Source organism: Mastacembelus armatus, chromosome 24, assembly GCF_900324485.2.
Source record: "Mastacembelus armatus chromosome 24, fMasArm1.2, whole genome shotgun sequence".
NCBI classification, from domain to species: domain Eukaryota; kingdom Metazoa; phylum Chordata; class Actinopteri; order Synbranchiformes; family Mastacembelidae; genus Mastacembelus; species Mastacembelus armatus.
The window spans coordinates 12,105,950-12,178,038 of record NC_046656.1 but is presented as its reverse complement, the minus strand read 5'-3'; the positions used below and the strand labels follow the sequence as shown (position 1 = coordinate 12,178,038).

General features: G+C 39.7%; 3 protein-coding genes across 7 annotated transcripts; 1 reads left to right on the top strand and 2 right to left on the bottom strand.

The window, feature by feature from the left end:
• Window positions 1–20,853: 20,853 nt before the first annotated feature.
• aldh8a1 (aldehyde dehydrogenase 8 family, member A1) lies at window positions 20,854–26,974 on the bottom strand. Its single transcript, XM_026319193.1, has 7 exons — window positions 24,907–26,974; window positions 24,000–24,147; window positions 23,389–23,544; window positions 23,157–23,306; window positions 22,770–23,026; window positions 22,210–22,371; window positions 20,854–22,125 (listed from the first exon to the last, which is right to left on the bottom strand). Exons 1-7 carry the CDS (start codon window positions 25,051–25,053, stop codon window positions 21,673–21,675), a joined length of 1,473 nt encoding a protein of 490 aa, XP_026174978.1. The 5' UTR covers window positions 25,054–26,974; the 3' UTR covers window positions 20,854–21,672.
• A 139-nt stretch (window positions 26,975–27,113) lies between these two features.
• On the bottom strand, window positions 27,114–48,006 carry hbs1l (HBS1-like translational GTPase). Of its 3 annotated transcripts, none has more exons than XM_026319190.2 (18): window positions 47,710–47,991; window positions 47,005–47,073; window positions 46,299–46,430; window positions 45,874–46,122; window positions 35,694–35,802; window positions 35,148–35,398; window positions 33,885–34,050; window positions 33,271–33,388; window positions 31,800–31,946; window positions 31,057–31,131; window positions 30,784–30,901; window positions 30,120–30,188; window positions 29,908–30,012; window positions 29,454–29,544; window positions 29,100–29,208; window positions 28,845–28,945; window positions 28,413–28,557; window positions 27,114–28,247 (listed from the first exon to the last, which is right to left on the bottom strand). In XM_026319190.2, exons 1-18 carry the CDS (start codon window positions 47,750–47,752, stop codon window positions 28,236–28,238), a joined length of 2,109 nt encoding a protein of 702 aa, XP_026174975.1. In that variant the 5' UTR covers window positions 47,753–47,991; the 3' UTR covers window positions 27,114–28,235. The 3 variants fall into 3 exon arrangements, with proteins under 3 accessions (XP_026174975.1, XP_026174974.1, XP_026174976.1); XM_026319189.2 differs by having other exon boundaries at window positions 30,784–30,904; window positions 47,710–47,990; XM_026319191.2 differs by lacking the exons at window positions 27,114–28,247; window positions 28,413–28,557; window positions 28,845–28,945; ... (9 more) ...; window positions 35,148–35,398; window positions 35,694–35,802 and adding an exon at window positions 42,573–45,235 and having other exon boundaries at window positions 47,710–48,006.
• Window positions 48,007–52,726: 4,720 nt separating this feature from the next.
• On the top strand, window positions 52,727–61,824 carry myb (v-myb avian myeloblastosis viral oncogene homolog). Of its 3 annotated transcripts, none has more exons than XM_026318985.1 (16): window positions 52,727–52,872; window positions 54,886–55,003; window positions 55,214–55,285; window positions 55,490–55,582; window positions 56,476–56,696; window positions 57,195–57,423; window positions 57,541–57,609; window positions 57,744–57,848; window positions 58,274–58,537; window positions 58,726–58,902; window positions 59,163–59,281; window positions 59,368–59,488; window positions 59,590–59,685; window positions 59,967–60,065; window positions 60,241–60,324; window positions 60,435–61,824. In XM_026318985.1, the coding sequence occupies exons 1-16, from the start codon at window positions 52,850–52,852 to the stop codon at window positions 60,543–60,545; spliced, it is 2,001 nt and encodes a 666-aa protein (XP_026174770.1). In that variant the 5' UTR covers window positions 52,727–52,849; the 3' UTR covers window positions 60,546–61,824. The 3 variants fall into 3 exon arrangements, with proteins under 3 accessions (XP_026174770.1, XP_026174769.1, XP_026174771.1); XM_026318984.1 differs by having other exon boundaries at window positions 60,432–61,824; XM_026318986.1 differs by lacking the exon at window positions 58,726–58,902 and having other exon boundaries at window positions 60,432–61,824.
• The last annotated feature ends 10,265 nt before the right edge of the window (window positions 61,825–72,089 follow it).

The following is a 72,089-nucleotide window of genomic DNA, read 5'->3' as shown; positions in this document are numbered from 1 at the left end:
TTACATGATGACTTCTGGAGTGTTCTTTTTTCTTGTTGTGTGTTTGTTAAGAATATAAAACTGTTTAACATGGTTATCAGAAGATTGATCAAAAAGTAGTATGTGAAATATGTACTGTACTGTATCAGTAACAGCAGCCATCATCATGTGCTTTTGTTCTTATGTCATACATACTTTTGTGAGCCTTTTGTTATACTGTGTATTTTACACTATACAGTATGTTGACCTGACTACATGTGACTCCTTGTGACCGGGCTGCGTGGCTCGTGACTGGCAGGTGAATCTCCTGACTACTCTATAAATGAGGCCTTGGCTGGTGCTACATACCTGAGCAGGTGATTTACCTGGTGCACACTGGGGCGGAATCCAAAAGAAATATCTTATTGTCACTGGATGAAATGTTGTGCAAATGTGGAATGGTAAGCAGCAACTCGTGAGGTGTCCTTCAAAAGTGAGTCCTGATCTGCAATCATATGAAAAACGTGATCAGACAAATTCTAGGAGAGAGAGAGCAGCTATTATTCAGAAAAAATGATAAAACTGGGTGTGATATTTTTCATTTTTGGCTTTTTCTTACAGACCTTTATAGAATCCATTCATTTTATTCTGTCTGTCTACTTCGATCATAATAACCATTCAAAACACCAGCTCACTGTCTCTGTTTAGCACACACATTGTGACCTTTTCAGTAATACACCTAGGGACATATTACCTGCTCACTTGTACACACACATACTGTACTCATACACATATGCACATATCATGTGTCTCTAAGGACTCAAATTAAAGGGCGTTTTGTAATATCCTTTCTTCTTTGACTTGATACTGACCTTATTCTGCCCAAGAAACATGAAAGTGGGAACCTACACACACATGATGGCTGCATACCGAAACTCCAGTTTTTGAGCGTTGCAGCTAAAAGACCAGCCAGTTCACATTCCCAAGGCGTTAAACACTGCTGCTCTGTCAAATACCTTTGACGTCTCATACAGACGCCAAAAGGTAACTTTAGCGTCTGTATGAGAGACACAGGATTTTCAAATGACTCAGCTGTTAACCCATGGCGCCCACCGTGCCGGCCGTCTATTGACATCAACGTAAACCTAGCTGCTGTGAAAAAAACTGTAGAAAAGTGCAGTAAGGAGGCTGGGGTTGATGGATGTCCCATAAAACATCAGGCAAATACACCAGAGGTACTTAAACAACTGATGATCAACTATGTTTTTGCAGGTTTTGTGACCAATTGCATTTTCGTGTAATTTGCAAACAGGAGGAACAAACAGGAAAAGTACAGTTAACAGGGGCATGCAGCATCCGAAAGAGCTGATGAATCAAGAGAAGAGTCCAGGGTGTCTTCTCTTAGGCTAAAATTCAAAAGGGTGAAGTGCACCTATAGACTTATATAATTATCTTCCCAAAGGCAGATGCTTTTAAAGGTATTAAAGTTTAATTTGACTTTCAGCAGACTTTGCAAACTCTGACACGGTGTAAAATAAAGTGCACTATGTTTGGAGCATTAATTTGCTCCTGCACAAAAGTAAAACCATTTCACTACCCATTAACAGACAGTGTGTAGCTTTTTGTATCAAACCATGATTTACAACATAATTTATGCTAAGTCCCTGTAATTGCTGGATAGTTATGCTGCTGGAAAGATGTTTGAGCTGGAAAGTTCTGTGAAATTCTGAATATCAAAGCAAAGCCAGTGGATTGGCAGGGGAGTAGATATTCTGCCTGTGGTGTCTTCTTTTTCTAAAAAAAAAATACAGTGAGATCTTCTTTTCTTCCTGTCAGCTACTGGTCCAAACTGTGTTTTTGTCATTATCTAGCAACATCAGTCCTCAGGGGACTATAAAATAAATTTATTTTCAGAAGATGAAAAATGTTCTATGGGAAAGTCAAATGACATAATTATTTTGGCTTGTAGGTCGGCAAAAACATTATTCCGTTGTCTTCGTGTCGTTTCTGAGCACAAAGTTCATTCATAGGTAACTAAATATCGACTGAATTATATTAAATATATCATTAACAACCTTAGTGAACGCTCAATATTGTTCCCATTGTCTGTCATCTTAACATCTATGGGCCAGATCGAACCTTAACTTTGCCCTGTGTCCCAGCTCTGTCAGTCCCATTGTACCAGCTGTGAAATTCCAGTCCTTCCAGGAACAATGGGAAGCATTGACTTCAGAGCGATCCAACTGATGCCTCCGAGATAAGGAAGTCTGCAGGAGCCGCAGACATACGGCAGCACTATTTACAGACGTGCTTTGTTTTTGTCTTTTGTCTTCTGGCGGCCCGTGGCATGCCAATCATTTCCCCTTTGACTAATCGCCTCAGGTCTGAAATCACAGCTTATATTGACACTAAGGTAATCTTATATGATGCATTTAAAGGAATTAAATGTTACATTGTGTTATCCACAATTTAGTAGTTGTTTCTGCACTATGCATATTATTGATGAATGATTGAGCAGTTAATTATCATCTATATATTTATATATATACAACTACACTATAGTGTTATGGAGTGTTACAATCCACTTATTAATTAAATGTTAATAATTAAACAATAATAACAATAAAATGCTACAGAAATAAACTGAATAAGCTAAGAATGATAACATATTTAGGTTTTCCTTCTCACTCCTTAAATGGCACCACTGAAAACAATGGTCTACATATTTATACACTATGACATATGCACACACACATGCGTGTTTTTTTTCTTGCATGTCCTTTATTGTCCACTTCCTGCACAGCAGTCAGCTGCTTCCTATCTGGCACCACACCAACGTGCAGCTACCAAACGCCCATCGCCACACTAACACTTTGAGGAGGTCAAGAGCGAAGGGGAGAAAAGATGAGAAATGCCGATGGGAAGAAAAGGGACATTCCTGAGTTCAAAACTGAGTAAGCTGCGGAAATTGCAGAGTGGTTTTGTAATGCTTCGATAGCGAAAGGTGTAAGATCATGTCATATACTGATACTGGATATTTCCTGGAAGGTCCGGAAAGAGTTATTGTTGACATTCCTTTGTTAATAGATATGGGGGGACATTGTGTCATTATTCATAAAAACACAGATTATTAATTTATTTTATTAACTTCGATTCTTTCAAACTTGGACCCAACACAATATTTTGCGGAGTGATTTTATGCACTGTGAAAGATAAATCCTGAGTCAAGTCATCTGTTTTAGCCAGAAGGCAAGAATTTCAATTTCATCACGAGTGCTGTGGACATGAGAGAGGGAGAGCCAGTTCAAAGTGAAATCCTGATAGATTCTGAGAAAAGATACAGCGAGCCAGATGAATGAAATACAGGCGAGTGTGCTGGAGGGGTGAGTAGATGTGAGAGAAAAGAAAATGATGAATATAAAGAGGAGAGTGAGTTGAAGGCACAAGGAGAAGCAAGATAGAGAGATCTGAAAGGGGGGGGACAGCTCTCTTTCATAAAGAGCATTGAATATGAGCCTCAGTGTGTCTCCCCAGGGAATGTGGCCTGGTTTTGCTTTTCCCAACACACATACACATAGACTTACTTATATATAAAGTGTGTAGAACCTAACCACCACTGTGTGTGTGTGTATATATATATATATATATATATATATATATATATATTCAGATGATAAGTTGATAATTTGAGTTGCATTGTGTTATGCTTTTGTGTAATTTACAAGTAAATCATACACTTACCGTAGCATACTGATGATCTACAATTAGCAGTGTTAGCATTTTCCACAGTGGAATTTCCTTTAAATGTATTGTGTGAAATTTTGGGCCCCGTTCACGCGGATACTGGCTGTGATATGTTATCAGTTGTACTCGCTCTCTTCTGGACAGATGACCCTAGACGTCTGAGTAAACGTTTTTCTTTTTCTCGGTATTTCCTTACTTCAACTTCCTTCCAATCTCAGAGTTCTAGCTGAGTGGCATAATTCACTGCCACTGTCCTTGGGGTTGACTATACTGATGTATTATTGCCAATGACTTACACTGTGTAGTGGGTTTTCTGGGCTGTTACATTACACCCACTCTCACCTCCAATTTCCTATTCTGCTTCAGATCATACACAGTTGTGCACACTCCCATATTTTTATTTTATTTTTATTTTTTTTGTAAACACTTTCATTATTCATGATGCTGGGGGGGAAAACTGAAAAAACTGCACTTAGTCTGAAAATATAAAGTTATTTTATATTTAAAATTTTTTTGCAATGGACACTTTTTAGCAAATGTTTAGTTTTGAATGCAGCACATTGCAATAAGACAAACTTAGCAGGAGGTTTTGTGGAATAATGCCAAACGGATGGGATTTGTAAGAATAACTTAAAACATCAACCACTTTACTTCTTACACCGTCCTTCTGTCACCTTTGAGAAGACAACAGGTTTTATTTTGGGGAAAAGGCAGAGATGTCAGTGATGCTCATCATGACGTTCAGCATCCTGACACATACGAATTCAAGCCCTGATGTGCACATGCATATGCATGCACACACGCAACACACACAGATACACACACACAATCTGACTTAGAGACTCCAGCGCTGCTTTGAAATGGAAATGTTTCGGCCATGTTCCAGGCAACAAGGAGCTCAGGAGGAATATAACTCTATTCTAAGACTGAAAACCAAAAAATACAAAACAGGAAGAAAATGACAAGAGCTCGGCACCTGGAAACAAATTACTCTGTGGTGTTTGTTCTCTAAAGTGACAGTGTGACTTTGTGAGATTTTCAGTTTTTGTTTTATTAAAGCGCATATGAGATTTGTGATGAATTATTGAGGCATTTCATGTCATCTGTGCATCATCAATTTAAGAATAAAAAGACATACATAAAGTCTCCCAATGTGGACCTTTGGAAGAGGTGTTAATGGAAATTTCAAATCAAATAGGCTTCTCTACTTCTCTCTACATGCAACTTTACAAGTACTACAGTATACGAGTGGGCAGTGCACTCTACTATAAAAGTAGCTTGCAGCTTTTTTTTAAAAAATTCCACACAGCAAGAACAAAGGTGGCAAAGTGGAGTTTAACAGCACAGTTGTATAATCCAGTTGCCTCTTATTCTAACAAAACTTTGAGCAGAACAGGTTAGATGGTCTCTTCACCTTTCCCAGTTTCCTATTGTGGCACTTTTACAGAAAATTTCAAGTGAAATACTCTTTTAAACAAAGTCCTGTGGTATTTAAACACTGCACAAAAGAATGAATCTTTATTGTATATGCACAATTACTCTAGTCATTAATGTCCAGATTTACTGTGTGGCATTAAAAGAGATTACATAAAATGCCCTCTAGAGATCCAGCAATAGTTTATTATTATAATGTTCCTCAACACAAACCATACAGTACTATAAATTACTTTCATTTGCAACTTAGCAAATACCTTCTAGGGAAAACACAATACTGCTTCAAATGCTGTATATTTTTCTACTATTACCTTACCAGGCAAAGTAAGGTCAGGTTGGGTGGCGTAAACAATATGAGAGTAAACAGCTCTGTGTGACACCAACTGTTGTCTTTTGCATTACATAAATATGTGCATGTGCCCCTAACTTTCTCTTCCTCACGTCCAATATGAGCATTCATTGTTGAATCCACTGTGCAAGCTTATTCAATCCCATGTGGTGTGTGTGGTCTTCACCAGCAGCAATGAAAACTACAGCAAAAAGACATATTTACATAGTACGGCTGCTGTACACAATCTTGTTTATTAAAGTACCTATTCTTCTGGCTGTCTCCCTCACGCTCTCCCCCCTCTCTGTATTCATACACACCTAAATTGACTGCACACACCACCATGGCCATAAAACCTTGCTGCAGTTTCATTGGCTGAGACACAACATCTCTTGAACCAATGAGTGCACGGGACAGGTCTGTGGACTGGTCGCTTGGTGAAACTGCTCAGTGAGTGAATCATCTTGGTATGCCAATGCCTTCGTCAGTACAGTGCGCACATACACACACACACATACACACAAACAGAGAGAGAGAGAGAGAGGGCAGGTTAGGAGAGGTGGGACACATCTTGCATACAGAGAAGGCAGATCTGTCTCAAAAAGAAAGAGGATTCAGATATAGAAAAAAAAGAGCAAAGAAAATTTGACATCACTATAATTAGTACTGATCACTTGACTGTGTATGTGCGTGTGCTCTGTCTGCTCTGTCTCCTCCTGTTGTCCTTCTCCTCTCATCAGCCCCCTCTAATTGACTCCTCAAAGTCAGCACCCATTTTTCTCTTTCTTTTGGATGCGTCTCAATATTTCTCTCTTCTGTTCTCATTTATCTTCCAAATTGTTTGTTATCGGGATACAGATCTTCCACATATGTTCCTCCATCTGGCTCCTCCCCCTGGTTCTACATAGTTATTAGCTTCTTTTTTCTATGACATTGTAATTATTTTGGTTTTATCCACCCCTGATCTCCTTTATCTCCTACCCTCCCTACATGTATAGGCTTTCTTTTTTCCTCTCCTGCTTATCCACCTCTGCCTCCCTGGTCCTGCATGTTGCTTCCAGCTGACAGAATAATTAGTTTCTCTGGGCTTGCTTGTATTCCCAGAGAGGAAACACACATTCATATTTTAGCAGTGTGCTACCTAAACTCTCACTGAGAAACAAGTGAGTGTCCATGTCTAAGCTGACATTTGCAGATGATAGTTAAATAGATGCCCAATCAAGAGACCATCATGATTTTTATATAACAATTGAATTTAATCCCTTTGTCAGTTTGCTCTCTCTCTCCTTGTCACTGAACATTTACATCATGATTTGAGGTCTTTCTGTGAAAGAAACGCTCGTGCCAAAGGCTAGTGCTGCTGTTACACTGACATTACATCACAGCTTTCATGGTTGCATCATTGACGTAAGCTGGATTGGTCTTTGGAGTGAAGGGATGAGGGTCACTCATGTCAGAGATAGTGAAAGACATAACAATGGCAAACATTCTTTCTTTAACTCTATTTAATTTACACACTTTTAACAGTTTGCTTTACACATTATAAAAATTGTTTCTGAGCTGTATGAATTTGCATGATCATTTATAATAATTAACAGTTGATGAGTGTAGTTTAGAGGATCTTAACACTGGCATAAAATCAAACCCATTTTTTTGATTAGCAACAGAGATTTTGTGCCATGAAGCAGCCGCAGGAAACAGGAAATTTCCAACCCAAAAATGCATTTGCAAAACGTGACATGCCGATCTCAGCCGACGTGTGCAAAAGGTGGGATACACCCTAAACAAATCGCCACACTATCACAGGGCGGACACAGAGACAGCCACACTGGCCTACACACCAGTTAACCTGACCAGTATGTCTTTGGACTGTGGGACGAACTCTGGAGTACTGGAGAGAGTATTTTTTATGGTCATGCAATCACTCAAATGGGCCTAAAACTAAACATTAAGTAGAAATCAATCTTTTTTTTAGCCATTAATAAAGCTTAAACAAGTTGCAGAATGGGTGCCATATCAGAGGATGGCCTTTTTAAAATAACATTTAATTGTAATATAATAGAATAAAATTAGATCTAAAGTTCAGACAATCACAGGAAGGTATTTGAGAGTCCATTTACAGTATTAAACCTCTCTTTATCCTTGCACACAGGAGATAAAAAAGTAGCTTAAGTACAACTCAGTCCAGGTTTGAGTGGTTGGTTTTCAGAGCAACACTTCTGCTCTCAGAGTCTGTTTTATTTTCTCTGATCTTTGAGTAGGCAGCAACTTTCTGATGGAAAACACACCTTCATAACTCCAGCATCCTATACATTTTTTTACTCTGGTATCTACTGCTGCTTATGGAATTAGAAGTTAAAAGCAAACACACACACACGTACACACACACTGATTTCAGATAGCATCTGTGTTCTTCACAATTTTGCTACTCCATATCTCCTTCAGTTCTGTTACATATCAGCTCTTACGTAAAGATGCTGACTGCCATACTTTGCTGACTGGTTCAATGAAATGTCAAGAGCTGTGAGGAGAACATTTTCATCAGATATGACAGAGCTGCAGTCACAGTCTTGCCTGCTGACTTATCTGAAGGCTTGTACTTTATATCAGATATGGGTCAAATGACTGTGTCTCACTTAATTCTGTGTGCAGGTGCATTTCATAATCAACAATTAACACAATTTGTATGAGAGAAGTTGAAAACTGACAACTCTGTTCAGATACTGTTTGAGTGGAAGTGAAAAATATATCAGCAACTTCTACTGGGAAGAATCACTTGTGAAAACCATTTGACTCAAAAATGTCCATAGCCACAGGGCTACAAGAGAGAACAGAGCTCAAGGACAGAGAAAAAATCAGATGGCCATCAGCGCTTTTTCACTTCCACTCTACTCTGTCAGTCACAAATGTCAAGCAGAGAGCCAAAATATCCCAGGCAGTCCAAAAAACAGAACATGTGCCTCTGATGGGCACAGAGTATTTTATGGATGGGGTTAATCCTTGCTCAATAAACATGTTTAAGGCAGATATTGGTAGAAACCGACATTGTTTTCATCTAGGTTTGTTTACTAGGAGTCTTGTCTTCTGCCTTGTGTGTGGTCTTGTGTGCATGTATGAGACAGAAACAATGCAGGGAGTCACTCTAAAAACATTTCTCCGTGGCACCAGTGGTCAAAAACTCTGCATAGTATTTAAGCATTATGACCAAAAAGTATGTCCTGTATATTTGAAAATAGGAAATAATGGGAATGAGAATGTGGAAGCAGTTTGGAGCAGTCTGGTGTGGTTAAAGGTACACAACAGTTTGAAGGCTGCAAAGCTACTTTGTGTTTATCTGCATGCACGTGGTTATGTAACCACTGGCAATCAGTCACGACTCCAATGTAGCTTAAGTAGGGAAAGGTCATGAGAATTCCCATCATGCCTCTGATGATGATTTAAGCACAATGGAGAGGATACTTTAAGAATTCAAACTCTGGACTGATTTTAACGAACAAACGTCCTGTATGTTGTGTCTGTATCGTACTGCTAACAGCACAGTTAACCTCATAACTCAATAACTCATTGTAACAAAAAATGGAAAGTTGTTATTTAAAATTTATAAAACTTGACATGGATACTGACACGCAATAACAAATTTTGGGGTTTACATATGGCATTGAACTGCCAAATGTATTTTATTGAAAGCAGACTCCTATTGTCCTTTACAATAGCCATCCTCAAAGAATAACATGCAGCAAAATAGCTTCCCCCCTGGTGCCTGTGTGTCTACTGTCCGGTCAGTGTACTGCAAGGGTGTGGTGAACAGGGCTAGAGCTGTCTACGGGAGAACAGACACTGGAACAGTTCAGACAATGGCTTCAGCACGTCTCTACTATTTTGAGAGGCTTCCTTAAACTTTAGCCTTGCCCAAAACTTCACCCACATGCCTCCGCTCAGTTCAGCTCTATCTTTTTGGTCACGTGCTAAGAGAAGTCTGATCTACTGTAGGCTAGAAGGGGGAGTCATAGTGTGTGCTCGGGACTTCTACTCTATTTGCTGCCATGCGAACAATGGGATGAAAAATTACTAGTACATTTTTTTTGGCTCAAGAGTAAAGTACCAAAGTAGAATGTACTGCCAGGACCAGAACATGCACACGATATTCATCTTATTATTGTTTAAGAATGTATTACCCTTCTCTATGTAGCTGAAATCTATCCCGATATGAGAAATGTGCTGTCCACACACAAACTGTAACACTGATCTCAGCACAGGAAGCTGAGTCTTCTGATGACAGGAAACAGCCCTCACCATGGAGACAGCGGTCTGAGCTGGTGTCCTGCAGGTCAAATGCAACCACGCGCAACATGATGCCATCTATGGAAGAGGCAGTAAGATAGAAATCTATGAGGTGAAAAAGACTCAGGAAAGAACTGATGCACAAATCCCTTCTCTATTTATACAGACCATAACCTTTAACCACTGGAGAACACACACACACACTTTCACTCATATATGCTCTCAACACAGCTCTTTAAATAGATAAGGGAAGCACACAGTCTCCATGAGGAGGCCCCTCTCCTTTCGCATTGTTTTTGATCTTTCCTCTGGTAGCCCCCTGTTATTTGGACTCAGGCCCAACTCCCACCTCAGGACACTACAGCAGAATGATTGCATCCTTCTACAGCTTCAGTACACACAATAATTACGCATAGGCGCACAATACAACACCAAAGCACAGCATAGCAGCAGCAAAAACCAAATCATACACATGGTTCATACACAAAATCTAACACACCAAATTGCAAATATCAGTGCTTCTGTAATAACAAAGTTTTATCACATATATTAAATACAAATTGAAAAAACAAACCTTACCTTTAACAGACAGAAGAAACCAAACCAGGCTGTTGACAGGTGTCCTCTCCTGAGTAGCTGTTTTACAGTGAGTCCTCAACTTTGGCTCCAGGTTTAATTTTCCACCAAAAGTGTCCTGAAAAAGACATTCACATTAAATCAGCAACACCGGAGTCCTGGAGGGTGTAGGACATCATTTGAATGCTCAGATTTACTAATGCAGCAAAAGACACAGGGACATTAAGCCTCCAAATGAATGTAAATCAGGGTGTGAGTGATACAGGCTAATGTTTAATTTGTGTGTTTTGATTGACACAATATGAAAATCTGTTACACCTTTTTGATTAATGTAAACACAACTTGAATTTCAATGAGGTTTATGCTCTCCACCCATGTAGTGTACATCCATGCACACACAATACCGTGTACATCCGAAGCATTCATACTACATGTTCAGTGTGTGCGTGTCCTATTATACTAACATCAGCCCGGCGTTCATTCATGCACATTAAAAGGCGTACACACATCATTTCCTCCAGTGTGTTTATACTCTGGCTCCATGCTGACTCCAGCCTTCCACACACTTTCCTGATACGCCCGCCAAACCAAAACCTAAATATTTACCCCCTCCTCGTCCCCTCCCTCTGTATTACACTCCTCTCGTCACCAAATCCTCCCTTTCCACCTTTCCACAGTATATAAACACATATATGTATGTCACTGTCAATAGTGACATCAGTGATGTTATTGAGGGCTGTTAAGAAGGGCCACTTCTATGCTATGTCACGTCATTCGTTGCTGTAGAAAAAGGTTAATAATCTGTTGGGGGCCCAAGGCCATGACTTGGACGTGCATGTGCTCCAGTCTACACAGTCTTATACACACACACACACACACACACACACACACACACACACACACACACACACACACTCACACAAACTAAATTCCAAAACCCAGACATTTATTTATCAAACTGATTCGAAACCTTTCCTCACCTCACATGGAAAAACACAAGACCACAAAGACACACCAGCATTTTACTGTACTATAACTGCACAACCAAGGGTTCGAAGCATGTGAGCGTCTTGTTATTGTGCAACCCAGCCAATCAGAATGGACCAGTGAGGGGGAGTTAGGTTAGTCAGAAAGAAAAAAGGTCAATTGATTTGAAATCCCTGTGTGAAAAACAAGTTTATTGCTATGTCATTGTCTGTGGGAAATGTCGTAAATACTTCACAAAGCGGTTTAAGGCTCCCTCTTTGGAAGAAATCATCATGTAGCACACATTTGCAACTGTGTGTGATGTGAAATACTAGACACATTTTGTTTTTGACAAATTACAAACTCTTACTGTCAGTCCACAATGTTGTAAACAGAAGTGAGCAATTTGACCTTTTCATTCCCTTCTGTCTTTCTCTTCTTCACTCACTCATACTCATATTATGCCAACCAGTCCCAAAACTGAAATGAAAACAAAAACAATCAGACACAGACAGTTTTGTTCGTCTTGATCCCCCACAGGAAAGATGTGTACAGAATGAATACACAATCCCTGATGATTTACTGCTGAAGAAATGTATGCAGCAAAATAAACAAATGCTTAAACATAATTTAAAGGACCAGAAGGCTTGGTTTCATATTGTAAGAGTTTCTCTACAACATGAAATATCCAAAACACAATAAGCAGAGATCAAAGTTAAAGTTGGGGGGGGGGGGTGGACATGTTTTATGAAGAGACACTTAAAAACTCTGTTGTTCTGCCTGTGTGGGTATGTTTTGACACATGCAAAAAACCCACAAGTTTAAAACCCCAGTCTGATTGGTGCATGGAAATACATCGTCTCTTTCTAACTGAATCCACCCACCTCAGAACAGTGACAATCTTTCATATGGGAAAAAAAAGAAAAAAAAAACTGTCCTGATTTTGACAGGAAATGTTGTGTTCATTTTTGAAGCTCAGTGTAGGAAGAAGCTGACTGATAAGATTCAGGGCCTTTAATATCCATATGGGGGAATGCAATGTTATGTAATATAACTAGACAATGTGAGACCATGAATACTGAAAGTATCATTTCTGACTGACCAGCTGAGTGGTAACATTACCCTTACCCTACAATTAGCAATAAAACAATGGACTGATTTCATTTTTCTCAGGCTTTAACTATTATGTGAACACTCAGTATAAAGGCTGTTACTATCACTACAGGTAAAAACTGCCAAATATCGTATCCAACACTTACAGTTCATCTAATATATATTATTGTATTATAATATATAATACAATTTTGGAAGCTAATTTGATAGAAGCCAATCCAGCTTCTATTCTCCATATGTAAATACTCTTGTTTAGAGGATTTCAAGTTACTCAGAATCATTACTCATCTTTTCTCTTTTTTATGTAACTCTTTTATCAGAAGTGCCAAAGCCTTCAGCTCACGCCTCTGTCTGTCTCTACCATTTCCTTTCTGCCTGCCTGCCTTCCTCTTCCTCATCTTCTCAGTTGCTCTGTTGTATCCTGAGCACAGCATCCCAGCAGGCCAATAGATGGCTGGCCTATGGGTGTTGTGATGCCCTGCTGTGCATTTACGCAGCCTTCTTTCTTTTTGTGTCTCTCTTTCTTTCTCTTTATTTAATCTCACAGTCGGTTTCAGTGGCACGGCTGACAGCACCCTGGGACAATTGCTGTGCTTCCTTTTCAAGCAGTGCTCAGGCAGAGGGTTATGCAATACGTGCACACACGCTCACACACATTTTAATACTTACCGTGCCAAATCGCCCAATTAGCTGAGAAGTGTGAGGAAAAGGAGGAGAGAGGTGAGGAGATCAGGTTTTTTATTATGAAGTGATATTAGCTGTTCTGAATATAATGGTTATTATGGCCACACCTCGGGACCCGCTGGTTAGGAACCATTGGCACAGACCCCCATAAAGTCCTTTAGTAGTTTTCACAACCACAATCTTCTTTTCTTTTCCTAAACCTAACCAAGTGTTTTTTCTACCTAAAGCTAACCAAACCAATTTTGCACATTGACCACATGTTTAATATTGTCCCCATGTTAACAAAGGTTTGGTATGCGTGCCCCTGGTCCACTCCTCTGGGTCCTATCCAAGGTGGGGACAAGCAACCTACCCTGCATGGGGCCATTGAGGTCGGGGGCTCAATCGGTCGATAATGTTTAAAAATGGATGACAGAGCATATTATCAGTCTTTCTAGGGAGACATTTACAGTGTGCAGTAACTAATGAAAAGAACTAGAAAATGAAATACAATATCTCAACTCTGCACAGCCAGCCAATCACAGTTTCAGAAAGTTTAAGAAACAGGCAAACGCAGACATCCCTTGTTAGTTGTCAGAAAGGTGCTAAGGAGTATATATCCAAAATTGTCTGACATGCTTAATATTTCAGGCTAAAATCTAATACAACACTTTATACTTCATACTTCTTTACACTCATGGCTTTCTTTACGTCAGCATGCACACAAAGTGTTAGAATTACCATTTTGATATAATTTATAATCAACTTTGTGACCTTACAGGCTAATTAAGTGAATGACAACAAATAATTTAGTGCCATCAATGATTCATTTTTCACACATTGTACCAGTCAATGGAAATGGTACCGGAGCCCAGAGAAACAAATTGATTCAGCTCAGCTTAGCTAAGATGGAAGCAACCAAAATGCAATGTACAAAAGAAAAAATGGAAACATGAGCAAACCCATTAAAATGTGTTTACGGTTTGGCATTCGCAGTATAAGAAACTACTATTGTCCCTGGTTTATTAAATTAGTGGAGATGTGGTGCTATAATTTACGTAAAAGGAAAAGTCAGTTGTGATCTTATCAGAACTTAAGCTCCACCCAGCCAAGACACAAAAAGGCTCACTGTCTACATAAAACCAGTCACATTTGTGGCCATGTATGACTAAATAGTGGGATCTAATCATTTTAGTAGTCCTGTGAGGGTGTTCAGTTGCGGACTGAGCATGAACGTGTGTGTGTGCGTAATAGCATCAGTGTGTCGTTCAAGGCCAACACAGCTGAAGAATCCCCGGAAAGTGTCCCTTTCTCTCTGCTCTGAGTCAGGAAATGTACGGAGACAAGGAGCTATTGTCATGAAAAGCTTGAAAAAGCCTGCAAGAAGTGGAGTGTGTGAGTGTGTGCATGTGTGTGTATGTGCAAGGTCAATGCACTATTGAAAAAAATACTATTGAACTGAATTTACATGCAAAGCAGCTGGACTGGCCTTGCACTAATTTGATAAGTCAACCTAGGTGAGGTGAAATGTCCCACATTTTAGGTCACAGGACAGACACAATATTAGACCCACAGAAAAAATACATGAATGGATAAAAATACTGATATACTTAATATACAGTTTGGATAATCAAAAGCTGGAGTTATGTTAGGAATTCACTTTATACTGTATCACCTTCAGTATTAGGGGATTAATGTTGTGAGACACATCCCTGGTTGGACTTTTGGTCACTGACAGGAAGCAAATATAAACAGTCAGAGAGGTCACGTGATGCTTTTTCGTCATGTGCCAGGGCCGGTTACTTTTTGTTTACTTATGTGTGTGTTTTACTTTTTGCCGCTGTGTTCCCAGAGGTGGTGTGTCACCGTCTGACCAATGAAATGGCAGAAAGAGGTACCTGCCTCACAAACAAAAGATGAGCGGGGTGAAGAGGTGAAAAAGTAGAAGCAAAGGTAGGATGAAAAAAAAAGAAAAAGGAGAGGTGTTGTAAAGAGAAAGGATGGCAAGGGAGACAAGCAGATAACACCTGCTGTACCTGTGAGGGGAATAAACAGAGAGAGCCAATGTAGGTCAGATTGATGCAGTTTAAAAGCTTCACTTTACACCTTCTATTTAGCATTTTACAGTAAAAGCAGTAGATATATCAAATGCTGATAATACATTATAACATGTGTTTCTGTAGATTAAACAACATAATCACGTATTACTTTTTGTTTTCGTCAAACTAATGAATGAGCCTTCCAACCTTTCTTCATGAGATTTAAACCCCACTAGTTACAATTACAATAGGTTGGGCTACATTCACATGCCTTGGTATTAGGCATATAGCTACATTGTAGTATTGTATGAAATCTTGTTTTGATATACTGCTTATAAATAGTAAATAGTGAGCAAATGGTAAATAAGTGAAGTGCACTGGCCAAAAACTGTCAAAAAACTTTATCTTGCCCTGACAGTAACAATCCTCATACAAGCACATCTAAATGCAGCTTTATATGTGCTTCTGTCATTCTGTCCCTCGGTTTTTACACATCAGGTGTAGGCATACAGCACCTTTTCCCTTCAAAGTTTCTTTTTGTGTCATTTTTCCATCCTCAAAATCTGCTTTTCCTACACTAAACTGAACAGTGGGAGGACTGGAAATAGGCTCAGGCTATAAACTGAAATGTGAGTGACAGAAAGTGACAGTTTTTTATTTTTTTCAGGGCAGAACTGAAAACTGAACCACCAGCTGGGAGATAAGGATTTGTATACTAATATTGTATGTGTGCTCACCTGGACAATGGCCTGAGGAGTCAGAGTCCATACTGCGCCATCTGGTCCTACAGGCTGGAACTGACCAGTCAGCATTAAGTCAGCAACTCCCCCCTCCCCCTCCCACCACCATTTATGAACACACTCATCCACCCACACACTGACAGGCCTCGGCTCTGTGCAGTCTCAGCGGAGCCTTGATGGCCTTTGTGAGGCGACAGGCATAGCATACTGTTCCACCATGACATGTTGGCTTCGTTATTTCTGCATTCAGGTGGGGATTTGGTGTCATCCTTCTCCCTCTGCATGGAAAATTAAATCAAGCTTCCTGAGCCGTTTTCCACTGAGACACTAATGCCATGGGGTTATATTTTTAAAGAATAATTGTGGAGACTTAATTCCTATATTCAATGGCATGCAGCAGAGCAGCTCAGCTTGAGACTGCGTAAGAATAAATGTCATTCCAAGTGAAGAAATATTCAGCTGCTCCCTGGTTTTCCTGCATGAAATAAAAAATGTTCGTATCTCCTGCAAATCTCATACTATTTATAAGCAATTTTGCAGTAGCTATTAGCTAATTTATTATTAGTGGAATCTTAAGTAATGTATAGGTCTGATCAAAAGCATGTAATAGCATCATGAGTTGCAACATAACTACCAACATTAACTTTAAAGGTGCAATGTGTAAAATGTGAAAGGTTTAATGGCCTCTAGTGGTGAGCTTGCAGAATGCAACCTTATAAACACCTCTCACAACCCTCCCCCCTCCTCATTTCCAGGTGCAAGGGTACAGTGGCTATCATATTTAAAATTCTCTGTATACAGCTACTTCTTGATATTATAATAATATAAAATGCATAACGTGGGATTATGTAAAATATATTCATCATCAGACTGTCCCACACTAAGCACACACACGTTTTCCACTCCAGGTGAGGGATTACCAGTGTGTTGACCTACATATAAGTGACAACATGTTCAGTTAATTGTTCCCCTGGAGTCAGATGTGAGTTATTACCAAAACAGGTAAGACGAAGTGTCAGGCATGTCAGGGTACTATTACACTGATGACCTCACACTCCCCTTCAGCTGAAGAACTGCAGACCCAAACAAACGCAGAGCAAACGTATTGACATGACTTTTTTCTTAAAAATGTCACGTTGAATTGAACACCTGGTTGGGAACCAGTGTTTAGCTTAAAGATGCTTCAGGAGACTCTTCTGATCTGAAGGCTGCCTCTGAAACCATGTACCTGATGCAAATATTCAGTAAACATTCACACTGACCACATTTAACCACATATTTTCATAACCTTACCTACATAGAAGAGACACCACCACACATGCAAATATGCCAACTAACATTTTGTTAGATTACACCTGTATCTACTCAGAATCCGTTTTTTGTTTTGTCATATTTTGTGTATAAATGTTGTTTGTCTGGTGTCTGAGCTGCCTTGTCGCCTGAACATTTTATCTGCCAAGTGTCCTTAATTTGAGACACCTTGTTGTTTCATCACATTTCACAAAAAGAAGAAAATATATTGATCAAAACTAAGAATTTTCAATAGCATATTATAAACTTTTTATCTTATTAATTGGTGTGCCCTATTTTCTGAACTTTTCTAGTCTACATCAGTAAATGCCCTTGTGTAAACGCCTGCTATTCCTATGTGACCTGGTTCACCTATACTGTTTGCTCTGCCTTTGTGTCCTCTTCTGTACTCAGTTGCACGATGGTATGCAAATGGACAGCCTGTGCTCACTACATAAAGAGCGAGAAGGTCATCCTTTTTCAGCAGTTCATTAGATTTTCCAACACCAAAATGATGACAAAGAGGTATACAACATCAGGAGCTCTGAGAAACCACCGGGACAGTGTACCTAAGCTATACTGCAGCTCAGTTCAGTCTCTTCAGAGCTTCCTGCACCTGTTGCTGTGTTATCATATTGAGAAAACAAGCTACAAACTAGCTTCTCGTAAGTGGGTGTGGAGGATTCCCAACGGCAAATTACAAGAAAGATAAAGAGCAGAGAACCATTTCAGGAGACAGGAACTATTTATTTAAGCATGAATCATTGCTACCTGAAGACTTTAAATACAATGCCTAAAGGTATACTAGTACTCTATGGTCATATTTAGACGATAGGCTGGTGAACAGAAACATCCCGTTAATCTCCCTCCTGCTTATTTTTCTCATGTGTTTCTAAAGCTCAATTTTACCAGAGCTCTCACTCTAAATTATATGGATATGGATTTTCAGGCCCAGGGTTTCATTCATTCATCTTCACGTTGTAATCTCAAAGTCACTTTGTCTTCCAGAATGCAAGGATGGATTTCCACACTGTTTTCATGATAACATGACCAGGGGCTTCCTGACCCATGTTTGCACTGTGCTCCATTTAACACTAACATCATCATCATTATTTGTCCACACATTTGGCAGAGACTATACAGAATAGAGGAGCACCAACCACACAAGGAAGAGGACTGGCCAGCTTTAATTGTTTGCAATGTGGAAAGTAAAAAGAGCCAAAGTCCTGCCCTACTTCCGAGCTCTTCAACTGGCTTCCCATCAGTCTTTGGCATACATGCACTGACAGACCTGCCAGTATAGCTAGTGAAGGTTGAAAAATATATCCTGACACTATCTATATGCTAAAAATAACAATGTGGTCTTTATTAGGTCAGGATGATGTCCAAAAATAAATGTGGGGCTATGGTTCTCTGCTACATTATTAGTGAACAAATATAAAGCCCAGATGGTGTGGAAGCACAACGCTGTAATTGATGTGTTATCAAGATAAACACATGATTCACTCAGGAAGAACAAATCTGGGACACCAAATTCTACCAATGTGGCACTGTGGGTTAGTATCAACGCCTAAGGTGAAACCAGAGTCCAACACTTCCACTGCTGAACCCGTTGATGGATGACAGGTTAAAATAACTGTGTCAACTTTTCCTTAAGGTTTGCCTGAGAAATCTTTAGCCACCTACATTTATAAGTATTTCAGATTTAGCTGCACCTAACAGACATGCAGCTGCAAATATTTGACCTTCTGTAGCCAAGCAACTGTCCTTCCACACACACACACACATATGTGAAGTTTCCTGCCTGCGTTTGCTTAACCTGCTTGAAACACACCATTTTCTCAGGACTCAGCTTCATCTCTGGGCTTATCTACCACAAAAACCCAGACTACCCACTGTGGAAAATTCCCTAAACAGAAATGTGAGCGAGGGCCTTGAGAGATGGGAACATGGTGAGAGGAGGAAAGGTTGATGGAAATAGGACAAGAATAGAGCAATGTTAAAAAGACAAATGCGACAGACAGGATAAAACAGAGAGGTAAGAAGATGGGAAACCTATTATTGCTCAATGGAAGACTTATTTAAACTCAACAAACCAGCCCACAGCCTGAGAGTTCAACTTTAAGTTCAGATGTCAGAAAAAGCCAATCAGTCATTGTTAAACAGTAACTGTAAACAGACCTGTCCAATTGCAGAATCTGGGCCAATATCTGACCTTGAGTAGGCTTACTCTGTTTTTTTTCCCCCCTCCTATAAACACATAAAAAGGTAACATTTCACACACTTACTGCAAAGGATTTGGGCCAAAAGCTGAGAGAAAATCAGCTGTTCTTCCTCCAGAAGCATATCAATAATAAGGCCCTCTACATGAAGGCCAATCACATTGATGAAAACAATAATTCAGTAGTTCAGAGCTTAGATATTCCAATTTCCGTGTGGGTCTAAAATGGAAGGATGCACTTCTTGTGTCTGATAAGTGAGGAGAAATTGAAATGCTTGGTTTGGCTAAAGCCACCAGCGGTGTCCTCTAAGTCACGTACAGTACAGCAGGGCGAGACCTGCTTCACTGAGCCTTTTCCTTCTCAGTAAAACATCCACAAGAGGGAAAGATGAAAGATAAATCAAGAAAAAGGGCGGAAATAAGAGGAAAATGAAATAACTGCCGACTTACTTTGTTCCCATTTTGTTTCTCAGATTTTGACCTGGTGTGTGTGACACAGTGTATGTGTGCTGGTGCAACAGAACACGTCGACCTCCTAACCTAACTTTTGGGTGGTATCCATTTGATCACACGCTATGCTCGGGAAGGCACAGTAGTACACGTGTGCATATGCAATCATGCAGTGGGACCAAGCACAATACCCATTCCCTAGCCAAAACATAGAGGGTGGGACACACACGCTGGCTCTGTGGTAAATGTCACATACTGCTCACCAGGGGATGTGAGTTTATACACACACACACACAAACTCTTAATGGACAGGGCACTTCCTAATTGTACCCTGTTTTCCAAACTGGAACAGCAGCTCAAGTGAATGACCAGGCGCACTTGCTCATCTGCATGCATGATGCATCACCCACGTCAGTCTCATCTCACACTGCATTAAGTCATGATCAGATGGTGAGCAAGATGAAAAGACATGTTTAAAGGTGGGGGAGGGCAGGAAAATGCAAGAAATATATGATCAGGAGAAGGTGCAGCAACCTCAGCAAGTACTGGATGCCAAATTACTGCAGTTCAGCTTCCTGTCATAACTTAGAAATAATCATAGTTTTGCGAGATGTATCATATTTTAACAACAATTTCTAGGCGGGTTGGCTGTGTAGCTCTGTATGGGTGACAATGTCACTTTGTCCTTCAGTTAACTCAACTACTGGATGATTTGAATTACAGACATTCATGGGTCAGAGGGTGGAACCTCATCATCTTGGAAAATCTGTACTTCTGGTTGAAATACTTCAATAACTACTGATAGAGTCACTATTCATTCATAGGTTTAATTAACTGCAAGCTGATCCTCTAGGTTATTATCCATCAACAGGTCAACATTTTACATTATCTCGGCCCCATCGGCTGTGATTTGTTCTCAGAGTTAATTAGTGCAACATCCTGTGCTTTAAACGCTCGTTTTCTGTGACAGATGCTTGGACTCTTCAGTCAGACAGTCATCCAGTTCACTCTGCCTGATGAAATACTTCTTTCTCTCTCTCTCTAAACATATTGCGCAACCACAGGGCAGTTTATTCACCTTTCTTACATTAGTTGGTCAGGTACAAAAACAGAGAAATTACTTCTGAGCATATATTATGAAGTTTACACGACGTATAAAATTTTTCTGATAAAAAAAAAATCTTTGACTCCTTCACTTTTAAAGCCAATCTGTCAGCAGACCTTCCATCTTGTAATTGACACTTTTATTTTTAACTTGTGGCACAGATGTTATCAAAAGTTACTGGACTCCACAGGCAACAATTTGACATAGACTTTAAAAGATAAAAGCACATTGAATGTGTGGGATTCATAAGGTATAAGACATATATGTGTTAACTTTCACATTCTGATCATGATGATTTGCTCTGGTGAAAATACACTGATGTGCTTCGTGGGTTTCGTTGGCCTGAAGTACATATCAACTCTTGTGTTTTCTTGTGTTGAACTTCTTCAGTTTTCTATTACTACTATCAGTTTGCGTTTCTTTTTTCCTAATTATTACTTTACCTCCAGAGGTGCCATAAAAAAAGGGGTTGCCCCTTTGTCTGGTCTGTACATTTATAACATGTCAAGACCAAAAAACTACTCCATGCATTTGGGTCTCTGTTAGTTCACTTCTCTGTATTCCAAATGTGTTTTTTTTCCCCCTAGGTTTTAGTAAACTACAAATGTGACTTCATTACAGGCTCCAGTAATCCAAGCAGCTGGGAGGTTGATGAATGTAAAGATAAATGGCAAAACTTTCCCCATCTATCAGTGTTTACCTGCTTCTAACAGAAAATATTCCCCCAATCACTGATGCTGATGCTGCCACCTTCCCTACCCCCCTTAGTGTTTGATCGTGATAGTTTTCACCTCTGTGAAGAAGTGGTAGGAATCCTTCCCTCCCTCCCTTCCCATCCCAGAGTTCTTCATCCCGCCGAAGGGCAGGTTGAGGTCTCTTACTAACCAGCAATTGGTCCACACTAAACCTGCCTGTAACCGCTTGGCCACACGGTGAACCTTTCCCACATCCCGGGACCACACAGTGGCCGACAGACCGTAACGCACGCCGTTGCCCTTGGAAACGGCTTCATCTTCTGTGTCAAAAGGGCTGACACAGGTGACGGGGCCAAAGATCTCCTCCTGCATGATGCGGGAGCTGTCAGATATGCCTGAGATGACAGTGGCTGGCATGTAGTAGCCGGACTTGTTTTGCTCAGGCAGGTCAAGCTGGTCAACCCCCTCGCCACAGTGGATGATACCACCTTCAGATTTGGCAAGTGCCACAAAGCTTCGAACCTGGTGATCAAGATGGGTTTGAGTTTAAAGGGTTTAAGTGTTGAAAACTGTTTCTTCACAGCATTAAAAACTTTATGTATCTACCTTTTCCAGATGCTCTTTGCTGATTAGGGCTCCGTTGTTGCTGCTGGGGTCCGAAGGCACACCGGTCTTCCACTTCTTAGCTGCAGCAACAAACCTTTCCAGGAACTCAGAGTAGATACTCCTCTCTACATAAATCCTACTAGTGCACAAACAGATTTCTCCCTGAAAGCAGCAAGGAATAAATACAATTTTGACAGAAGCTGATTCACTATATGACAAAACATGAGGTATGAGCTCCCCCATGTGGGCAAATCATGTCACTGCAGCCTCACCACATACAGCTCTACTAATTTTTCAAACATGAACTTCATTGACATTCTTAATAAAAAGTCTTAATAATAGCTCACGTAAAGCTCACTAAAAGGCATGTTTGCTTTGATATGTACAAAAATCAATATAAAAGAAGAAAAGCTACAGGTCACCATTTCCCCAGTCCATTTTAATTTGCTAGTAGTAAGTATATTTATACTTTGATACCTCACAGGAGCAAGTAAAATGTGCAGTAATAAATATAAAAGTAAAATGATTCTAAATGATTGCAACTGTAAATCTTTTCTCACCTGATTGGAGAAGCTGGAGCGGACCGTGGTCTCGATGCACTGGGCCAGGTCTGCATCAGCAAAAACAATGGCAGGGTTTTTACCACCTAGCTCCAATGAGAGCTTCTTACAGTAGGGGGCGCTCCTCTCTGTGATGCGCTGGGCAGTTGCTGTGGAGCCGGTGAAGGATATCAACGGGATGTCAGGATGGATAACCAGAGCGTCGCCTGCTCTCGGGCCAGTGCCAAATATAACATTGACTACTCCTGGAGGAACACCTAGAAATACAGGAAATTTATACATATGTGATATTTAGTAAGATGTTTTTAGAAGTTGTTTCATTTCTGAAAAGTCTTGTTTTTCACATGTAAGTAGGTTGCTACTGCATTATGGGAGGTGTAGGCCTACCAGCCTGCTGCATCAACTTGCACATCATCCAGGCGGTCACAGAGGTCATCTCACTGGGTTTGGTCACCACTGTGTTGCCTGTAGCAATCGCAGGTGCAATCTTCCAGGTTAGGAGGTAGAGGGGCAGATTCCAGGGGCTGATCAGACCAGCTACACACACAACACAGTTTAAAAACACATAAGGAAAAAAGTTTATTTCAGTGTTCTATCTATAGACACACTGAGCTCTCACCCACTCCCACGGGACAGCGAATGGTGTAGTTGATGCAGCCCATATGGTCCATCTGGCTGCAGTCAGTAGTGTGGTGAAGCACCGATGATGCAAAGAAGCGGAAGTTGTATGCCGAGCGGGGAATGTCCACAGCCCGTGCAAATGTTACTGTTTTACCTGTAGAAGTGACAAACAGCAAAGAATAAAACAAAACACTTCATTATACGTTCGCAATTGCAAGTTTGCAATTTCATGTAATGCATTCTGTGCTTTATTGAGGTTATTAGCATGTCAAAATGTTTCTTTGTCACAGTGTGTCCAATATAAATAATCCAAAAATTCAGTCCTGAGTATTCAGTCCAACCTCAGTCCTGAGTATGTTGTTCCCTCTGTCCAATACATTTATACTGTGGTGTGTCATAATCTTTTACAGGGATTCATTAACCATTTCCAAGAACCTGTACATCACATTTTAGTCTTGAACAGCAGATATGCATGTGTTTTGGTTTTGAAATATATTTTCATGCAAATATTAGAAATAACACACATTCATAACCAGTTTTGACCCACTGCTACCAACTACCTGTGTGATCCTGGTTTGATGCAGCATATGTTAAAATAGTAAAAGACACCTTGGTCTTTGGACTCAGCTTGGATGAACTCCTCCAAGTGGGCTTCAATCAAGTCAGCCAGCTTGTTGAGGACCTGCGCTCTCTGCTGTGGGCTGCGGGCGGACCAGTCAGGGAAGGCTTCTTTAGCTGCGGCCACAGCTGCTTCCACCTGCATCCAGTCAGGTACCCAGAGATCAGCAAACACTACATAGGTGATTCCCAACATAAGTGGACAGGCGCTCAAATAAAAACATCTGGGGGGGGGGGACTCGCTCTTTGCTTGAACTCACATCCCATGAGGCCTTTTCCTCACCTGTGTTAGGCCACTGATCATCTTGATGTCACAAGATACTACAATAATGTGAGATCACCACAGCAATTCACTATAATCTTACCATTGATAAAAAGAGATTGCATTAAGGTATACTGATGCATTTGTTTAATGATTACTGGACTGTTGACTCAGTAGAGAGCAAAGGTGCTTCTACATTCCACGTAGCCTTTAACTAACCTGCCACCACTAGGAACCTGATTCAGTAAGAATTCTTCCTGATCTGCAGGTAGTACGTACAAAATATAGTAACAGTGCTTAATAAAAAAAGAAAAAAATCATAAAATAACACTACATTTGGTATTTAATAGACAAAAAAAAATGAAATAAAACATGAAAAATTATGCAAAATGAAAATGATGAGGACAACAAAGCAGTTCCCAAACTGTAACATATGGACAAGGCTAATTGCATTGACAAAGAAGAAGAGTGCAGCCAAGTCTGATCAGATCTAAACCCAACAATGCTCAATATTTCTACAAATTCAGAAAGCACTTGGATTCACTCTAAAGCAGCTATTGCAGAAAAAGTAGAAAATGCATAGTGTAGAATAATAAAAATAAAAAACAGAATATTGTCTACGTGACAATGTCCCACCTCCTCCCTGCCGCTGTCAGGTACTTTGCAGTAGACCTCTCCTGTGGACGGATCATAGGAGTCAATGTGGGTCTGACAAGGGACGAACTTTCCTCCAATGTAGTTCTCCAGAACCAGGTATGAATGCTGTTCTGAGGTTTTCAGCATGGCTGTCAACGAATGCTACCAAACAAAATGAGAATTAAATGACAACAGACTGGTGCAGGCAAGCAATGTGGCACGAGTCTAGCACCAAAGACAAGTTATTCTGGCCTCGCACTGACCCTACCCACTGTGCAGCCTCCTCTCATTTGGCCGTATTTCACAATAAAAGCCACTGTGGCATGCAGCAGTAGCACTGGAGCTAATGATTCTCCCAGAATACAGCACTAGTTAAGTCTGATAAGGCCCAATTTGAGAAGGTATGGAAGAATCAGTCCTAAATTCAGAAAATAAAGCAGTTACAGTTACTAGTTTGGTGTTTTGAATTATTTGTGGACCACTTTTTATTGATCCCATTGACAAGTACAAATTTAGGCTTGACATTTTAGTCGGAACCTATACTTCACTAACAAAACATACATAACAGCGCTGCCCCTAAGATTTAATTTAATGTGTGCAAGGCCCAGGCAAGATCTCACCATTTTGCATCATGACAGTGCAACAATACATAACACAGTACTCCATGACACATACTGAAAGGTTTATGGTGCTAAAGTGCTCGTTTTAGGTTTGCATGCACAAGAGTCGCAGCCGTATGACTACCAGTTTTAGAAAGTACCGATTCAGAAAGAGTGGCTGTTGACCATGAAGCCACAACATTACTCATCCAATTACAGTAAAAGTGATTCATCGTTATATGTGCCGCCAGCATTATCAACAGTTAGCATTTCTCCTCTTGCCACTTCTAAATAACTTTTAGTTCTCTCGTAGATCTGTGGACAAGACTTTCAAGCTTTGCAGTTTAAATGTATACCATGGTGACAGACATCGACTCATGTACTGTAGTGATTGCATAATGATCTTTCTTTCACAGATTTTTGTGGCAAAACACTTTCACACCGACTTCCACCTTCATGTTTTTGTGCTATGAATAACATGTCGCAAGTACATACTACATCAGGGGTGGGCATCCCATGCTCCTCAAGGGCCACTGCCCTGCTTGATTTCCAACTATCCCTGCTCTAATTCAGTTGACCAAACATACCCGATCCAGGTAATTAACCGTGTGTATGACAGGGATAGGTGGAAACCAAGCAGGGCTGTGGCCCTTAAGGAACCTGGGTTTCCCACCACTGTACTATATGAATGCACTGTCCTTCATAACACAACCACACAAAAAAAGGCACAAAAATGCCCAGCAGTCATTTGTAGGATGGCTGGTGCATTAGTCAAAAAAGGTAATGAATCATGTAAAGCAGAAAAATAAACCACAGTACTGAAGCTTCTGAGTCCAACCAGGTCTAACAGCTTTCACACACACATACTTTCTTTTGTATGCATATAGGGACAAAGGAGCTCTCTCACTGTTAATCAGGCATAACCTGAACACTTGTTATATGTAGCATGTGGAGAAACATTGTCTCATTTCACTGTGTACTGCAACAGCTATATATGGTTGAAATGACAATAAAAACTTCTTGACTTGACTTGCAAAAATCTAAGACACCATCCTGGAACCCCTCACAACTGCAAATACTGCAATTACATACAAGCAGAAATATATACATGTATTTGCAAAAAAAAATATATGTCTAGTCAATAAAAAAAATTAATTTTGTTCCTAAAAAATACCTCAGGTGTTTTAACTGAAGAGACTTGTGTTTTTGACAAGGTTTGCAAAACTGCACCGCTTTGGAATACATGCATGTTACTGTATCAGTTTTGCATGTGCTCTGAAACATTTACGAAACATTTCGTCTTGCAATATGTAAGGTTTTGCAAAATCTCTATACTAGTGACAGCACTAGTGAGATGCTTTCTGTAGTGTTTTCCGCTCCAGCAGGAACAACCCTAATTGTGTCACTATCAACCTTGACAGTAAACGATCTCAGCATGACAACTCCCTACTTAATGTATTGTTACACATATATTTTAAGATTTAAAAACTGAAAAATGTCCAGCTTTTTGTGTTTTTGTTGGCATGCAGGATGCTCATTTTAAGATGCGCCATAAACCACCTGTCAGATGTGTCCTAAAAAGGATTTTAACACATAAAACTTCAAATCAAAACTCAAAACCAGTTTACTGATATCATGTTGATCTCACACCACCCTTCTTCACACCATCTTCACCAACATATCTGATTTAACATATACAGAAATACATCTCCTTTAACCTTTCACAGCCATTCAGTTGAGTCTTTGACAGGAAAAGAAAACATGCTAGCCCTTCAAAAAGCATTTTGCTGCTTTACTGATAATTTCTTTGAAGGAGCATTTCAAGTAATCCATCTTTTGTTAACATAAAGAATTCTTTCTCTCCAAACAGGTAGTGGAAATCTTAGTGTCCTTTTTTTGTTTATAAGACACTCTACCCTGGTTAGAGTAAACAATTTACTGTCTTTGTAGATCATGTCCCCTTAGCTATGTAATTTGAGATGAAAACATGTTTATGGTAAAAATAATAAGCGTTTGTCTTTGACTCCCACATAACATAACATTTCATTCTTTCATTTGCCCAAATTTAAAATAAGTTATACCAGGTAAGCACTTTTGACTGGGAGACTCTTATTATGGAAAAAAAGTTATGTAAACTGGAAGCTGATTCCTCACATTAGCCTTTATATAAAGTAACAGAGATGTGCACTTGTTCTTTCACTCCTTAAATACAAGTTAAATACAACAGAAAGCAAATGTTGCCCTTATACCACAGAAGGTGAAGTGTTACCAGCTCCAGTTAAACTATCTGCACAAGTTGCTACACCAGGATTCAGGGTGATGATTATGATTAGGCCAAGTTTCTTATGTAAGAGTGCAGAGAAATTAGTCATTGTGAAATCTCAGTATAGTTGGAGTATCTTCTAGTCTGATTATAGGACTGATTTGCCTTGATCAAACAGATTTGAGAGCAGCAAAGTTTCAGTGACACACTAATGGTCAGGCGGGGAGAAATGTGAAGTGTGCTCAGAACGACTGCATGAGGATGTCAGAGTTGTGCTGTCAATTTGCTTTGTCGCATCTGGCCACATGGTTGGTATCTGTGCAGTTAGTGCTGATCAGAGCAGTCAGGTGAAGCAGTTACTGGATGGAGATCTGGATGGATGAGTGTGTTGCTTTGACTCTTTGTGGAATGGCACTTTGTCTCTAGCTGCATGCAGTCTCCAGTGCAAGGTCTGTGTGGCATGGTCTTCATTCTTTGATCTGCATAGAAGAAAAACAAAAGCACACTGGCTTAAGATATTTCATCCAAGTAAGAGAAATAGAGAACTACAGCTTCAATTTAAAACTGTAAAAAGTAAATATATATATTCAATAATATAAAGTCTAAATGTTGTTTTCACAGTCTAAAATTAAGATGCACTTTACCTCAGTGACAACCCCTGCAGCAATAGTGGAGCCTACATATCGCAGCATGAAGCGGCCCAGTTCCTTGTAGTCCTTGTACAGCTCTAATGACACCGGTCTCTGGGTCTGGATCTCCACGATGGCATTCATACCCTTACTCAAACACCTTCAGAGGAAGAAGAATTGGGATTATATTTTCCATATTATATCTGACAAAGCAGAGAAACTAAGTAACATTAAGTGCTTACTATGTGGATTGCTGACAGTGATACCATAATGTAATAACATTAAATACAACAAAAACAGAAGTCCAACATATTAAAGTAGTTAAAGTGATTACAATCATTGCTTTCCAGCCTGCAGACCAGTTCTTTCTATCTGGAGTACACAGTAAGGTTATGTGTATATTCATAATACAACATGTAATACAATCCCCCCCAGCCATAACTCTACTTTGGTTTCTTCTTGAGGACTTCACCACTGCTCTTGTGTAGAACACTGATGAGTTTCCTAATGGTGGCAGGCTCACTGACTGACTGGTAATGCAGCAGCACCTACACCAAGCACACACAGACAGAGTAGCATAATGAAAAAAACATACAATACAATACAATACAATAAAAGGAAAGGGAGCCTGTTATGTGGAATTACCCTAAAAAGCCTTAGCAACATGAAAGTCTGTAAATGTGTAGGTTTGCGTGCACTTACTGGGAAGCCTTGTGTTATAGGGACTTCGATATTGAAGATGAGCACCCGGGCTCTGAATCGAGTGCAGGCTCGAATAGGCTCCTTGGGATCACAGAACACACAGCCAACACTGGAGTTGTCAGAACACACACAGTAAGAAAAATTAAACCAAGGCATAATCACAACACCAGCCCACATATCTTATATCATTTCACAGATTTTTTTTTTTTAAATGAATACACTTTCAGGGTCTAAGGACAAAGGGTGTGTTATACATATTTTAAAAACCCCTTCAGGAAAATATGTAGTTTGTGACTGTGGACTGTAAACAGAAAATTTGACTTGATTTTCATTTATCATATGTCATTTGTTTACTTGATCTTAATGATGTCAATGCCAGTGACCGTCAGGCTGACATGGTCTCCTGCTGCAGCCCAATCCACAGCCTCATCATGTAGAGTAATTCCTACAGACAGAGAAATTTGCCAGTTGCCACAGGATGGCAGTATTTATCACTACTCATTCAATAATTGTCCAAACAGACATACAAACAGCACAGAGAATACAAGTGTGCATGAGGCTGAGATGTTAATGAAAAAAACACAAGAGTAGCATTTTATTTTAACATAGGTTAATCTTAGTTGCGTGGCTTCTCTGAGGAAACATTATAATGGTGTTTATTCTCATATCTTATTCACATGTCTTTTCTTTTGCTTGAGTCTTCTTCTATGAATGAAGAAAATGCCATGCAGGTGACATAAAAATTAAAACAAAAGTACCAAAGACAGTAATAATGTCACTAAGGCAACAAAGATACAGCAGTGTGTACCTTTGACATTGCAAGTTTCATTGGGAGGCATAGCCAGTACTCTGTCTCCAGTCTGGATAGAACCAGCCTCAATCTTCCCTGTAACACAGAAGCCGGAACCCTGGTCTGGGGAAGAAAATGCAAGATCAGCAATTTGTTTTAATTTAAAAAAAGAGAAATGAAAAAGGACATTAACAAAATCTGAGTATGCAAGTGTGTATCAGTGATTTTACCTTTGAACACATCTGAGACGCACAGTCTGAAAGGTTTGTCTACAGACCTCTGAGGCGCTTTGAAGCCATCTTTTGAAGAGAGGAACATGCCAGAAGATTAAAGATAAATAAGGACAATAGTGTGTGGCAGAAAGGCTAGCAACTATTATGAGAAATATTATGAACAGGGGTTGAGGAATCATTTTCACTGGTACTGGTATTGGATGTTACAGTCTTCATATCCCCTGTCCAGATGATCAGCACTTTAATGACATGTCAGTGCTGTGTGAGTACAATATGTACGCAAAACTGTGAAGAAGGTATATTTCATTTCCTCTTGGTTATGCACCAGTCATTCTGTCCTGCAGTGAGTCATTTTGAAGTAATAACCTACTCACATCTGTGTTTTGAGCATATAATAATATTTAACTTAAAAAATGCAATATTTGATACCCAGTAATTTGGGATAATTGAATGGTGGTAGCATCTGATGCAGGTCAAGTTGGTCCCAATATTCAACACCAGTCCACATGACAACAGATGAACCAAAAGTGATTTTTTGTTCATATATTTGCAAAAAACCCAGGATGGAAAAAGGGAAAAGGGTTCCTAGAGAAAACCTATGTCTGAGTGTCAAAAGGCACTAAACACTTAAGGCAATTTAAACCATGCCAGTGTGTCTTACCAATCTGTTCCAGCAGGCTAGGCCCAGAGTACCAAGAGGTGAGCTGGGACACTGAACCTCTGGTGGCAAGGTTTTCTCCTGAAAGGCCGCTAGTGGGGATATAGTAAACATCAGACTCCTGCTAAAAAAAGATTAAAAAAAAAAAAAAAAAAGATCAAACAAAAGGGAAGCTAGGACATACTTCGTCTTAGTCAAACATATAAAATGCCTGTTGATACACTGACACTGATATTGTATGATGTCAAGTTGTGGAGTCAGTTGTTGCCAACTCACCTTGAATCCTGCCTGCTTTAGAAAATGGCCAAGTTTGGAGATGATTTCTTGGAAACGCTCTTGTTGCCAGTTTACCTGATTTGTATACACACATAAAGGAAAAAGGAAAAATACACAGACCGAAAGTTTCCCCTTCAGCACAGCTTTGAAATGGAAATGTGTCAGCAACATGCCAGTGATTATAGGAAACAAAAACACAAAAAAACATTCACAAGCACACACAGTTCCCTATGGCCATCTTCTCTCCTGAGAGAAACATTTAAAGGTGTGACATCATGAATTTTGGGAAAATAGTACATCAAATATAAAGGTCTTTATTTTTTAGTGAACGCCATAATTTGTCAGCTTCGCAGTATACAGCAGTGCCCTTCTGAGTAAGCCAGGAAATTCTGGTGCTGGATTTTTGCAGACGTGATTCAGTGATATTTGTGCGCTGTCTGCAATTTGAATTTCTACCAAATTTTCACAAAAAAATAAGTAGGGAACATCCAGATTTTGCACATAATTAGGTGAAAATGATAGCCCTTCTCACTAATTTAAGTGATGATATTAGTCTAAAAGAGCTGTTTTGGAGTTCATGTGAAGACATCTGATTATGTCACTTTGTGCTTTGGGATAATATATTTTGTAAGAAATACTCAGAAGATTTACCAATGATGAAAATAATAGATGCACTCCTAAAAATGACCCATATTATGGCTCAGTATCCCTGCTATGTATCAATAATGTGCAGCATGTTTGACCTGGTCCATCTTGTTGACAGCCACAGCTAGCTGGGTGACGCCCAGTGAACGCACTAACAGGGCATGCTCTCTGGTCTGACCACCCGCCTCGAAGCCCGCCTCAAACTCTCCTCTGCTGGCATCCACCACAAGCACCGCCACGTCAGCCTGGAGAGAAAAGCAAGAGAAAAGACAATACCTATGTGCATCTGTTGCTGCTGAGTCAGGTGTATGCTTTAAACACAAAACACAAATCCAACACAAAACTCAGTTTAACAACTGAATTCAGCTGTTCATCTATTTTAACAAATGCCTGAAGTTTTCAAGAGGATTTATGGGGAGTTTTAAGTGACTGAAATGTTAGTGTTTCTACAAAGTTAAATAAAATTCCTACAGGCAGTATTGCAGAAATACTGTTTTTTTTTCTCTTTTTAAATTAATAAACATCTGCTTTACTGGAGATAAATACAGGATGAGAAACATCACCTTAAGCCTCAGTGTACATGTTTGACTCACACAGTAACTTTGTTAAAACAGAAATTCCTTAGCTAGTGCATCAGCTTTGACATTAGCATTAACATAATGACAGTCATAAGGAAAAAAGAGAAACTATATTAATCCCACAAGAGAGACAGGCATGCACACCCACGTCTGCAAAAACACCTTGCGACACCAACACCCAAAACCACTTTATTTCCTATCTTGCTGATGGGTGGGGCAGGCTCAGGGTGTGCTGCAGGATGGGCAAAAATCATTTTAATCAGAAGGTTTGCAAGGCTAAAGAGATGTTTGAATTCACCATCAGCACCAATTAAGATCAGATGCTCAGATGCCATATTTGTATGTAAATGATATATATTCAGAGGTATTAGAAGAATCCATTATCCAATATTAGATATGAATTCTTTCAACCATCTCCCAAGAATTTACAGTAGCCTACACTCTGTAGCTACCCCTTTAATGCTGATGTGTGTATTAGGTCATGTTACAAATCACTGAGCAGGACTGCTTTATGACAGCATTAAATCTCTGCATGAGTTTAATAAAGTGCCTTGATATGTTACATATTTAATTTGTGATATTGCAAAATTGCATATAAAAATACATGAACTATAGCATATAATTTTATACAGACTGCATGCACCCCTATACTATACTCTAGCATTTTTACTTACCTCTAACATAAATATTTTATATATATTTACTCTGTCACTTTGCTGCTTTTACGGTAGCATTGCATACTGTTTTCATGTGTACCCTGTTCCTCTCTGGTCTGACTTTGTACTATTTTCAGACTTAAATTTTCCTCTGCGTCTCCGTCTAAGTTACAATAATATGCTCGATGCTTGCAGTTGGTCCTGCACCATTATTGTATGTCAGAACTTTGTTACACTTTGCGTTACACACACTGCCAACACCTGTTTCAAATGTTTCTTCCTAGGTAATACATCAACATTGGTTCTATATGCTTGAAGACTGTTACATGGTATACCTGTGCAGCTCCTGTAATCATGTTGGGAATGAAGTCTCTGTGTCCTGGTGCATCCATTAGGGTCACCACTTTTGAGTTTGTCTCAAACTTGGTCATGCCCACATCCATTGTCACACCCCTGAAACAAAATATAAATAATTAAGATTTTTTTCTAACAATTTGACCTATCTGCAATGGTGTGCAAATAATAGTGTAAACACACTGTGGAAACAAAAAAAAAAAAAAAAAAAAAAAAAAAACAATCCCTTGAACTGCTTTATGATGGGATGTGGATTAAAGCCGGGGTTAATTTCAGTTTAAGGACAACATTGTATAGTGGGGGAGGCTCTCAGTCACATGACGTATCACGCAGTTGCTTCAGAAGTTACAGATAAATGAATAAGAATCCCACCCGAGTCACTTTCTGTTTCTGGCATATTTCGCTTCCGTTTCACTCTGGTTATAACAGAGGGAGGGCAAAGGTACAGACCTTTGTGTTAAAGGTATACAGGTCTTCAAGAGGAAAATGTGTTCCAACTAGTGTAGGAAAATTTTGATCCTTCTAAAGACCGTAATCTGTTTTTTTTGTTTTTAAATTACAAATTTTTGTGCCTATACTTTATGCCAAAATCTACCTGTCCCTCTCCTCGCCAGTTTCATCCAGGACCCAAGCATAGGCAAACGAGGCCTTTCCAGCCTTCTTCGACTCCTGCTCATACTTGTGCATGGTGCGTTTGTTGACATTGCCCAACAGATAAAGCAGGTGGCCCATCAGTGTGCTTTTACCTGCATCCACGTGACCTGCAGAGAGGGAGGGGATGTCATAATGCCATGAATTCAGGATGCAACAAGAAATCATAGAGAATAAGGGCTTTGAGGATGGGGAACACAGCAGGGAGGGATGAGGACAGATGGGAAGATTGTAACAAGAATGATAAGATAGGCGGGGAAGAGAGAACGTATGATATGGCAAAGGGAAGCCACAGATGGGAGAAGGAAAGAAGTAGAATTGCACAAGTAGAGGGAGACAGACAGAAATGGGAACAAGGACCGAGTGTAAGAGGGGGAAGGGAGAGGACCTTGGTAAAACGAAAAGTTTCACAGGCTGTGAGAAACTAGAATCATCTGCACTTCTGAAACTACCAAGTCACTTTTTCTGGTGTAACTGAGAATGAGAAAATATGACTGAACAACTGTACAATTAAACTTAGACATATGCACACCAAACAAGTCCAACACAAAGAGGGCATCAAAGTTATTGACTGAATAACACTCTAAAGAAATATCAGGCTCTGGACAGCTTAAGCTGTATGAGGAACATTAAGTGCACATTAACCAAATAAAGGAAATGGCAGGAAAAGAAACTGATCTGGTGATTGTTTTTCTGCACCAGTCATGCAATGTGTCAAAATTCTCATGTAGGCATCAGGGATGTTGTTTTAAATGTAAGAAATACCATTTTGGAAGAAGTAAAAACTCCATAATTTCAGACTGCAGAGAGCACTTCACTTAAAATAAAAATGAAACTGCCAAAGTTTTCAATATGCTAAGATTTTGCATAAATATGCAAATATTCAAATTTAAATAGGTTCCTCTGCTTTACATTTACACTATATGCTCAAGCCATCAAAAATAATACATAATATTTAAAAAAAGCAGTACTGTATAAACCAATATGTGCACTGTAGCATAGTAAGCAACTAAAAAATCTGTGGTACAAGAATGACAGTGACCATATGGTTATTTATTAATTTTTTTCCCCCAGTGTTGTTTGTGTAGAATGTGCTTTTCTATCCCTTGTAACTGTGCTGATACCTTAATGTAGTATAAAGTGAAATAAAGTAACATGCACATATGTCTTTTGTGCTTGTTTATAAGTATGTGCATTTTCTTCGTACCTATAACCACTAAATTTAGCAGAGGTTTTCCACCCTGCCTCTTCTCCAGTTCAGCCTTGATATTAATTGCCTGCCGGGCCTTTCCAGATGATCGGCCTGGGGTGGGAACCGTGGAGGGTTCGTCTCCATTCAACCCTTCGGATGGCGTCTCAGGACGTTTAGATGGCAACTCTGTGGCAGGTGTTACAGTGGCATTTTCGGGGCTGCCACCTCGGCGCACTGGAGTAGTGACAACACCATTCTCCCCTGTGCTGGGGAGAAAATGCGAACAAGTTTAATCAATGTGAAATACAACTCTTCTCTGTAACAGATGGCAATTATACCTGAATTAAGCTTCCAAAATCATTAACAGCACATTCCTAAACAAGACTACACCCTAAGAAATTGAAGTATCTACAGTGCTTAACAGCTCACCCAAATTTTTTTTCTTAAGTGATATTACTATGTTACCAGGCTCAAGGTTTTCCAGTGTAACTAGGTGGAAGCATTTCATTATGCCAGAAATGTTTTTTAATGAGGTGAATTAGAACGATGTGTATTAGGTACCTTGGAACATCAAAGCCCATAGTCTGCTTCTTCCCAGAGACGGTCATGCGGGCCACTTTGGGTACCACTTCAGAGTCCAGCTTATTGTGAGACACATCTCTGCTATTAGCTAAGGAGATGAGAAGAACAATATGTACACATGTACATTAAGCAGGACTCTCAGTAGTCAATAACAAAAGGAACATAATATTTTTTTTTACACAAAAAACAATTCAGAAAGTCCAAGGTACTTTCTGCAGAACTCTGTGATAAATTGTGGTGAGGCATGGTCAAGACAGGTGTATAAAACTATTTTTCAAAGCTTTGAGTGTTGTGGGGAGGAAAAAGGATTCAATGGCTGTAAAATGCACCAAATTTATAACCACCAGGGCTCTTCCCAGAGACAGACATCCTGCCAAAATGAGTAACCAGACAAGAAGGGCCTTGGTCAGACAGGTGACCGAGAACAGCTGTATGAGATATAAGAACTGTATGAAATGGCAAATGGCATTGCTTCCATATTTCATAATCCAAGTAAGAATAAACGATTTCCCTTATTCTGCTTAATTGCAAGTAGATTTTTCACTTATGTTACATTGCTCTGCAAAAATCATCTAGAAGTAAAAGTTCTCATAATAATTTGTGGATGACAGTAGAGTAGCTCAGAGTAAGCATTGGTTTAAACATGGTTTTGACTGCTTTCTTTTGAAATGACCAACTCTGTGATGTATATTGAAAACGCTGCATCTGCACAATGGTAACATGAAATACATGGCAACATTATTACACCAACACAGCTTACTCAGCAATGTATACCACTGTTTGTTGATTGAGACATCTTAAGGATACTGGAACAAGATAGTGTTTATGACTATTTTCCTGGTCATCTTTGCAACACAACCAACATGTCTTTTAAGGCGTGAGCATATAAGGCAATCAGTTGCACTCTGAATCTCCCATCTGCTGACTGGTAGTTCATATTCTGCTGCACTGAGACTTCTTGAGATCATTGCTTTGTCATCCCAGTCCCAAATGGCCACCAGTACCAGTCATATCAACCTGCTACTGATTCATTTATACTGGGCTGCACAGCCAAGCCTACTGCACAGTGTGCATCTGTGTGCATATGTGTGGCAGTGACATCCTGGTTCAGAAAGGGTTAATTTCAGAAGTGGCCGTTGCCTCCTGTCTCCACGTAAATAGAGCAGTGACACAGCATTTCACAGAATGAATCTTTTGAAAAGATGTCACCTCAGCAAAGTGCATGGTTTTAGGTAAATGTGTGTTTCATCTCACACACACACACACACACACTTGATTAAAACAAACTTGTGTATCACTGAATTGGCAGTTTATTAGGTGCATCGATGTTAAACAAATAAAACAGCCCTGCAATAAATGATCCTCTCATGAACGTGGTGATGTTTAGTTTTTCAGAAACACCTCTTTATATTATACAGTGCAGCAACAGCACAAACTACATCCAACAAAATAATCACAGTTGAACCAACATCTACTTCAAAACAAAACTGAACATATATGTAAAGGATTTATTGCAGTACCATTGCATTGCAGTATGTTAGCTAATGTGTACCTAATAAACCGAGTGCATCTGCACTACAACACCTCTGGAAGATACAAAAAAAAAAAAGGTATGTTACAACTTTAAAAGGGATTAAGTGTTTTCATCATTATTATATAAATGCAACATATGATGTCCTTGGATGTACTTGATCTAGTAAAAAACAAAAAGTTTGTTCTTTTGATGTCTTGTGCAAGATTTGGATATAAAGCACCATCTTTATTGAGCTTAAAGATTTAGATAAGTATTCATATTATAAATTATACTAATTATGTGTGTCCCTATGTGCTTCACACAGTTTATTCATCATGAAAAAACACCCTGAGAGAAAATGAGAGGAAACGGATGAGATTCAACTGAATTATTAATGGACTTTCTCTAACCAAGCATTCTCTGAATGACTTGCTCTGCATTAGAGAAAAAAGTCCCTCTCATTTTGAAACACCGATACACAGGCAGTTCACTGCACTCTGAAATGGATTTTTTTCTTTATGAGGTAATGGCAATTATGTGCTGTTTATTCCCACACACTGATATGTCCAAAAGATGGAAAAGAGGACAATGAAAGGTAAAATTTAAAAATAACTTCTAAAAACAACTAGCTGCTCAAAAAAATGTGTAAACATAGATAAACTATTACTTTACAAGTTCTAAAAAGTAAATATATACTTGAATAGATGGACCCATGCAGAAAAGGCAGCATTTTTTACCACTAGCACTGATTTCTATATCAATAGAGTCCTGCAGTAACCTGCAACATGAGATGGAAAAAGCACTCTCTGGGGAATTTTGGTTCTTCCTGCAGCTGGGGGGGCTTGACTCGTCCCTGCTACAGTGACGTGGAGGTTTCTACCACCTGTGTCAAAAAGGCCACCAGCTACCAGCTTGACAAGGAACATCAGCTGTGAGACAAATGAACTGATTATATTCAGTAATATTATAGTCAGCTAATTAAACCTATTCTATACCTAATTTAGTTTGGAAAAACCCCCAAATGAATATAAAGCCAAAGGGCAGGATTATTTATTACATTCCTTTAAGATCTTTAACCTGGGGTAAAACAGACTAGTGCACCCTACTGCAACCCCCCACCCCTCCATGTCTTAAACAAAAAAACAATCCCTTTTAACTACCGGACACGGCACTCTGTCAAAACACTGTAATACCTTTGCAAACAACTTACTTGCCAGATCATTTTTTGGGGCTTGCCTGGGGGCAGCATTAACAGGAGGGCAGCATGAGAACAACTATACAGAGCAATCAGGTTCTGAGGCTCAGAACAGGATCTCTTTACAATGTTTGGACTGGCAGGTAAACAAATGGCGTCCTCCCATACAGGATTTCTCTAGCACAGGGGACCCTTGCAATGACTAAGAGTGAGTCAACTGTACACCTTGGCCTGAGGGCCCAACTGAGCACAGGATAAAAGGAGTCCGCCCAGGATATGCAAATATCAATCCTCCCCCCAATTCAAAGCACACAAGTGTTCAGCAAAAAGTAAAATAACTAGGGCTCTGGTTGAAAGATCAGATAATGGGGTGACAGTGAGACTTGACTCACAAGGCAAGGTGGATGTAGAAGTGAGAGCAAGAGACCAAAGAGATATATCTTTATATATACATATATACACAACGCATAAGGGATGAGCAAAAATCGATCAGGTACTATAAATTTTCAAGGAAGAAAAACCCTTACTCAAAAAAATGTTTAATAAAACTCTGGAAAGAAATTTCTAATTTTGAGACTGCTCCCTACCACTTGAGGCCGCTAAAGGCTGCAAGAGTGAAGAATTGTGTTTGACTTAAAGTCTTCATAAGCCTAGTGAGGGGGAATGTGGAGGGGGGGAATTTTAATTGATTCAAGTAACTGAGTCCAGACCAGTGTGCCAGAGCTAAAGTTCTCTCTCTCTCTCTCTCTCACTGCTACAAATACTCTTCAGGTACTGTATATTACCCAAAGTGCCACAGAGTGAAAATAGTATGAAGGCTTTAAAAACAGGCAACTTTTGAAGTGATTTTCAACATTAAGGATAAGGTAAAATCACCAGATGTGGTATAAAACCTTCATTCTTGCACTTCCTGAAGCATGACAGTCTATTTCTACTCTAAATTAATGATTTTACCAGTGGGCCAAACTCGAAGTTGGATCTCATTCACATTTGAAAAATCAACAAAGACATGAATGAAACTGACTATGAAGGAAATGAGAATACAGGCTAAGGGATAAACTAAGTACAATTGATCTGACCCCTTTCAGAATGACACAGATGTGTCAGTACCACCACTCAACATTTCAGTAAGCTACATCTCCTCATTCTTAACACCCACCTGCTCAGTAGACAGTCACCCTGAGTCATACCAGCTATCTGAGAACCTTGACCTACTGTTGTGTTTACAGACAGATTTCAAAACAGAACCAGAGAAAGATTTTTCTCTCAACTACAGCACAAACACCGATTATATCAAGACAATTCTGGTGTTGCTTTTTGGAGCACCCACTTTTCCTTCAGTTCTGCTATAGACACGACGCACATCTGGAGCTTTCAAAACAACAAAGGCAACATTGCCTTATGCAATAAATATTTACCCTCATAGAGTTGAGATACAGGACAGCTTTATCAACCGTTTTGGTACATTTCAGATAAGGCATTGCAATTATGATGTCAGGCTGATTTTCAGTTTAAAGACTTGTAATACCAGAGCAGAACACTCTCAAATAGCAGGGCTGCAAGGTTACTTGTATTAAAATCTTTATTTTAAGTCATATGTATTAGTTCTACATGGCAGCGGGTCTCATGATAGAACTCACTATATAGAGTTAAGTCACATAAAAGAATTTAGAGGTTAAATATGGTATTAAAAATGATATATGTGCATTTTATTTCACTAGAAAATATTTGTAACAACCACAATTCAAAATTAATATTCTGCTTATCGCATAATTATACTGAGAAATATCTTAAAAACTTATTGTAGCATATTTTATCACAGAAGTTGTTGGGGAAACTTGGAAAACTTCTTTTTCCTTCTGCAGGCCTCAGTAGCCACCCTGCATATTTATCAAAAACAGCTTTTCTTGACTAAGATGTAGTTTTAGCATCTAACTTTATGTAACATAATGACACCTCACTGTACTATTAATATTTTCTAATTGTTTAGATGTTCCAATACAATTGCCAATTCTAGTGCTTTGTTTGCTGATTTCAGAGCCAACAAGCAAACTGGAAGAGGTAGCCTATTTGTAAATTTTAGAAGAGTTGATTATGATAGTGATAAAATCTCATGAACACTCAACTTATAAAGTGTCAGATTTAAACAAGCGATTTATTTGAAGTTTGGGCAGTTCAGAGCATTTCGTGACTCCAATATGAAAAACTTTCACAAACCACAGAAAAACAATAGAGAAATAAAGGACAAGAACACAAAAATTATCTTGCATGACGGCTAATGACTCAGCTGCAAGAAAATCCCTTCTGTCTGAGGGATATTACCCACTGGAGTGTGAATGAGAGAGAGAATATCTCATCTAAAGAATCTCAATCTGCAAAAAGTGCATGTGAAAAACCATGATTTTAAACAAACCAGCTAAATGTATTTTAAACAATTTGGGCACTAAAAACCTGAAATATGTATTAAACAGACACTTTACGTGGGCTTCACGAGAGCTTTCTTACAACATTAAATCGTTGTAATGCTGAGTATTAAGTGTTAGTAATGAACACCCCTCAGTGTTGTGCTGGTTTAGATTTATATTTTCTATCTTGATGTAGACTCATGATAATGCAATGAGTGACTTTAATAAGAAAGAAAACCACAGTTATCCTAAGAAAAACAATGAAAAGTCTTACTTAGGACTTACCTAGGTGTCCTGGTAGACACTACCAAATCATCATACAGGTTGTTCCACAATGTCCCTAAGGACAGTTGAATCTACATTAGAATGGCTTCAGAATACACACTACATGAAGCAAAGTGAATGACTGAACAGGGGAAAAGCAAGGCATGATACATGAGCCTCAATGAAAATGATCTGAGGAACCACTAATACAAACAAATACAAGAAGATATCCCAAATATCCCTCTGCAAAGTCTCATGGTCTAAAAATGTCTAAAAATTTATTTCTGTACTTTCATAAATTTGCACTAAATATTAGCATATTTCAGTTAAAGTTGCAATAGCACAGCATGTAAAGCCAAATTTCTTCTAATACTACTTTTTCCATTTAAATTTAACACGACCCTCAGTCCTCTTTCCTGTAAACGTACTTTGCCACAACAAAGCACCAGCACTAATGCCATGTAAGCCCAAATACACCTCCTTTCTTTTGACCACTTATTGTGCATAAAATGGTATTTTCCAGTGTTGGCACTACTTCACAACAAAACAATGTTTGTGCAACATGTACGCCTTGCAAAAATGCAGAGCCTGTAAAGACACAAAATGATTTGATCTGTCAAAGCTTCTGACAAAGCTGTGAAAGTTGAGAGACATGATCAGATTTTCCTACGTAGGTGGTGTTAAAAAAGAGTCAGAGGGTAAGATGATTGGCTGCTGCGCCGAGTCGAGTGCTTGGGGTGACATTTTCTCCCAGAGTGCAGTTTCCTGCACAAACCCACACACTGGCTCGCCTTAAGACAAAAGGACAAAACAGTTGCTGGACAACCCCCACTTGTTAATAATAGTTACTCATTTAGAGATTTTCACAGACCAAAATCTGAAAATACTGCAGATCATATCTTCCCTCCACAACATCCCTGATACATTTAATTATTTGCAAACATCATACTGCTCCCAGGACTACATGTAGACTTAGAAACCTGTTTGACTTCTAATGTTTGACTTGTCATTATTACCACTATCTGCCCTTTATTCATTTCCCTCAGGCTCACCACTCTGTGTTTAACACCCTGAGGGTCCACTTGTACCTGTATGAAGTATACCGACATCTAGACCAAAGTCTGCCCCTTTATTCAAAGAGAATTCTCACAACTAAGACAACAATGGAGCAATGCACAAAAATGACTAAACCATAAAGTCTGACATCAGTCCTGATCTTCTCTTGCACCACAACTACAGTACAACATCTAATGTCCCCATGACAACAAGATTACTAACTTTGTTTACGGTTAACAACATCATATATATAGTAGGTCTCCTTGGTCTTAATACATGTTATCTACCGAACCTTGAACCAGTCCACATTAATTTCTTTAAATGTATGATACTCTGTTGAAAACAATACCAGTGACTCGCAGTGAAAATGTGAGAGTCTTTTGGCCTAAACCCAAAAAAAAAAAAAAAAAAAAGCATACACTGCATAAGACACAATGAATTTAAATACAAAAATATTGATGCCAACAATATGATCCTTAAAAATAGACAGGTGTTGCACATACTACATTGTAATGTAGTACATTGTAAACAGCGTTCTGGTTATTTATTTATTAATTTTTTTTACACAATGCATATATACAACTAAAAGGATACGTCACAGGCGCATTCAGAACACATAAATTTAGTCATCTTTATTTCAAAATTGACAAACCACTGGCAGCACGCAGTAGCACCCAGTGTAAATCAAATCAATTTGTAAATCATAGTATTAAAAGTTTAAAGAAAAAAAAAACACTTCAAAAAAACAATGAAAACTCTTACCTTCAAACCTCATGTTTAAAGGTATTTGTTTTGACTCGGTAAGTACACTTATATGTGCTCCCTCTAAAATTAAATTAATTTTCTCACCAAGTAAACAATAAAAACTGTATATATGTATATATGTGTATGTGTTTGTGCATAAGTGTGCATGTGTTCTCACTCTCTCATGGGAAAATCTCCAGGTGTCCTCTAAACCAAAAAGTCAACCCCATGATCTCAAACACAGGCAGCAGTAAACCAGTACAAGGGTTAACTGATCCATATTCCAATAGCTGCAGCACACCTGCAAGCAAAATCAACCTCTTTTTTTTTTTTGGAGGGTTCATGCAGCTCAAAGCTAGAAAAGAGGATATGGTAAAAGTGATACACTTTATTTTTCTGGCTAAGATTTAACTACTTTATTGTCATACAAAACTTAAAAAGCCAATGGACACCTAAGGATACAAAAATAAGATTAAAATTTAAAATATAGAAAAAAAATACAGTAAATGAGACAATCTTTCTAAAAGTTCTTAAAATACTTTGAAGGTTTAAGCAATTATTTTCTAGCTGCCAGAGTGGGTCTGAGTAGCAACATAAGAATTGTTTGCTTGCTGCTATTAAAAAAAACTGCACAGTTGCTGTAATACTACTGTTTCTAAAAGAGTATGTCATTCTGCTATACTGTTGGTCCCAAAGGTTTCTTTACTCCACAACACTGTTTGTGGGACACAAAAACAAAGAGTAAGGACTGATGACCATAAGAGCTGTATTGCTTAGAGTTTAGTTCAGCTGATGGTGCCAAAAAGTTCGGAGGTACCAAGTGACTCAATTTATCACTAGCTTTGATGAAAATGACTTTTGTTGTTTTTGTTTCCACTTATCTACCGAGTGAAAGCTTTTTTCTGATTAGCACGGACAATGTCATCAGGCGAAGGCGTGTCAAAGCGAAACGGCACAATTGGCGAAAGTGCAGTAAGCTGGTCTTTGGATTTCTCCTGCAATTTACAGAGCAAAGCCTGGCAACCACTTTCTCTCTGATCACCTTTTATTTTTCCTTTAAACATATTCCTTCTTCTCTTTGAAGGTCTGCGGCTCTGGATCGACAAAGTAATCGCAAATACCGAAGGTCTTGCAAAAACAGAAGAGTCCAATCCAAAGAAAACTGAAGCTGGAGAGGAAGGTGAAGGGAGGTTGTCACAATAATGAGATCCTGCTCCTTGTGTCTGGGCCATAAGTGCACACAAATCAATACTCTGGCCTAGCTCAGTTGGCCTGGCGTTTTGGTGGTATGGTTTGTGGTTGAGCTTACACTTAATACCGCCCTCTGTAGCACCTTCTGCCAACACACCCACCCTCTCTGGTTTTTCTGGTGAAAGGAGCGACGTGAGGGAGTATTGTGACCCATTTGAGGTGGTTGAGGTTTTGCCTTTGTGTTCACAAGCCAAATGTGATAAAGAGAGCAAGTCAGGGAGGCCAGGTGTTTGTTTCAGTACATTTGCAGGAGATTCTGAGCCAACAGATTGAGAGGATGCTAAGGTACTGTTGGTTCGATGTTGCAACGCTAGCTGGGACAGTGAGACAGTTCCGTCCAAGCACGCAGGAGTAATGTTTAATTTAGAAAAGCTAAGTGCATTTCCTGGTTGTTCAGTGCTCTGTGATTGAGTGTGAATCGGTGTACTCCTGTTTTGGTGCTGTGAAGCTAGCTCAGATAGTGACAGCATTTGTGCTGGTGGTGTGATACCCTGACACTTTAAAGAGGCTACACTGCTATTGGGAGTGGGAAAAGAGTTACTGAAACTTGGACTGCGGTTTGAATGTTCCTGGATTAAGTCAGCCAATGACAGGTTTCCCTTAGGCTCAGTGACAGCGGCTCTGCCTCCAGTCCCAACTCCCACCAAGTGCTGATTGCTCTGTAAGGCAGAGCTAAGGCTCCCGAACCCAGGAGGAGCAGCCAGAGAAGATCTGGCAGTTGTTAATTTAGGGTTGCTTAGTGTAAGACTACTGAGAGAAACTGAGAGGAAGTTTGAGGGGACTGAGTGGTTAGATGCTGAGGACATATTTAAAGATGCCAAAGTTCCCAATGAAAGACTATTCTGATTGGAAAGAATGGATGAAGGCCCTACTGTGAGAGGACTTAATAAGGGAGCACCCAAACCTTCATGTGTGTTAGCTATTAAGTTTTCATTGTCAAAGCTGTTAACTGGGTGAGCCTTATGCTGACATAAGAGGTCATGCATGTTTTGTGCACTTGTTGGCACATGTGATTGTGTATGTTTGCAACCATCAGTCTGGGGGTTGCATGTCTTGGATGTTATATCTGTGTGAGAAGCAAACAAGCAGGCTCCTTACCTTACGAAAGCCAATTGCAAGTTGTCGTATAGGAGAGAGGAGGACCAGATGAATCATACCATAAACATAAGGGGAAAAAACAGAAAAAAGGCACTTTGTTAAACATTTGCATGACCTAAACGTGTCATCCCACACATTTGGGTGAAATGAATGGTGAAACTTAGCATCACAGCCCATAACTCCAGCTTTGTGGGGAATGTTAATCTGTCTTTAAAGTAATAACAGCTGTCTTATTTAACTACAACTAGCCTAATTTATTGGTTATATCATTATTACATAGATGTATATCCCTGAAAAAAATATCCATCTATTTTAAAACGTTGTGACTGTTGAGGCAGTCGGACTAGGCATTATTTGAACATATCAACTTAAAAGTACAAATCTGTACTACTTAAATCAGGAACCTTTTCATTTTTCTGTCAAAGAAAACATACTTTAGCTACTTGACAAGAAAAAAACATGTAGGAAATATCTCAATCATTGAGTTTATGATGAAAAAACATTTCCACATTCTGTGGTGTGCTTTGGAAAATAAATAAATAAAAATATTCAAACTATTATCTAGTATCTATCTATGGAAAACCAGTCAAAGACAACAAATTTTAACCACATTTCGATCCGCTCCAGGCGTACCTTTCTCAGCCATGGTCTCTTGTTTGGTTCTCTCTGGAAGCTGTGCTTTCTCCTGACTAACTTTTGCAACTGTAGCCGTCTCACTGGTGCTTCTGGTAGCTGGTGCTGTTTTAGCATCTCCAGACAAGACTGCATCCAGTGCCTTCTGAGGGTCAAATCCATAACGTATAGCTGCCTGGTTCAGGACTGAGTCTGGTATTGCATCTCCCAGCACTGTCCGCATATGGTCCAGACAGGAATACAGCTTTGCTACAGAGTACAATACATAACATTGTATTGGTAATGCATAAAAAAGGATAAGGAAAAATAAAACTACTAGTTTAACACTATATTTGTTATCTTCAGTTTACAAATTTTCTAAGGTAAAGATAAGATTTATTATTTGTAACCTGCATATTGTTGTACGGATTTTATGATGATGTTACCTTGATCAAGAGGGTCAAGGCTGTGACTGATGGTAGGGGACATAGGAACATCTTCATCTCCATATTCTTCCTCTTCTAAAGGTTCCTCCTTTGGTGCATGCCTCTCTTGACGTGAGTAGATGAACTGATTTGCTAAATAAACCATAAACATCTTTTATTATTCACCAGTTACAACCTCTAAGAAATGGATAGGATCAGGGATAAGGACATCAGAGGGACAGCTCATGTTAGATGTTTTGGAGAAAAGGCCAGGGAAGCCAGATTGAGATGGTTTGGACATGTTCAGAGGAGGGACAGTGAATACATTGGTAAAAGGATGCTGAGGTTAGAGTTGCCAGGAAGGAGGCCTAGAGGAAGACCAAAGAGGAGGTTCTTGGATGTAGTCAAGGAGGACATGAGGATAGTTGATGTGGGTGTGGAAGATACAGAGGATAGGGTTAAGTGGGGGCAGACGATTCGCTGTGGCGACCCCTGAAGGGAGCAGCCGAAAGGAAAAGAAGAAGTTACAACCTCTAAGATGTGATAAGTAGTTCATGTATGCAATGTAAGTGGTCACTGAGTCACATTAATTCTATATCAATACATAAGGAGAAATGCATTGATTTTATTTATGTTGTTGGAGTACCTTTTGATTTTTTTTCCCCTTCAGAATAAAATTAGAGTGGTGAACATCCACACTGTGAATCCTCGATTCACTGACACTCACCTGTTGCTGGTGATATACAGCAGTAGTCATCTTCCACAGACTGTCCATACATGTCATCTTCTTCAAAGTCTAGAAATATGTAATTGAGGCTTCAATGTCTTCCTTTTAATTACGTAACACAAAGATCCATATGTATAAAATGCATTTGTAGTTAAGATAAAGAGTTCTTTGTGACAGCTGTGGTTTTGCCTTGTCAGCAGTTTTACAGAACACAAAGCAAACAGTAAAAATCATATCCAGGTAATTTCTCTAGTTAGATCACTCGAGGTTTTACAAATTGGTAGGCTGAGTAAATGAGTAATAAAGTGATAAGTTCAATATCAATATATCACACCCAGCACTGAATTAGGCGTTTGTAGCTAGAGTTTTAGCAAAACAATGTAGCTTTAAGTTAGCATAGTAGCTATATTTAACTTTTGTAGTTAAACCAAAGCTAAACACAACCAAGTACTGACAAATCACATTTTAACACAGCGTTGCACTGAAAGCTTAGCGTTATAAATAGATACTCCTATTAACGGTGAATTCATCTTGTGCCTGGTGCCAAGTGACACGACATTATCCTGCTAGCTAAACTAGCTAGCTTTAGCTGCTAAAACACCCATAAGTAGCAGTGAATTTTAGCTTAGCGGCTAACGAGCCTGGACGGTTGAGGCCTTGTCGTGACGTTTAAACAATTACCAAAAACTAGTTAGGGTTATATACCTTCATCGTAGTTGTAACGTCGGACATTTCTGTGCCGAGACATTTTGTTACGTGTCTTCTCTCGGCCCCAGCGAAAATGTTTTGCGACTCCCAGGCTGTTGTGACATGTGTCTAAGTCTCTCACTCACTGCCCGGCTGCCATTACTGCTGGTGCTACTGCTGGCTGCGAAATTACAGCAGCAAGGACGTCGGAATTAATTCTGCAGCTTCAGAAATGGATCGTTTATATAACAGATTTTATTTTTAGGTTTTTCAATCTCCCACGTGTGTATTTTGCTTTGTTGCTCATCAAAACAGATTATATTATTTAGAAAAAAAAACTTGCTCTTTCATTTTTTTTCTCGCACACGTAACTTCCGGTTGTAGTCCCACCGATGCTGCCTAGGGTCAGATCTCCAAACCATGTTTACCAATTTACTCGGTACTGACTGACAGCAGAAAGGGAGACACTGGCTGTCAGTTTGTTGAATGTTGCAGAGCTGACATTTTTCAGTATTTGAAAAGATATTACGTTTATGAAATAAGGAAACAGGCGCCATTTAAACATGTAATTTTATCATATAGGCTAAATCCTTAAAATCATATTAATAAAGGAGTGTTATTTGTATGAAAAAGGAAGCACAACACAGAGATAAATGATGACAAAGTTGGAAAGAGCTTTTTCTTTTTGCACAAATTTGAAGAACTCATGAGCAATTCACTAAAAAACTTGCACATACAATATTCCCTCTGTGATCTTTGGCTTTGAATGTCTAAACCATTTTTTGTCAAAGGTTATGCTATGGTTAGAGACCTACCCATGTAAGCCCACACTCTTCACCTCACACAAGCACCCTATGAGTGACATATTTTTTTCCTACTGTCTCTGCACCACAAGAAACTTTTAGCCTCAAAGGAGAAAGACATAAGTTGTGCGTGTGTGCTTGTATTGTGCAGCATATGAGCTTGTTTATCTGTGAATGGGTGTTTGCAAGAAACTTTGTAGTCACAAATATGTGTGCAGGTGCGGTTTTAATGTTTTGTTGTCCTGATCTCATCTACTGAAGCCCATGTTCCAGTAAAAGAGAAGAAGTTGAAAATGTCAAACAATAATCTGATACCAGTGATGCAGTTGAAGTATACACTTGCACATCTGCATGGTGAAATGAAATATGAGGTTTGGCGTGTCTCCCCAATCTAAAAATAGAGCAGAATAAAGAAAGACGTCTGCTTAGGTAATTGTGAAGACCTTTTCACAATGAGTGTCTCATATTGCAACCGGCAGTTTGACGAAGAGTGGCATTAATTGACAAAGGTTAGTAAGAACAGAAGGGGGATCATTCATATCAGAAGGCAAGACTAGTTGAGGAGTTACTGTTTACTGTGCACAAAGTTTTAACTTTGGTTAACAGTGTGCATATGTGTCTGCGCGTGCATGTGTGTCTGTAAGTGGGTGGAGGTTTCCCTTCTAAAATTCCACTTCCTGCGTTTTGAAGTTTTGGTTGCACATCTACATGTCAAAATAAACAACTGCACATTCACACATGGAACACATGCATGCAGACACAAACACGCTCGTTTTACAGGGTCACACAGGTGACACAGAGGGAACTCTTCCTTTGCATTACTAAAATGTTTCTAGGGCATTTTAAAACCAGAGACAAAGAACAGCAACTGATATGTAATGGAAATGGAACATATTGCCCACAAGTAAAAAATAATGTATAAAACAGTCTCAGCATTCAATTGTAATAGAGGTTACAGCTTTTCTCATGCATTGTTGTTGCTTATAACCTTTTGCAGCTCAGAAAACCACAAACCTTGTAGACAAAAAAAAAAATCAAAAGTCATTTATACAGTGTGACGCCAAAAATATATTTTTGTTTGCTTATTTTTATTGTTTTCTTTATAAGTCTTTCTGATTTCTTTATCTAGTCAGGTTTAGAGATGAAATAAATATGTGTTTGTGGTGTAACACGGCTGAGGTGTGATTTTTTCACACCTCTGCACAGGATCTGAACATTTGTTTCCTTTGAATGTCTTTTGAGCATGCTCTGGTCAAATCTGTGCAGCCGACATAGCCACAGGTTTCATGGAAAGGCTGATAAACGAATTGGTGGTGTGCAACGATTTCTAAGAGAATTATTTCTGAACTGATTAGATGGGTTAAACAGATGGATGGACAGATTGCCAGAAGAATAAGGGGTTAAGTGGGTGGGTGCTTTTTTAAAATTATGTAGAAATTAAAGAATGACTAATACACTTCATGGTGTGTATCCATCATATTTTTTTCTGTATCTGAATAATAATAAATTCTAATGTGTAAAAATGTGACTAGTGATTGTATGGTGATACAGGAACCAAAGCAAACTATTGGAAATCTGTCAACAACAGTATGTAAATCTGAAAACAGATTAATTCTGTTGTAATTGTAGTAGACAAAGCCTTTACACAAGAAGGTGGGGGTGAGGTCCATCCCAAAGGTTGGCAATGGGTATGAGGTAATGTTTTACATAATTTGCCAAGGGCACTAGGCATCATGAGAAGACTCTTTCATAGAAAAATGCAAAATCTACACCCTCAGCAGTCTTGGCCCAACCTAATAAAATCAAAGAATCATGCCTAACATACTTAAAGTGGTAAGTTTTGAAATTAAAAGTGATAAAATCAAAACTCCTGAAACAAAATCAATAGCAAGTAGTTTGTTTATAAAACTTTACCATTTAATTGACAATTTCTATAGAGTATATATTCATTAACAATGCATTTTTAAATTTGTATTTTATAATGTAGAGATCCAGTGCATGTCTATCAACATGCTGGTTTATTTAACCACATAACCATACAGGATCACTTTCACTACCTGTTTGACTTGGGATAAACTTTTCCACAGTGCAGGCCTTTACATACACACTGACATATATACACTTACACACATACAGACAATTAACAATACCCATGTTTGGCTTCCCAACACTGGATATGAAAGCCGGGTGGGATGATATCTAAGGTCCAGGGGCCATCATTAAAAGAATTATTCAAATGAACCAACCTGTGCACACAATGCTTTGCAAAGGGGACAGCCATCACAATACCCGTCCTTAACCTGTCCAATCGTGCCCATGCAAATGTGCTAAGCTAAGAGTCAATGGGTCTCAGGCTTCCTGCTCAACCTACTATTGGGGAATTTGCATACCCTGGCTCCCTTCCTTCAATTTGGTTTCAGATAACAACATGTAGTTTTTAATATTACCCTCGAGGGAAAAGACACATTTAGGGCTTGTGCAGAAAAGAGCTAAAGACATATATTAAAAAATGCTGTTTTTTAAGTGTATGATTTATTGTTTCTGTTTACCTCTACATCTGCTAATTCTGTTGTTAAAACACTGGCTATGACAGGTTTTCAAGTGATTTTTAGCCCTGTTTCCCGGTGTACTTTTCTTTCTATGCGGGGCATCTTGTATTGCAATCTTGCATGATAGCTGCTATATAATTAAAGTTTTATTTGAATAGATTAGAAGGCCCACCTTCTCCAGGCAAAAGTGACTAGAACAATGCTTGTGTACACAGGTGTGTATAGGATTTGAAGCCTACAAGTCATTGCAACCAGGCAACCATAGCCTATACTGCAACTCTGCAGCAAGATGCACATAGCAATTAAAGTAAGCACTAACATATTTTTAATGTTACAACCAACAACACTTCATTGTATATAAATATTACACACAGATAAGTTCAGGCTGTGCTTCATTTAACATCTGTCTAATGTACATGTCTGCATTCATAGTTGTGTAATGCTTCATTTCACTGAGCGCTCTTTCTAAGCTGCTGCATCAAATAGTGAAATGTGCAATCCATGGCGTTGTATGTGTGTGTTTGTGTAGCCCTTTATCAAACCACTATTATGTTGACTACCGTGGGACAATAGGCTTGTCTGGGGTGATGGTAATTACAAGTGATCAGGACAATACGGTCGAGTATGGAGGAACTAATACAATGAGAAGACACATTTGTACAAATAAAGCATTAACCCCCCTCCTCCCTGCTATGAATGGTTGAGCGACTACAGTCCTGGCGCAGAGATGATGAAGCCCTCGACCAAAACAAAACAATCATAATACATGGTGGCCCCTTAATACAGAATAGTGCAGATTATGCAATAACCTACATCTAAAAAAAGAAAGTAATGTTATTGCTCATCTTTAAAAGAGGGCTGCTGAAAAACAGGTTCAACGTGTTCCTGAACTGGATGTGGATTATTTCTAACCAATTCAAAAATATTATGAAAAAGCTTCCAAGTAAAAAAACTTTAAAAAGAGTATCTGAGGGACATCTCGAAGAATATCTTGTGTGCCTTAAAAAGAGTTGTATGGAATTAATTTCAACAAGATGAAGTGCCACTGCATTTCTTTAACGTTCTCAGTCTAGGCGAGCACAAAGCTCACTTTATCGCCAAACGATAACAAGGTGCTGTTCCATGTTTTATCACTGAGAAACATCTGTATCTTTAACACCAGCTGGCCCCTATACAAACAGGTAGTCGAGCCAAGAAAGCATTGCAACTTCACTTTCCTTCGCAGGCCAAAAACCCCATTCCGCAATTGTTTGCTTCGTCCAGATGCATTAGTTTCCTTCTCCTTTTCAACAGAAGAGAAGTAACTCATGGAAATTGTTGACAAAAAGCATTTAGCGCCGATAGCCAGCCAAAACGCGCCCTTCACTTGACTGTGAAAGTGGCCCGGTGCCTTCATGAACACCTCGTAACAACAACACACGCTAACCCTATAGATAACAGTGTAATCGCTGATTTTAATCAACATTAAAACCCGCAACACATAGACGCACAGGTTGAAGTACTTCCTGGAAGTACGTGAAAGTTTAAAAAATGTAATCTCTTTATTTAGATATGAACTAAAGATTTTACTTTTTCCCGTACGCTGCGAAGTCGACCTTTACAGGACATGCGCAGTGAGCCACACGCGTTCAGAGCGCCAAATTGACCGGGATGGAGGAGGGGGGGAGGGGGAGGAGGAGGAGCCCCACCAGAGGCTGCTGTGGTTTAAATTAATGTCAACCTGCTTCTCGCCGGGAGAACAAACTCCGCGCAGATAGCGAAACTACGTGCTCAGCGCAACCTGCGAGCCGCTCCACACATTTTAACATGGCTCGGCGGCCTAGAAACAGGTAAGCTCAAAACAGACCAATTACCCCACGACTTTCTAACTCTTATATTTTTTTCTGTTATGCACATTCAACGTAGCGACTGTTTATCCTGTTGCATTAGCCCTCATTTTTGTTGGATACGGCGTGTGGTCGACGTGTTAAGGGTGCACGTAAATGATTATTTTCACTAACTGTTGCTACTTTAATGCTGTTTGGACGTGCGCGAGCCGTTATGTTTGCTTGACCGTTAAAGCTGAGTAACGTTAGAGGTTTGGGTTTCTCTCTCGCGCGCCTATGACAGGTGGTGGTCATCTGGCATGTGCGCTCCTCGCGCCGCTGTCAGTGGTGAGAGAGAGGGGGGGGTCTCTCTCTCACACACACACGCGCACATTAACAATATTAGGCGGGTGGACAGGCGCGTGCCACACTGTTCCCAAGACGATGCTTGGACATTGGTTTTAATCGGAGCCAAAAATTAATACAAAACTCCGGGCACCATCACGTGTGTCTGTCTAAACGCAGTCAGACACGTCAGAGTATTGCAGAAAGCGATTTTATATTGTGCGTTTAAATTGTGAAGGCTTTGGAAATATATATGTCATTGCGTCTCGGGTTTTCCGGTGGTCATCACCTTGCCCAGCTACACGGGCATGTATTCACCTTTGTTAACTTGCAGACTGGATCAGCTGGCATTAAGGTCATTTTAAAACCCGCCTTGGTGAAACCTGCATATACACCCTGAATGTTGCCGCAGCATCTCTAAAAAGCGAGCGGCGCTCAGTTATTTTGGAAAGTGCACTTTCACAAGGTCCTCTGTGTGCACTTGTTTCGAGAAGGGGCTTCTTTTTTTGTATGCCCCTTCATTTATCGCCACAAAGTGAACCTGCACTCACTCTTGCCGTTTTGTGCATTTTCTCGATGGACATCAATCCACACGATCATCCACCGAAATGGATCTGGTCATAGACACTAACACTGCCTGACAGGTTTTCACTCGACTTTTACCAGTGATCGTTCTAGTGCGGGTTATTGGTTTATTCCATGGTTTCACACAGATAACCTAAAGAAAGGGCAACGCGAGTTCATCACCCTGCTGGTTGAGATAAGAGCAATGAACATCCTTAAACTGTTTTATGATGCATGTATTAGTTGATTCATTATTCACAGCATTAGTTGAGTATGCTAAATTCACAGTCTGTGCACATACTATTGTCATGTTTTAAGTTGGACATATTTTTACTTACTCTAAAATGCAGGAGGGCTGTTTGAGGATTTAACATGGTGGTAAATTATTAATGTCTTAAGCTTCCTTGCTTTAAACATAAAATAAGTGGTGTGTCACTTCTTTATATTTCTTTGATTGGCCATTGCTGTTAATTAGGTAGTTACACATTTGAGTATACTGACAAAAATAAGATAATCAGCATTAAACATCTTCTTGTACAAGCATGCACACACATACACACACACACACACACACCTCAGTGGGGTTCCTGTTCACCTGCACTGTATGACACCACAGTACCTTACCTTGCTTCCACGTTGTCCATGCTCTACATTCTGACTGGTTACAAAAGCCACTGGGTGTCAATGTGTGTGTGCGTGCATGCATGGCTGTGCTGCACAATGCCACTGCAGGTCCGAACACGTCAGGGTCACAAAATTATGATTGCATGTGCCAATCCCAGTATCTGTGGAAACTAAAAACATTGGAACCTGTTCATCCGTCCCCCCCCCCCCTCCCTCCCATTTGCTGTTGTTCTTCACTTGCTCTCTTTCTCTCCCCTTGTGGGTGTCTTGGCTAAAAGCCTGCACCCAAACCTTCAAGAATGACTGGTTCTGTCTGTGTTGACACCTGATGAGTTAAAGAGTGGGCTGAGTTCTTTATGTACTCTGTAAAGAGATCATTAGGGAGTAGTTTTGAAGTAGACAGGTACTTATTGTGCTATTATTTACCTTTCTATTATCTTACAGTATTTTTTTTTTTCACAGCCACCACCTCTTTCTTAAAATTCTCTTTCTCTCTGACTGTAGTGTTTACAGCAGTGAGGAGGATGAAGACGAGACTGAGATGTATGAACATGATTATGACGGATCAATTGCCAAAACAGGGAAACGCCACCTCGGCAAAACACGTTGGACGCGAGAAGAGGTACACTCACCTCTCTAACACTCTCACCTCTGCTTAATATCAAACACTCCACACTGTAAATATGTCCTCCTTTTTGTTATCATTTTTTATTGTCTGGCCCAACCACATTCAATGACTCATTCACTCATTACAAAATGCTGGGAATTATGTTGATTGTAGTGACATAAATGAAATGTCTGACCAACTGCAACATGTATTGTCTTTTGTCAGGATGAGAAATTGAAGAAACTTGTTGAGCTTCATGGATCAGAAGACTGGAAGCTCATTGCAAGCTTACTAACTGTAAGTAGCTGACCTGTGGGTGCACAACAAAGGCAGACAGAGTAGTAAACATCTAAAATATCTGACAACACAATGCAATCTTGCAGCAGATTGGTGAAAAGCCAAGAGATTTTTGTTTCAATCCTGCTATTTCCAGAGATTCAGAAAGATTCTAGTCTTTTTGTAACTTAGATTTAATAATACCCTTGCTCTCCGACCTGACAGAATCGTACAGATGTGCAGTGTCAGCACAGGTGGCAGAAGGTGCTCAACCCAGAACTTATCAAAGGGCCATGGACCAAAGAGGAGGACCAGAGGGTAAGAAAACACTCATTTAGAAACCCTTAAACATTCACACAGAAGTTTTTATGTCACACATGCAACAATGACATCCATTTAACTGCAATATATTCTGTACAGTACTTCACTTCTGGAAACTTTGATGAAAATATTGATAACATTATAATAGGTGCAATCAATGGCAGATGACCTCTAATACTACTAGGACTTTGTCATATTTGGTAATTTGATTGGAGTTACATAGTTAGGTACTGTTCACAGGCAATAGTGTCATTTAGGGTGAAAAAAAAAAAAACAATTACTTACTTATGAGTGATTAAAGCAACTATTCTGTAGCAACCCCTTGGCTGCCTCTTGCACATTTTTAGTTTCCCAAAAAGTTGTCGTTACTCAACAAGTAACGTGTTCAGTCTCTTACAACCTGTGAAGTATTTATTGAACTAGTTCAGAGGAGTTATATTTCCACCCACTGTAATGATTAGCAGAGTGGCTAACGTTCCACTGGAAACTCCCTCACTGCTCACCAGCAGGTGTTCTCACTCACCTCTTCAGGCTAAATGATAAATGAAAGAGCAACCAGAGAAGGAGAGTGGAAGTGTCTAATGATACAATTTGTGCATTTCTGAAATTTCTTTCTGGAAGGCTAACAAGTCTTTTATTTTTATTTTCTCTTTTATTTTGCAATATTATATCTATTCTACCTCCCATTTACCTTTCACCTCTTTGTTATTTTTCTTACTCTGTACCCCTTTACTTCTCCCTCTCCTCCCTGTTATTGCTTCTTCCTTCCTCTTTCCTCATGCCCCTCCACTATCATCCACTTCTGTTCCTTTTCAACACTCTTCCTCCTCCCCTGTCTACTTTCCTCTTTCTCTGTCCCTCATGCACAAAAACACAAACACCCACCCCAGGTTATCGAACTGGTCCAGAAGTATGGAGCCAAGCGCTGGTCAGTGATCGCCAAGCACCTGAAGGGGCGAATTGGCAAGCAGTGCCGTGAGCGCTGGCACAACCACCTGAATCCAGAGGTGAAGAAGACATCATGGACTGAGGAGGAGGACAGAATCATCTACCAGGCACACGAGAAGCTGGGCAACCGCTGGGCTGAAATTGCCAAGCTGCTCCCTGGCAGGTGAGGCAGAGAATGGAGAAGAGAGAAAGGTGGAAAAAGGAGAAGCTAAATGAATCACTGAACCCTTGTTGGTTGGCTGCGCAATATTGTGGTTGAGGGTGAAATGGAAGGGAGGACACTGAAGGAGGAATGAAAACAGAAGAAACAAATGCGGAGCAGGAACAAGTGGATATAGAAAAGTATTTCCCTTGTTTTGAAAGATATGAATGCACAAGAATACTTAATAATTGGGAGGAAAAGTTCAAAAGACAATGTCAGGTTAGAGAATTGAGAAAGCCTACGAATCAAATAACAAAGAGAAAGGAAATGCGACAAACAAGATACAGCACTGATAACATTATCAATTTTGTGTGTGACTTGCTTTATCTGTGTCTCCCTATGCGTGTGCCTGTATTGATAATGTTATCAAGTACCACTAAAGGTTCTTTGCATTCTGCATGTTTGTGGGTGTTTTGTGATAAATAACCTGTAACTTAATATATTATTCATTGCACGCAGGACTGACAACGCTATAAAGAACCACTGGAACTCCACCATGAGGCGAAAGGTGGAACAGGAGGGGTATCTTCAGAACACATCCAAGAACAGCAACTCCTCACTCTCCGTCAGCCATGGCTACGTCAAGTCAACCAATCACATCATGGGTTTTCCCCATAACTCACCAAATCATGCACAGCTGCCTCCCTTGTCACCACTCAACTACACCTACATCTCCGACACACACAGAGTGAGTGGGCTTTCGCCTAAAACTTGGGATGCTGGCAGGAAAAATCTTTCATGCTAATTACATAGATGCAAGATGTTTCTTTGCTTAGTGTTGACATGTTTCTGATTGGGTTAACAGGTGCCCTTCCCCATGGCCTTGCATTTGAACATCCTGAACATTCCCCAGCATGGAACCGCTGCTATACAGGTAAAAGAAAAGAAAGTTACGAACAACAAAACCGATCACAATAAAGAGGCAAGAAGAGGAGTGCTAAGACAAGAAGATTAACAGCAGTTAGTCTAAGGCACTAAGATTTTTCACCTTATCACTTTCCTTCTCAGAGACACTATAGCGAGGAGGACCCTGAGAAGGAGCAGAGGGTGAAAGAGATCGAACTGCTGCTCATGTCAACAGAAAATGAGCTGAGAGGCCAACCATCACTACCAGTGAGTTGAGGGGCTCTGTGTAACCATAATCGTTGACGTTTGAAAGTGTGACAGTTCTATTTATGTGCATGTGCATTTAACCCTGGCTTTAAGGACAGTGGTTGGATTTGAGTGTTTGTGTGAATATAGTGGAGGAAACATCTGGGGGTCTGTTTCTGCAGAAGTGATGAAATATGGCCTTATCACCATTTTGTGCGCGTGCATGACCCCTTGTGCAACCTTCTGTCACCCTTTTATATTAAAGTTCCCTTTCTTCTTCTCTGTTTATTTGTTCAATTTTTACTCTTCTTCCCCTATTACCAGACTTGGATTTTCTGTCTTGTACTAGTACCACTTTTTACACTGTAATGTGCTCATATTTTCAGATGGCTATTCTTTGTCACTTATTTCTAGCCATCAATATTTATATCTTTTTTCTCCCACAGATGAATTTGCCATATCCGAGCTGGGCCAGCCAGAGCTCTTTGACCGACAGCTCTATGTCATTACCTCATCACCAGGCAGCTGCCCCTGCCCTGCCTCATGACCAGAGCTGCCTACCTGAGGAGAGCGCCTCTGCAACACGTGCCCACAGCAACAACAGCAGCAACAGTAACAACAACAACAACAACAACAGCAGCAACAGTCATCACAGCAGCCCAACGTTCTCAAATACTCTTCCAGAGTTCATGGAGTCTGTCATTGATTCAGTAAGCATCTGCTTTCCATACGTTTTTGTTCATTCTTGGGCTGTATGTTAATTTATCTTTTATTTGTTTTGGTTAATTTTTGTGTGCCCTGCCCAGTTGGCCAGGTGAAAAAGATAGCTTAGTAATTAGCAGCATAGATTGTTACCATTAGTGGGCCTTGACCCATATTTTCCCCACCCTTTTCCCAGAGCCTCTCCTCAGTGGGTGAGGCTGCTACCAGTGGGTTCTTGGATAGGAGCGTTCTCAAAACAAACAGGGTCTTGCCAAATCAGGGCTCAAGAACTGCTCATGGAGCATGGGCTGGTTTCATCTGCTCAACTCCCAAGCCTTCACAAGTCAGAAACCTCCCCTTTTCACCCTCACAGGTAGTTAAAGTAGCTGTACGTGATCAGAATCCCTCCAATCATCAAACTGACATTTGATGAGATCAACAACCAATCATTCAGAAGTAGTGCTTCATTTTTCATCCTTCTATTTTACTTCAGCCATTCCATGTATAATACCAGTGCTCTTTTCTTCTTCCTACTCTATTTCTGTAGTGTCAACCGAGTGTGCACATATGATCTTGTACTGCCTAAAGGTCAGATTTCACTGATTGATTGTTTTCCTTTCTTTTGTTTCACAGTTTCTCAACCAGTCAATGAGCCCAGAACACTCAGACAATGACAGTCTACCAATGAGCTCGCCTGTGGACTCCAAACCTCTGATTGACCACTCTCTCAGGCCTCACAAAGAGAATGAAATGTGAGTGGTGCTGTCTTCAATCTGTTTTATATTGCTCATCTGTTGTCAGTGAGGCTTTACAAACAACCCTTTCTCTCTTCTTTCAGGTTCAGAACTCCTAACATCCGTCGTTCAATCTTGGAATCATCACCACGCACACCGACACCCTTCAGGTCACCCCTGGCTTTGCAGGAAACCAAATTTGGACCTCTAATGGTGAAAATAGTGGTGAGACAGAGACCTAAAATATTTTGGGCTTGAATGAGTCACACTAACTACTATTGTGCTTCCATGTCCATGTGACTTACCAGGAGATTTGTCTTTTCCAGAATCCTCCTTTGGAGCAGCAGATGGTCGAGTCAATCAAGCAGGAGCCAATGGAGTGTGCCATTGAGCAGCCTCCTCTGAAAAAGATAAAGCAAGAGGTACTTTCCACTCAATATAAGCATAAAGACAATATGCAAAAACACAGAAACAAGTTTTAGTTTTTATTTTGAGAAAGCTAAGGCAAAGGTGAAAAGAGGCGCTGACTTTCAGTTTGCAGTTGTGGTAGCAAATGTGGGTAAATGATTTGAGTTTTTTCAGTTTTGCAGAATGTTTTTGATCTGCTTGAGGAATAACTGGAAGTCGCTGTCATGGAAGCCAAGCTTGTAGGATTCTTGATAATTACTCACAATATATGACCATGATGTGTCTTGGGTTGTAGGTAGAGTCCCCATGTGAGAGGAGCCCGTGTATGCAGTGGGAAGGGCAAGACCTTCACACACAGCTCTTCTCCCCCAACGGCCCTGCACAGGAAGTACCTGTAAGTTGACCTTGTATGCCCCATTTTGTGTCTTCTTTAATGTACCTAAAAGGCATCCTTCCCTCTGGACTGTTGTTGCATATTGTTATACTGTTTGAACAGTGGTTGTGGAAATCAGCTGGATTTCTGTTGTTAACATACTGTATGTTTTTTTTTTTTTTACATTTTCATTCAGGACCTACTTACAAGCTCATTACTGAGTGAAGATGGACACAAAACCTACCACCTCCCTCGCCGAGGCATGGGTAGCCCACTACAGGTGTGTATGAGTTTGTGTCTGTGTTTACCGATTAAAAAGCTATACAAGTAGTAGTGACTGCATGTTCACCAGAAAAACTCACCATTCTCTCTTTCTCTCACCAACAGCAGCTCAGTTCCTGGGAGCAGGTGACCTGTGGGAAAACAGAAGAGAATGTTTTGGCCTCAGAGCAGAGCCACAAGTACATCAACACTTACCCTACGAGGACACTGGTCATGTAGACAGAGAGACATATGTTGATCTGGAAACATCAACATTCCCTGCGCTGGACACAGCACTGCGGGTTTCATATTTGTTGTGGTACAACAGTTGGGAGAGGCTCTATGCCACTGTGTTTTTACACTCACACTTGTTGGATTTCAACCAACCAAAGACTATACTTTTTTGTATCTTTTATATAGAATTTGCTTTGGGTTTTTATATATGTTTGTCTCATCACTTTTGATCTTCTTGTTATATTATTATCAATGTTGTATTATAAATGGGATATGGTGGCTATATAATTTACATTGGGCTGTATTGTTAATTCCGAATTTTGATATTAATATAAAGAACAAGTGATTAATTTATTTCTTTTGTTTTGATGATGACTTTTGTTGTTTGTTCTTTTAAAATTGGCCAATAGAGCAGTGTTGTAAGTTAAGTATTTAAGCCCTGTTAGCATTATCACATATCCAAAGGCATATTAATGAATTCAAAACTGACCTCTGAAACATTTCTGTTTCTTTTCTTTTTAATAGGATATAATAGGTCTACTGTTAATTTCAAGTGTTTGGTCTGTGCCACCTCATATAAACACTTAACTACTGAACAAGAACAGCTGCATCTGTTCTTACATCATTATTCATTTATGGATTGTAATGTTTTACACAACAGAAGGGGCCAGCCTTATTAGTATTACCTTATTACCACACTGGCACCTTAATTTCATAAAAAATGTCATGTCAACTTTCAGTTTATGTATGTCCTTCACAGTATCCAGTATGGAGAAGCATTCAATGAACAAATAATTGTATTTGTTAAAATGTAGGCAAGCATATATATATATATATACATATAAATATATATATATATATATATGTATATATGTGTGTGTGTGTGCCTATGTTTCAAACCATGAGCTTTCACCCAGTAAGAGTAAGACCAAGGTGCACTTGAATTTTGTATTCTCCATTAAAAAAAAAACAAGAATACTAAATACTGAGATATTATGTTTCAAACAAAAGCCCAGTTGAGATGTTTGTGTGCTTGTTGTTAAAACATTTCTTTAGTTTTGTATCATTTTATATTGCATATTCTGTCAACATTTTGTTTTCATACTAAGACTGCAGTAGCCCATGACAAACACTTAGCAGACTTTTTTTATGTTTTCATGCTGTGTTTTTATACTAGCTTTTGAGCAAAAATGATTTTATAAAAGCATTTATACATGCCAAGTTTTCATGTTTTTTTTATACTTTTCTATACTGCCTAGTAAATAAAGTGTGTTGTTTTCTTACAGTCCTGTATTCAGTGTCATTTTTGGGTATATTATTTTAAAGAATATAGCATGACATATGTGGTTGAAACTGTAACAGTGATGACTGTAGCTGTTTATCTAAGAAAATAATTTCCATTTATTTAGCTTTTATTAGTTTTACCCTTATTTTATTAGCTTTATCAAATAATTTGCAGTTGTTTAAGTTACAAGTGTAAATAGTGCTGCAAAGCCACTGTCTTGTCTGGAAATTTCCTGTTCAAAGTGAATGAACCACTTGTTCTCTGGTGCCTCCAAAGTGTACTCTATCTCTAGTAATCACATTTTTGTGAAGACTGTAGTATTCAAATAGTCTACCAAACCAAACATGCACACACGCACGCAAACCTGCAGATACAAAAGATTGTTGTCATAAAGTGGTGCACAGCATATCATAAAACAGTCTCTCCATTTGTAAATTAGTAAATGTGGATAGTTTTATCAGCTAGTGAAGGTAATAAGCAAATGTCCCCAACCGTTTCTGTGGATAAGGGGGACCACTCATGTTAATGCTCCAGAAATACAAAGCAAAACTTTAGTCACAACTCCCATAGACAGAGCTTGAGACTTACATAACTGTAAGAAAACTAGAAAATTAGCTGTGGACAGTACAGATATTGTTCTCCACTCACACATGCACACGTATGAACACCACATTCGGTCCCATGAGGAGACTTTGTTTCCTGTGAGGCTATGAAAGCAAAGGGGCCCAGATTCAGACCAGGAGCTATATTTACATCCCCTCCCTCCAATTTCTTGCACTCTCTCCCTCCAGCCACCTGCACCCTTACCTCGCACTGGGCCACCGCATTGCCCTCAAATATAGATTCACATCTCTAGCAGCAGTCTCAGAGGGACACATAGACAGAAATGACATTCATCATGACGGACACAGCTAACAGGAACCGTGATATTTAAGGCAAAAGCTAAATAGAGGTAGTTTCCTCTGGGGTGCCAGTATGCTTACTGCAAATATAATTGATACACATAGAGTTATATTAAAGTTGTTGTGCTTTGAATCAATGCAACAATAATGATGTAAGCAGATAGCAAAGATATCATATGGAGGGTTTGAGGATTTTTTTTTTAATTAAGAAGATGGGTTTGTTAGCAAATGTAAAAAGGTTCAAATGTTCAGTTTTGGGTGGGGAGTGGTGTGTGTGTGTCTGTGGTGGGATGGGGGGCAGAGGAGGGGGGGGGGGGTAGAGCAAAAAGCAGACTTTCATTTTGGGAATTTCACCAACTTCTACTTCACTGAAAACACACACACACACACACACACACCAAACCCCATGAGATTCACAGACACCTGCTTCCACTGAGTGAGAAGGCAGCTGCCTGCGTGTGTGTGAAGGGGGGGTGTATTGACAAAAACAATATACACCCAGATGGATATTGTAAGACATAACATCCTGTAGTATGAAAAGGATGACTTGATGTCATGGCGTTTTAGGATTCAAACTGTGACCACTAGGACGAAAACTGTTGGCTAATCATATAGCTTTCCTATTTACTAACAACTGACACCGCGCATCATTCAGCATGTGACTGCTAAGAACGAGGCCTCACTGACCGGACCATAAGACTCCCAGCTCTTTATTGTTTGCTCGTGTTATCTAAGTGACAAAAAGAAAAAAATAAATAAAAATGTATATGAGGAACGTGATTATGTTAGCGTTACCAGTGCAGCCCAGCAATCATTTGAGAAAGGAGTGTGATACCGCACAATATCATCAAAACACTGGCTTACAGTATAGTCACGGGACTTTATCAGGGCTTTTCATGCAAAGTTCATTTCAGTTGAAAGAGAGTTTTTGTCCTCAAGAGGCAAACAGACACCGAGACAATGCAGTAAAAACTTCATTTTTGTACCTGTGAAGATGTATTTTAGTTAAATATACACTCCAGACAAAGTGCAATTAAAATTCAGAATCACAGTTACGATCAAGGCCATTGTGTTTTAGATTTAGGTGTGTGAAAACATGCATTCGTTTTTAAATAGCTCCTATTTAGCTGTGACCTAAATGTGGTTTTGTAGTGTTCCCCTTAAAGATGGCTGGATGTCTGCAGTTGTACATTTGTCTAATTAAATATTGGTTTAGCGTTTGGTCCAGGGGTGCCATGGCAACAAGGAAGTAAAGACCTTTCAGTGGGACAAGACAAGAACAACATGACTTGTGTAAAGCTTATAAATAAGTCTTTTTGAATTCAAACACGAGTTTCAGATTTTACCACTCTAAAGACTGGAATGTGTCAATGTCTTCACACAACCTGGAAATGTAAGAGGGTAAAGATTTTTTTTAAAGGGGTGTCTTTTAATTGTTTTTGTATGGTAACTGTAGATTTCCACTGAGATAACTTGATAACTTTCAACTTGAAATGTCAAAGCAGAAGTTCACTCTCACTACTGTATTTTTTTTTATTCGATCCTCCTTTCCCTTTTCAAATCAAACATGTCTGTCGCAAGCAGATTGGCTCATAAATTCAGTTTGACGTGTCACAATAGATTTATAGCAGGATGTTGCAGAAGTGGCGGGCTCCTGAACATGCGCGTGCATAGTACACAAAACACACACACTCCATGCACTCACGCACTGGCCAGCGTGCTCTGGGCCTGCATAGATTACTCTAGCCTGATTTCTTCATTCCCTGGGTGCTGTTGTGGTCGGAGATACTCAGGCAAGAGCAGCCGCTCCCTGCTGGCAGCGGTCAGGTAAGAGGGCTGGGCTGGACTGGCCAGGCCTGATAACTACCCTACCCATCCAAGAGGAGAGAAGACAGGGAGCAAATAAGAGAAAAAACAAGGGGGTTCACACAGGTTGAAGCAGGGTGAACCAAAAGCAAAATTATGTGATTAAAATATTAGTAGAGGCAATGAGGGGAAAAAACAGGGTTTAAATATTAGAGGTAACACTGTAAAGAAAATATAGCTTGACTTCAAATAATAGGTTTTGACATTTTGTCTATTTTGATGGAGTTAGATGAAAAAATTGGAAGCACTCCAGTATGGCACTAGAGCTGCATGGTAGTTAGCTGTTTGGACACCAATGCAACAAATGAGATAAAGCCTAGTAAACTTGAATGGTGCTGGTCTGTATATTTTCCCCATGCTATGAGTCCTGAAGCTAAATGAACTGCCTCCCAACTCAAACTCCATTATTTATCATTTCACCTAGATGTAGGTATGTATATATCAAGAAGAGATTTCCTTTGGGATCCAGCCAGACTAAGAACAGATCAGTTTTGAAAAGTTTTTTCTGTCTTCAGTGGTCTTCTTACAGAAAGAAGTAAAGGTACAGGACCCCTGTCCAAAACATCAAGTCTGTCTGCAGGCACATGAGGACCACAACATATGGACGCTATAGAATATGACCCCAATGCTTCACAATCACAAAACACACATGCACATGCTCTCACACAACCAGAACACACAGATTGAGCAGATAGGCCTCTGCCATCGGGAAAGAAAGACTGAGGGTGCAGAGATAGGAGGGTAAGAGAGGTGAACACACCGACAGAGACAGACAGAGACATGGGGACTGTTGGAGCTGCTACTGAGGTGATTAGACTTGTCCCTGACAGTTACTGTCGTCCCAGATTTGACTGCCATTCATTTTTTGTTGTTGTTGTTTTTCAGGACCAAAAGATGCATAGATCAATGTGTCTGCTACAGATAGGCCAAATAACTGTAAACAATAACTGTAAACATTTCCAAAAAAGTGGGTCAGTATTGGCAAAAGAAAAAAAGACGATGTTTGGCTTGACAAAGAGGGAATAAATAAAAAAAGAAAGGTATCTAAGTACAGACATTATTTCCAGGCGTTATTTGGGTTCACTTGGCTGATTTCCCAAATAATTTCTGCATTGGATTGAGCAGAATATTGAAAGTATGACATGTTACACACAAACTATACTGGCTGCATTCAAACTACATGAATGATCAGTTATTATTAATCACATACAGACTTCTTTCTATATTAATAGATAAATATTAGAAAATGTTAAACAACTGAATGAAGCAATTACCCTAAAGTTCACAACACAACACAAGCTGAATGCTCCTCTGCTTTCCAGTTAAAGCTAAATAAGTCAGTCCAAAACAAGGTATTCAGTTTACTACCACAGAAGAGAAATAAATCAGCTGGAGCTCTGTTTGGCTTTTTCCACTGAAACAAACAAACAAACAAACACAAAAACATTTAAGTGATAAATTCTAAAAATAGCTGCAGATTAATTTTTGACTAATCAATTCATTGTGTAATTGTTCATGCTCTATTCAAAATGTGAGAGGGAAAATAATAATATATGTTTTTTTTTTTAAATAATCATTTGTATACAACATTAAAACGTGCTGTCTTCATATAATGTAATGTAGATTAGTAGGGGGGTCTTTTATGGGCACATTTTCAATGCTATTTATATCTTTTTGACCTCAGTGAAATTAAGGACAATCCATTCTTAGCCGTCTGGGAAAAATAAGTAAGAAGGGGTATATGAGAGTGATGAGAGACAATGCCCAACAGCACTGACTTTCTAGATTCACAGCAAATGAATCTACCTCATTGAAGCAGGTGTCTCGAGTTGAACAGGGTCTTTATAAGTAACCACATGTACACGCATACACAAAAATGGACCCATTCGCACACAGACAGCCGCACAGCCTTCTGGTGCTGAATGTGTGGTCAGGTCTGTCACCCCGTTTCCTGACTTGCTGAGGCCAAGGCCTTTTCCCAGAAACACCGCTAAAGCACAGACACACACGCACACGACACACAGCAGACATTTCCACTAAGACCTCATTTTGTCGACTTTCACATCAGCTCTGTCCAGGGTTGCTTCATTACACACAAAAAAATGTGAGCGCGAAAGAGACAGGGTAAAGATTTTTGTCTAATAAGCTGTCGGAAACTCTAAATATTTTAATGATGCTAAAGATCCAAAACATGTCTGGGAATTTTGTATATGTGCTGTGTCAACGTGTGTGTGTGTCAATGTGTGTGTGTGGGGGGATGGGTAGGGTCATGTGGCTAACTTATTGTCTTGAGAAATTGTGCTTACATACAGTCACAAGTGACACCCCCACCCACCCAAACACACACACACACACACACACACACACACACACACACACACGGTACAATATGACATGTTTTCCCGCTCAGGCTTAGTCCAACTTCCCTATTCACCTGGGTAAATAGAGCAGAAGGAAAGGCCTTTCATTAGACCCCACCACACAGAAACACACACACACACACACACACACACACACACACACACACACACACACACTTACAATAACCTTACCCCTCCTGCCATCATTTAGCACCCCTACGACTGCACATTAACACTCATATTTCAATTCTTCCTCAATCTAACATCCAGTAATACACACATACACACACACACACACACACACACATACATTAGTCTCCTAAAATGCCCCTCTCCTCTTCTTGTTTGATCTCCTCGTCCCTCCTCTCATTCGTCCTCTCCATTGTTGTGTCTAAGTGATCCTGACAGGTTGATTCACATGGCACAATCACGCCTGACTGCCCCGATTCAGGACGCTTGTCACCGGGGTCCCCCAGCCGTCAGTAAACCTGCCCTCCGTTCACCCGCCGCCCCTCCAAAACACACCCCCACACCCCCTTCATATACACCCCCTCTTACCCTACTGCTAGAAGAACCCAGCGCGGGTGTGGTTGGATGTAACAGGGTGAAAGTTGTGTGCATGTGTGTGTATGAAAGGCACCAGTGAGTTAACAAAACTCAGCCCTGAGGCTTGTTTGTGGTCTGCAGTCCAAAACATAGCCAGGGTGAAAATGCACACACACACACACACACACACACACACACACACACACACACACACACACACACACACACACACACATATGGATAGGCACGCACACTTTCTCTTTGTGTGTGACACCTGTTATGAAATAAATGAGTGTATAGAGCAATGACATCATCTCTTCACAGCTAAATGTTCGGCTGTACTACCACATTTCTCTTTTCCTCTGTAAATGTGAGCAATTCAATTGTTGAACAGGACATGTGGCGGGAAAGTGCACACACACACACAAAAAAAAAATCAAAGGTACAGCTGACAGTGAATGCGTCACGCAGCTTTATTGGACAGTATTGCAACGTTCAGTAAAATTGTCATCACTGATACACACTTTATAACAAAGTCATATAAAACTTTTATTTATATTTGTTTGACACATAATACCTTGTAGTGAAAATGTTAAATCCTGTAACGATTCTCTTGGGAGGAAATCTGCAGTATTTTAAATTACTGTACTCCATCGTTCAACCAAGAATGAACTGTCCAACTGCTAAATGATATTTCCTTAATGCATTGTTGTTTTGTCTGAAAAGATAAAGGTTAGGATAATCTGTTACTGTGAACAAATCCATTAAAAACTAAAACCAACAATGTGTTAGTCCACTTCCCCTGTGGCTTTCAGCTCCCACCTACTCCTTAAAAAAATGGACTTGAATATAATAAATTATGGAAAATACAGTAACTTTGCCATAACATCATTCTAAACCTAACTTTCCTCTAACATTAAACCAAGTCTGCACACTACTTTAGTTACAATATGTCCTCAGCAGAAGGTCGAGTTCGCTCAATGTGACTGTGTAAACAGATTTGTATCCTTGTTACTACACACACACACACACACACACACACACACAGAGGAGTTGCAACTCCTGACAAACCATACATCCATTCTTCTTATGAATAGAGAGTACTGACGTAATCATCTATCTTCGATGGAAATGAACAGGAAGTGGCACAAATGCTGACAAAGGACAACAATTAACCTAAAAACATCTCTGAGTAAGTTTGTGTATACATTCTACGTAATAATAATAATTACGATTATCCTTTAATATTCGCATCCTTTAAGGTGAAGGATTTTTGAACTGTACAGTATAACTATGGATCTGAGGTCTGGGCCTCAGTGCAGGAACAAGGAAGCAACAATGACAGAAACTGCCAATTCATCAGCAGATGAATATCAAAATGACTGCATCTCAGGTATTGCTCCATAAGTGGGTTATCCATATGTCCCCAGTGTCTGCAAAGATATTATACTATCAATGTTGGGAAAGTCTGAGCAAACAGTTATTTGTGTGAGTGTGTGTATGATAAATATACTGAGAGATGCAGACAGCAGCTTTTGAGACACCTGTCCCCCTAAAGATAAGACCAGCAGATACCAGAGAGGGGAAAAGGTGTGTTTCAGTGTTCTTATCTGAGCTGATACATCTTAAAAGTTAGGCGGCATGGCAGGGCACATGTACACGCACGCACGCACGCACGTGCGCGCGCGCACACACACACACACACACACACACACAAACACAAACACACAAAGATTACGCAATATGGGACAGCAACTATCTATGTACTCTATGTATGATTATATCTATCTAGTACCCAAAAATCTACTTGTCCTGTGAGTGCTTGTCCTTTTTGTGCAAGAAAAAAAACCAGACAAACAAAAGATGTAAATCTTTGATCAGTATGTAAAAAAGGCAAGGTGTTCTAAGGCAACCACACAGCAGGGTTTTCCCTTCTTTCTATTTATTTGACGTGGTAATCATTTTCCAAATGATAAAAGCTCAACAACAGCTGGAAAGCACACTCTTTTATTTTAAATACCTTTAACGAATCTAAATTATATCAGGCACTACGGTACTAAGCGAGGTATAGGCAATATATATCAGCACGACGGAAGACATGCCATATGTCATACTTTCTAAAATACTATGATAAAAAAAATGTTGCATCAACGCACATCAGCACATGTGCATTGTCAGCATCAGGACTGATGAACCTGCAATATTCATTGTGAGGAAAGAGAACAGACATAGAACAAATTGTTTGGCAGTCAGAGTTTTTGCTAAATTCTTTTTAATCCCTAGTTCACTGTTGACATATGTGACTGTGATATCATCTGTCCTTTATTTGATGATAAGCTGCTTTTGTCTTTACCAAAAAACAATGTTGCTGTAAATGGCATTGTGCACTATTAGAAACAGGCAACTGAAGTACAATACACACACTGGGCAAGAGGTAAAAAAAAACCACACACACAATAAAGTTTTTTATTCCAGTGTGTTTATTCATGTCTTAAAGTGGAATTAGCTGTATGATACACACCTTGAAAATTGGTTCACACACCCACAAAGACAGACAGACAGACACACACACACACACCCACACACACAAAACCACAGGCTTCATAGTATAGTTATCTGGATACAACATTGGGGTAATGTGACCAAGCCGAGGCGCCTTAGCTCATCAGCAGAATAAGGGGGTGGGGGATTGAGGTGTGTGTGTGTGTATGAGGATGTGGAGAGTGTGGGGTGTGGGATGGGGGTGAGGGGGGGCAGGATTCAGGGTGGTAGGAGCACAGCCGTGCAGAGAGATAAGAAGTTGTGGGATTGTCAAGTCGAGAAGGAAAAAAAGCAGAGAAGACAGATGGATATAAAGACTGTGTGTGTGTGTGTGAGAGTGAGTGTGATGGTGTGTCTGTACCACAACTTCATCTCAGTGATGCCAATACTAGAGGTCACATTTTGAGCGGTACCAACTTGTGAATAACCAACTTATTCATTCTCTTCAAAAATATTTATTGTTGGATGCAGTTACACTTCAGGAGGTTTAATCAATATGACGTTGCTTTCATAAACAGAAAACCAATGTTTATAGTCAACATTAGGGTCAGAAATGATTTCTGTTGCATAAACAGACGGGCACAATTTTTGTACTGGTCATTAGTGGGATGTAACAGTAGTGGAAATACAAAAAAAAAAAAAAAATAGTGAAATAGTAACTGATTTTCATGATGTCATTCACATAATATTTAAATAGTTTTACCAAGAAGTTTTGGTAATGCATGCTTAAAGCCTTTTTATTCTTCAGAACATGAGTTAATAATGTACATCTGTCACATTAAGCCCTTATCCACTCACCATGTACCATCTGCTGGGTGCAGCTCTCTGCCTTTCTTTTTATCAAAGAGGCAGTTAGCAGGGGGTTCCCGATTCCTCCCAGAGTCTTATTCCTGCTATTTGGGAGATGAGAAGTCCAGTAAATGCAGAGAAAAGGTTGGAGGTGAAAGGTTGATGCAGGAGAATGCTCCTCAGAGAAGAGACAGCGTGAAAGAGCGGGCCAGAGCCTGAATGCTGCGCCACTTGACACTGATATCCAAATAAGCAGTGAGGATTAATTGTCCAGGCAACGCATGCGTGTACGCACTGTTGTTACAAATACAAGGCCACGCATTGGTGTAGGGAAGCTAACACACGAGCGCCGTGACTACTGTACATCCTGTGTGTGTGTACGCGCACACAGAGAGAGGCAGAAAAGTGTCACACCTGCCTTTCACGTACATGTACAATGATGCTGTGTGAAACAAAAAGGTGAGAAACAACACAGGAAAAAAAAAAAAAAGTTTCCATACTTTAACACGCATTCTCTCCAAGCGGGCATTCAAACACACGCAAGGTAGATCAGCTGAGCTAAGCAATTTTTTTCTGTGTTGTTCAAACCAGCTTTCTGACTATTTTCACACAGTTTACACCCCTTTACAGACACACATACACACACACACACACACACACACAGTACCTGACATTTCCTTCTCCAGCTTGATTTTACCCCGATGCGTGTTCCTACGTTTGCACAGTGGTCATTGGGGCAGTCAAAGCGAGATTAGAGAGTGTGTGAGGAAATGAGAAGCAGGAGTTATGCAAAAACAATCGCGCGACACAACTTCGTCACACAATCAGCATGTCACTGTGTGAATGAATTTTTTTTTTTTTTTAAAAAATGGGAGACAATTCTTCTACAATAAAAGCAGTTTGGACTGTGGTTAGTAGCATCTGTTAGTGGGAGAAGATTATCGTGAACGAGATAGTGCAAGAAGAACTTATGCAAATATGTTTGGGCACATTATTTTATGTGTGTGTGTGTGTGTGTGTGTGTGTGTGTGTGTGTGTGTGTGTGTGTGTGTGTGTGTGTGTGTGTGTGTGTGTGCATGCACATCATCATCACTAGTGAGAGTACATTCAGTCTAAATGATGTTCTGAGAATCTCTGGGCCCACATCAGATACATGTGCCAAATGTATTAGACACACACACACACACACACACTGTCATAAACAAAGGGTCCTGTGGGAGGAAGTGTAAGGGAGGGAAAGTACCTCATCAAGACAACAACA

Excerpts from the sequence above, each read along its gene's own strand:
- aldh8a1 (XM_026319193.1), bottom strand. The coding sequence starts at position 25,053 with ATGCTGAAAACCTCAGAACAGCATTCATACCTGGTTCTGGAGAACTAC. Across the intron at positions 23,027-23,156 it reads CAAGTTGATGCAGCAGGCTG|GTGTTCCTCCAGGAGTAGTC; the intron begins GTAGGCCTACAC and ends CTGTATTTCTAG. Across the intron at positions 22,372-22,769 it reads GCTCCAGCTTCTCCAATCAG|GGAGAAATCTGTTTGTGCAC; the intron begins GTGAGAAAAGAT and ends TGCTGCTTTCAG.
- hbs1l (XM_026319189.2), bottom strand. The coding sequence starts at position 47,752 with ATGTCTCGGCACAGAAATGTCCGACGTTACAACTACGATGAAG. Across the intron at positions 46,123-46,298 it reads CCTTGACCCTCTTGATCAAG|CAAAGCTGTATTCCTGTCTG; the intron begins GTAACATCATCA and ends TGTACTCTGTAG. Across the intron at positions 31,947-33,270 it reads TGATTACAGGAGCTGCACAG|GCTGACGTGGCGGTGCTTGT; the intron begins GTATACCATGTA and ends TTTTCTCTCCAG.
- myb (XM_026318984.1), top strand. The coding sequence starts at position 52,850 with ATGGCTCGGCGGCCTAGAAACAG. Across the intron at positions 58,903-59,162 it reads TCCCCTTTTCACCCTCACAG|TTTCTCAACCAGTCAATGAG; the intron begins GTAGTTAAAGTA and ends TTTGTTTCACAG. Across the intron at positions 59,489-59,589 it reads CTCTAATGGTGAAAATAGTG|AATCCTCCTTTGGAGCAGCA; the intron begins GTGAGACAGAGA and ends TGTCTTTTCCAG.